The following is a 60948-nucleotide window of genomic DNA, read 5'->3' as shown; positions in this document are numbered from 1 at the left end:
CTTTCGTAACGAAGGGGTAGGATGTTGATTTGTGCAAAAGATAGGGAATCATCAGAAACTCATCTTCCTCGAAAGAAATCACAATAGCCCAATTGTAAATGATGATCGTCATGCCCGATTGGCTGGCGCACTACCGCATTCCATGCGGTAGATTAATTATATATATTTTTATAGTTTGATGAGTGATTCAAAAATTAAGTGATAGTTTAAGGAGAATTTATGTATTTTTTAAATTCATAAATATTGTTTTATCTTATAATCCGGAAACATCAAAAGGGGATGCGTCAAAAATTGCTAGTTATGGGCCGTGGCGATAAATCTTTTGATTTTATGGACCAAATTAATAGGATTTACAAAATCTAATTAGAATGCGATATCAATGGGGAAATTAAACATGAAGATCAGGAAATGCAAATTGTAAGGGATTTTTTTATTTTTTTTTTAATTTTTTATTTAAGTACTAAAATATGTCGCAACAATTAGTGTGATTAAGGACACACTCTAATTAAGAATAAAAAGTAATATTGCCCATTTATCTAAACTCTTTTCTTCCAGTAATTAGAATCCATATTGATTGGATATAGATCAACGACAGATGTAGATGAAGTAGTACCGGTGAATTGTCATCCGTTAATACACTTTGGATCTGGCTATTTCCCATACCCAATTCTTTCTTATCTTGAAAATGATCCACAATGCCTTCACTTTCATTTCATCATCAACGATACTTAAATTTGGACCCAACTCAAGAATAATTTGGACCCAACTCAAGAATAACAGCGCTGCCCTCAAGCATGCTCACCACTAAGGACATAGTAGGCCTAACAGCTACAGAAACATTAGTGCATAGGAGAGCCACATTAATCATGCGCATAATGTCTTCCTTCCTATAGTTTGAGCCTAATCTTGGATCAGCCAAATCCAACAAATTTCCCTTCCCTTTCAAAACAAGTGCCTGTATAAACAGATCAAATAATAAGCTGCCAATTATAGAGGAAAAATGCATGGCTCCTTTTGACTTGAGAAATCAATAACAACGTGGTACTGGTAATGAATAATTTGTAGACTCTTAGAAAAAAGTAAAAACAGATAATAGAAGTCGGAGTTGATTCTTCATTCTTGCTCTGCAAGTGTGGCAATTGGATATTTTATACTGGTAATAAATATTTTCGTAGCTAGTCCATATTTTTAATATTAGCAAACAAGAAAAAAAAATTAAACAAGATAGTCGAGAAATGCAAGACAAAAAAGTGATTCAAATCACCCAATCAAGAAGATGTAGAGATACCCCCTTAGGCCGATGACTCGTGTTGCTCCTCCCACTTACAATTTTCAAGGCAACAATTCCAAAACTATAAACATATGCTTTGTTAGTTAAATAACCATGCAATGCATACTTAGGTGCCTTATAACGACTGCAAAATCACATATCAACATGTGGCGTTCTCAACATCAGGAATTTGTAACATTGCTATAAAATCAAAGGCATTAATCATCTCTTTGTGTAAAGAGGGAATGGAAGAATTCTGCCAACCTGCCTAGAGCTTTAATAGCTATGGCCACTATATAATCTGAAATAGTGGCAAAATAGGCTAGATAAAACTAGAAAGGCCAATGGCACCATAAAACATGGCAAACAAAGGTGCATGGACTTGGCTTAAATCATAAAAATACACTAACCTGTTATCTCTCAAGCAATTGTCAGTCGAGAAGTGCTGCTTAAAAAGCTCTTCAGCCTGTACAAATTCAGCATTCCAAAGTGCAGCTGGATCTTTTGAGCTTGCACACTATAAACCTGAATTGAGCAATTTCAATCAAAATCTTGTTTGGATTCTGCATAAAATCAGAAGAAACGGATCCCACATTAGTGTCTCTTTCTTTAAGTTGCCAACACACCCTTATTTCATAATAAATCAAATAAATAATTTATATATTTTTACTCACTGCAAGGGTGCTTTAAAATGTTTTTTTGGATTAAATCTCAAAAGTGTTTTAAAAAGGGAGGGGACGTGAGTTGAAACAGCGAGAACAAAATCAAGTCCACAGATTCACAGAACAAACGCTTTTAAATAAAGCAAAAAAAAGGGGGGGAAAAGAGATTAGTTTATCAGTTTATGCAATTAGAAAGAAAGGCTTTTGAGTCGCATTTCGTTTCTTGGAAAATTATTAACTCCCTGCCCCCTCCAATCTCTATCCTACACAGCGCATTACAATATTTCGTTGCAAGAAACATTGAATAAAATCTCACCTGCAAGTTTAGGGCCAGAAACAAGCCTTATATGGTAATTTGAAGGATCTTTCTTCAACCAGCCAGACAAAGTATACACTACTTCCAACCAACTTTTATGTTTTTCAACAAACTCCCGAAGCAACCTATGTATACAAGCAATCAACTAATAAAAGCTATGCAAGCAGCTCTAGCCGAAAGTCCATAAACGAATATTTGGTGAGGTCAGTTCTTACCTCTTCGCAGAATTTGATGACACTAAATAATTGCGACTCAGCCACTTGTAGGAAACCTGAAAAAGAATTTCATATGGTAAAATAGTTACCATAGCGTATCCTATAACAAACTCAGACAAATTCTTCAGCTAACAGGCTGCTGATGGCAACTTCCTAAAGTAGACTACAACAAGGATATGGTCATGTGAAGTTGCAAGTACTAAGAAGACCAGTAGAATAAGGATGAGAAAGCAGAAAACGATGGTCTCTGTTACATTAATTTTGAGGTAAATGTTGTTGGGAGGCATAGAAGTCTCAGTTCTGATCACCATATAACCAATGCTTATTAGTCCCGTTAATCTGAGGCCAGGACTAATAGCACATCCTGAGATACCAACGAGCTTGGGAGTTGGGATTCACGGCCTGAAGCTCAAGGTGGACCATCAACCTCTTTTATTTTTCGTTTGTAAATGCGAATTTACTAAAAACCTAAAATGCAGGTTTCCATATAGCTCCGAGTCTGCGTTCCTCCCTAACCCTAATTCAGGTAATCTTTTCGCCTCTCTTGTCTTTCTAAAACTGGTGAATTCAACACTGTCTCAAAAAGAATTAGGCAGTACCAAAAAAAAAAAAAAAAAAAAAAATGATTAACAAACACTAGGGTAATTGAAGAAAGATATCGGAAATTAGAAGCGTGAAATTGATGGGCTGGGCTAAGATTACATTGAATTGAGAGAAAGAGAGAGTTTTGTTACCACTTGAAGTTGATCGTGTTAGGCGGTTGTGGTACGGGGCATACAATTACAACTGAAGTAGAAATGAGAAAGAATAAAAGAAATAATAAGGAACTCCAATTGTAGAAGAATTTCACTTATAGCAAAAAAATTACAAGAATTTCTCTCTTGAATAAGGAGAGTACAATTGACAATACCCTCTCTTATAAAAGGAGAAAACTCACTCTTTCTTATAAAAGGAGAGACAATATATGAGAGAAATCTCACTATTTTTCTCTCTAAAACTCTCTCTCTTTCTCTAAATTTTTCTTTCAAAATGGGATAGGTTTCTAAAAGCAAAAACATGTATTTATAGGAGTTAAAGGAGGTGGAAGATGGCGGAAGCAACTGGAAGATGGTGGAAGCAACTGGAAGATGGCGGAAGTAAATGTGAACGCAAGCTTGATGTAGGTTGTCAACTAGCCACCATTTTTGACCCATAAAGGTGGCGGTGGAAGATAGCGGAAGCAAGTGGAAGATGGCGGAAGCAACTGGAAGATGGCGGAAGCAAATGTGAATGCAAGCTCAACTAGCCACCATTTTTGACCCATAAAAGTCCATAAAAGTGGCTTTACCGCTACATATCTCCCACTTAAAGTCACTTTTGTAATCCTTCTATCTTTCCTACACTGTCCATCTCCATGCCGCTTACATATCTGCTAGGCCTAAGGAGGATCGACACCAGATAAACTTGTCATTATTAATTGGCTTTGTTAATATATCTGCTAGGTTGTCTTTTGTATGGATTTTTTGTATATCCACACTTCCTTCTTCCACCTTCTCATGAACGAAGTGATACTGAACTCGTATGTGCTTTGTCCTTGAATGAAATGCTGGATTCTTTGCCAAATGCAAAGCGCTCTGACTATCACAAAATAAATCAACCTTCTCTTGTACGTGTCCGAGCTCTTCCAGTAGCATTTGCAACCATATTGCCTCTTTGCTAGCTTGTGTAGTTGCGACATATTCTGCCTCCGTTGTAGAAGTAGCCACGATAGACTGCAATTTTGAAACCCAGCTTACAGCTCCTCCAGCAAGAGTAAACACATAACCTGAGGTGGACTTGCTCTTGTCAAGATCACCTGCATAATCTGAATCAACATAGCCTCTGATAGTAAAGTCTGATCCTTCATAACATAATGCGACATTTGAGGTACCCTTGACATATCTCAAGATCCTCTTTACAGCACTCCAATGCTCTTTACCAGGATTCGCCATGTATCGACTAACCACTCCCACTGATTGTGCAATGTCTGGTCTTGTACAAACCATAGCGAACATTAAGCTACCCACTGCTGATGCATACGGTACTCGAGACATTTCCATTCTCTCTGCTTCATTGCTAGGACTCATACTTGAGGATAACTTGAAATTAATAGGAAGAGGGGTAGAAATTGGCTTACAATCTTGCATGTTGAAGCGTCGCAAGATTTTCTTCAAATAATTTTTCTGAGAAAGCCATATCTTCCTATTATTTCTGTCTCGGTAAATTTGCATCCCTAGAATCTTGTTTGCTGGTCCCAAGTCCTTCATTTCAAACTCCCTAGCCAACTGTGCCTTTAAGTCTGTAATACGATCTTTGTTGGGGCCTGCTACCAACATGTCGTCAACATACAACAACAGAATAATGAAATTACCATCACCAAATCTCTTGTAGTAAACACAAGGATCTGAACTATGTCTGTTGTATCCAAGGCTCATGATAAAGGAATCAAATCTCTTATACCAACATCTCGGCGCCTGTTTGAGACCGTATAGAGATTTGTTCAACCTGCAAACCAAGTTCTCTTTTTCTTTTTCTTCAAAACCTTCTGGTTGGAGCATGTAAATTTCTTCTTCAATTTCTCCATGAAGAAATGCAGTTTTCACATCCAGTTGTTCTAAGTACAAGTCAAATGTAGCACACATCGCAAGGACTGCTCGAACCGTTGAGAGTCGAACAACAGGAGAGAATATTTCGTTGAAGTCTATGCCTTCTTTCTGAGCGAATCCTTTCACCACCAATCTAGCACGATACCGCTCCACTTGATCATTGTCATTTCGTTTGATCTTGTAAACCCATTTGTTTCCGATGGCCTTCCTTCCTTGTGGTAGTGGTACAAGATCCCATGTTTTGTTTTTATGGAGAGCTTCAATTTCTTCTTGCATTGCAACCATCCACAGAGAAGCTTCTTGACTATTTGTAGCCTCATGGAAATTTGACGGTTCTCCATCTTCTGTTAGTAGACAGTATGCGACATTTCCCTCCATGATGTACTCTGAGTGCCAAGTTGGTTTTCTTCTCTCCCGAGTTGACTGTCGAACTTGTGGAATTGCACACTCAGCTTGTTCTTGTACTTCGTGCTCTGATATTGCTTCAGAAGAATCTGGAACTTCTAATTCTTGTCTTTCTTCAACTTGAACTGTAGTAGTCTATGGTTTCTCTTTTGAAGCGCTATCATTTTCTTTTTCTTGTACCTTATCTTCTACAAATACAACATCCCTGCTAATTAGCACCTTGCGGGCAGTGGGATCCCACAGGCGATACCCCTTGACTCAATCAGCATACCCTAAGAAAATACATTTTCTAGATTTTGGATCTAGCTTTGATGTTTCTTGGGCGTTGTACATAACATAAACAGGACTTCCAAATGTATGTAAGTGAGAATAATCAGCTGGCTTATCAGTCCACATCTCCATCGGCGTTTTCAGATTAATTGCGGTTGATGGTGACCGATTGATCACATAACAGGCAGTCTTGACTGCTTCTGCCCAAAATGACTTGGTCATTCCCGCAGTTCTCAACATCGCTCTTGTTCGTTCTAACAAGGTTCTGTTCATCCGCTCTGCTACTCCATTTTGTTGTGGAGTGTATGCCACCATGAGCTGCCTTTTGATACCTTCTTGTTGACCGAAGCTATCAAATTCAATACCAGTATATTCTCCTCCATTGTCTGTCCTTAAACACTTGATCTTCTTTTCAGATTCAAGCTCAACCCGCGCTTTGAATATTTTGAAAACTGCAAATACATCTGCTTTATTTTTTATTGGATACACCCAACATCTCTTGGAGTAATCGTCAATAAATGACACAAAGTATTTTGCTCCTCATAGGGACAAAACTGGTGCTTGCCAAACATCAGAATGGATTAGTTCTAAGATAGCTTTACTTCTAGCAGAGGAACTACTGAATTTCAATTTGTGCTGCTTACTAGTAACACAATGCTCACAAAAGGGTAATGAAACCTTTTTAAGCCCTGGAAGAAGCTTTTGTTCAGCAAGAATCTTCAAACATCGTTCCGACATGTGGCCAAGCTTATGGTGCCACATCATTGTTAATTCTTCTGCCGAACTTGCCAACGCAGTGGATGCTTCTCCTTCTTGTTGTGTTTCTCCTTTAAGCATGTACAAATTTGCAGCTATCTTTTCCGCTTTCATCATTACAAGCGCGCCTTTAACTATTTTCATGATCCCATCTTGAATATGGGTTTTACACCCACTATTATCTAATTGTCCTAAAGACAATAGATTTTTCTTCAGGCCTTTCACATGTCGTACCTCCTGAATGGTGCGAACTGTACCGTCACACATCTTCAATTTGATGGTACCAATACCAGCAATCTCCAAGGCATGATCGTCTCCCATGAACACAGATCCTCCTGAGATAGGTTCATATTGATGGAAACATTCTCTCCGGGGAGTCATATGCCATGTTGCTCCTGAGTCAATAAGCCAGACATCAGCGAATCTTCTTTTACCTTCAGTAACTGTTGTTGCCTCACTGTATAAAATTTCACCATCATCTGAGGTGCTTGCTACACAACCCTGAGCTTTTGACAACTCAGGGCCTTTTCCTTTGGCTTCTTCGTTCTTCTTGAGATGCCAACACTCCCTTTTGTAGTGCCCTTTTTTGCCACAGTGATGACACTTGACATTCTTCTTACTTCTGGATTTTGATCTACTCTGATTTTGACTCCCACTGGGGCCACGTTCCGTTGATCTCCCTCTCGTCATTACCAAAGTTTCGGCTTGTTGTGAACCTCCTGGTCTATCTTATTTGCTTTTGCGCCGACTTTCTTCTTCAAGAACCGCAGCTGCAATATCATCGAAGACTAGAACTTCAATATTGTTGGTTAAGTTGATGATGAGTTGATCATACGAATCAGGTAGACTTTGAAGTAGAATTTCAGCACGTTCACCCGTCTCTATATTATGCCCCATTGCTGTGAGTTGTGAAAATAAAGTGTTGAGGGTGTTGATGTGGTCTGTCACCATAGTTGACTCCATCATCCGAAGGGTGTAGAGTTTTCTTCTCAAGAAAATTTTGTTGTGTAGTGATTTGGCCTCGTACAATTTTGTCAGTGTATCCCATATCTCTTTTGCTGTCTTTTTCTCTGCCACACTTGACAATACTCCATCAGCTAGTGCTAGGTGCAGATTAGCAATAGAATTGTCATCCATCTCGTTCCACTTGCCGTCGTCAGTGATCTCATTGGGCCTATCTCCAATTGCTGTCAAGCAATTATCTTTCCTCAAAATTGCTTTTATTCTCATTTTCCACAATGAGAAATTACTCCCATCGAACTTCTCTATTTCGTACTTCGTCGCCATTATTGAAGATGCCTCCTTTCCACTAACTGGATCTAACTGTAGCACGAAAACCGGCTATAAACCTGATGCTCTGATACCACTGTTAGGCGGTTGTGGTACGGGGCATACAATTACAACTGAAGTAGAAATGAGAAAGAATAAAAGAAATAATAAGGAACTCCAATTGTAGAAGAATTTCATTTATAGCAAAAGAATTACAAGAATTTCTCTCTTGAATAAGGAGAGTACAATTGACAATACCTTCTCTTATAAAAGGAGAAAACTCACTCTTTCTTATAAAATGAGAGACAATATATAGGAGAAACCTCACTATTTTTCTCTCTAAAACTCTCTCTTTCTCTAAATTTTTCTTTCAAAATGGGATAGGTTTCTAAAAGCAAAAACATGTATTTATAGGAGTTAAAGGAGGTGGAAGATGGCGGAAGCAACTGGAAGATGGCGAAAGTAACTGGAAGGTGGCGGAAGTAAATGTGAACGCAAGCTTGATGTAGGTTGTCAACTAGCTACCATTTTTGACCCATAAAGGTGGCGGTGGAAGATAGCGGAAGCAAGTGGAAGATGGCGGAAGCAACTGGAAGATGGCGGAAGCAAATGTGAATGCAAGCTCAACTAGCCACCATTTTTTACCCATAAAAGTTCATAAAAGTGGCTTTACCGCTACAGATCAGAGACGAGGGATTCGATCTCTTCCAGTATTCCTAGGGTTTCGTGTTGTGCCATACTTCTTTCTCTCCCTTCCGATCGGAGAAAATATAATTTGGGTACTGAATTTGTGATGCCAAATATTTTAAGGGCACTTATTTTCCCGCCATCTCTCCCTGTGTTTTTGGGAGAGGCTCTGATCAAGTCGGAACGGCGTCACTCCACGTGGCAGTTGATGGACACTCGTATGCCGTACGCGTGGAACCGTATGGAAAGAATTAGAGCCGACTTTATGTCTTTAAATTGACGGAACAAATGTTCAAAGATCAATCCACTGAGGCCAACTCGTGAGTCCAACCCAGTTAGTTGTGTGAAATTCATACGATCCATCTCTTGCACAAGCCCGGCCTTAATCAATTCAATAGCTCCGCCTTCCTTTGATTTGGTAAAAGTAATGCTAAATTTCAAGTTCTATGTACTTTATTTAAAAAAAAAAAAAGGTCTATCATTAAAAAAAAAGTTGCATATAGATCTCATATTTAATCATTTTTTTTAAAAAATATACGAGATTTGCATACTCTAATATTACAAATGTCATTTCTCTTTACTTAAAAATCTGTACTTTTTAACAATCTTAATTTTTCTCGATTATCCTGTTCTCATGTTACCAAAAAAAAAAATAGTCCTCTTAAGGGCTCCAACCATTTCGATTATATTTTGTTGTTGATGTATATTATTTTCATTGGAATACTATTTAGATTAGGAGAAACTGTTAGGATAGCACTATAGCCACCAAGATTCCTACCAAGGAATTCTTCGAACACGACCAACTTTTTTTTTTCATACATTTTTTTAAGAAAAATTCTACTGATCATCTTCACATAACATACTACACAATTTTTTTTTTATTACATGTGTTGTGTATAAATGATGAGTAAAAGAAATCAAATAATTTAAGATGAATAAAATAAAAAATAAATTAAAAATAAAAATAAGTTTAATGTGCGGAGATCATGATGATTAGCAAAGCTCATGCACAATACTACTCCTATTGAGACATCCAATCGAAAATGGGTTCCAATTATTATTTTTGTTTAATAATTAAGAAAGTGTTTTTTTAATAATTTTCTAATTTTTTTAAATGTTTAAAAGGATTAAAAAAAGAGTTATGCTATACAACTTTTCCCTGTTCACTCAGCCTCCGTGGCTTTTCTTTTTCTTTTCTTTTAAAAAAAAAAAAATAAACGTGCATTTCAACTTCAGTACATTCATTTCAATTTCCCTCCCTCCCCCCACCCCCCGCGCGCTTCTGCCCCTGCAGTCTTTCCCCCAGCTCATTCTCCTTTCGCTGGCCTCACCCTCCGCCTGAACCGTGTGCCTAAACTGTTACGCTCCATCATTTCGGCATCGTGTGGGTTTTCCGTCAAGGCTAACTCGAAGCTTCTCCAACTTCACCATTTCCACTTTCAGCTCAGCCCTCTGCTGGCATTCTTGCTGCCAACACCCACCGTCGTCGTTTGTCGTCTGGCTCCACCAATAAGGGTAAGAAATGAAAGAAAAGAGTTTTTATCTTTGTGTTTTCTTTTCATCTCTTCATTTCTAGCATTACTCATATTGTGTGTTTTTGTGTTGACTGGATCTAAGATTTTGTGATTGTTTGATCTGTGTTTTGTGGGGTTTTTGGGTTGTTGATGTTATATACTTAAATAATAACTGGGATTGTCAAGGATAGAGCAATGGGCTGCGTGATGGGGTGCTGTTGTTGTATGGAGGAACTTTTAAACTGAAATCTAGCTTTTCCATATCATAGAAAGGAAAGAAAAGGAAAATCAAAATTGAAATGCTTCGCACTTCCTCTGTTTGTTGTTTTGTTTTTTGAACCAAGCATATAAGGTGTAACTTCAGTAACTTCAGAGTACTACTTCATTATTCTCTTTTATTTTGTAATGAAGATTCCAGTAGTTGTTTTCTCTGTAATCATCCATGGCCAAGTAGCAATCATGGAATCATTGTCTTTCCATTTTTCAAGACTAATCTACTTGATGGTCGTATCCTCAGAAATTTGTATGGCTCTCATTAGCAAAGCACCTGTAATTTAATGGCGCTTCTTCTCTGCCTTTACCTTTTTTGTGTTTGCGTTGTGGCTTGAATGTCACAAGCAGACAATTAATCTACCTAGTTAGGAAACCATGATAAGGTTGCCAAAGTTTTTTTCTTGATGTTATCCTTAAGTTGGTTAGCATTGAACTTAAAAGTGGAAAATCTCTTCTACCTTCTAGGGTTTATATTAAATACTTATCACTGAAGCATATTCTTCCTCGATTTATACTGGAAGTTATAAACTTGGTTTGTGTGCGAATTTGTTCTTCACCATGTGGACCAACTATGCCCTACCCACACTGCCCAAGTCATTCATCAACTATGTCGTTTAGTGCTGAAAGTGAAAAGAATATTGCTCTAGAGGCATATTGTTTTTCTTAAGATAATATCTCTCCATAACCAAAAAATTCAAATATTCAGGTTCAGCACACTCACATGACCGATACTGCGGCTGCAGATCATTCCAAATGAGGGTGCACAAGTAAATGATGTGAAGACCATTCAAAGGCTTGGAATTCAACCAAATGAGGTTGCCAAACTAGTAAGTTCATGGTCTTATGAAGAAATAGATAGTGTTTGAGTAGAGGTTAAAGACTGAAGACATAAGCCTTCCCAACATCGAGGATGACTTTTTTCATGTACTTTATCAGGTTAGTCAAGCTTTTGCTAAGATGATGTTCAAACATGGGTTTGTGCATTGTGACCCCCTTGCTGCCAACCTGCTAGTTCGTCCTTCGCCTTCTAGCAAAAGGAGCATTCTAGGTGAAGCTTTTTTGTTCTAAAAGTAGAGGCATATTTTTTGTTCTAATCTACTGCTGGTTTAGTATTTTAGCTGTGACAATCATGAACCTGCCTAGTCCCCCCCAAACCATTTGATTGGAACCATTCCAGGTCCATTTTTGTCCTTGTGGGCATATCATCTTATCTATAGTAACTAACAAACTGTCTAATGAAACATTATACAACATTATATGACCCTGAATCCCATCGTATTCACCCCGGTATCATGTAACCTATTTCTCTTCACAATTATTCCCTTCAAGTGGTTTCTTTGAAAAATACTGCACTTGGAGTTCTTTATAAGCTTCTCCCATCTCATCTGCAGGTAAGAGAAAACCACAGTTGATACTTCTAGATCATGGATTGGTGCTAGTCTTGACGAGATTATTATCCCAACCCAATGCAGTACTCTAACACAACCAACGCCACCGGGCAATAATGAGGTATGAGTTTATTATTCACATTTTTAAATCTTCCTGAAATTTTCCAATCTTAATGGCTTTGTTTTAATTTTTCAATTTTGCATATCTCCAGGAAATGTTGTGCATGCCCCATGGGACTTAGTGCAAATTAGTTGTCGAGTTTTTTGAGCAACAATTGGTTTAGATGAATTAGTGTAACAAATGGGTAAATGTGTATTTGTATTTGCAAATAGTTCAATGGGGTATGGAAATTTTTGTTGTTATGACTTACTAGAGGCCCAGAGGGAGTATGGAAACCATTCTAAAAGAATAGGTATGGAAATTATTTTGTTGTGACTTACTAGAGCCGGTATGGAAATGATTGTAAATGAAATGATTGTATATTTTGTACACAGTCAGTGTGAAAATGATTGTAAATATGGTTTAGTTGATGTTTTTTTTTTTTCTTTTCCAGTTGAGGAATTTATTTTTTTCTTATATAGCAGATCGCATGCAATGTTGAAAATGTATGTATTTGTGTGTGTGCGTTGGAATATCTGTGTTTGAATTCGGGTTGTTAATTTATGTTGCATGGTCCACTTATTAAATGCAGGAGGTGGGATTGTTTAGCTATGTAAGCTATTTCTGAAAACAAAAGTAATGGATAGACAGGACTTGATAATGGGGCATTAAGGCTTGCATGGCCAATGATTGGAGAAAGTATGTGGATGTTTTACGGTTTCAATAGGTTAGAGGTTCGACTTGGAGTTGCCAAAGGGCAAATGAAGCTGAAAATGAATATAAAATGTCGGAAAGTATAGATGCTAATAAATGCTTGTCAAACATTTTGACAATTGCAAAAAATCTTGTCTTCATAAAACAAAGATTGTTTAAATATAATCAAAATTTTTCTTGCATTGCAGTTATGGCATTACCCCAGAAAGGAACACATTTGGCGTTCCACTTGTGGCAAGGTTGTCTGATATTGGATTCCATTTATTAACTGCATTCTAGCATATTACTTTTTCATGCTACAGGATATTATGTCTCCATCATTCCACTTCTAAATATGCACCATCATTTGCTTAGAAGAAACTAAATTAGAATAGATTAGATTACTCAAAATGTTTCATGCAAACTTTAGCACTCCAAAGTTAATTAATTGACAAGGATCAATTTAAAACTTGAAATGAACTAATGGTGTCGTGTCAATGGCAGGTTTGAGTCTTGAGACATACTCAACACTTCTCAACATTCTTCATTACTATTCATTACTTTATTATTACTTCTCACCTACTTTTTATTACTATTCATTACTTTTTACTATTATTTAATATTTTATTATTACTTTTTATCTACTTTTTCATTATTATTCACAACATATCTCAACATTTCTCAATACCCAAACCCAATAGCCCCCCGGCGGCAAACAAGTTACATCTTAGCTAATAGAAATAGGACCATAAGAAAACACGGCTCTTCTGGCAATTCTCTTATGTGACAAAGTCAAAATCATATATAGCATAACGGCACTCGTTAGCTGGAAGGCTTGCAGTGAAATCCTCATGAAAAATTCTAAACATAAGCCTATACATCATGCACCACATATTTTTTTAATTTTTTTCTTTTACCAAATGTTTGGTATATGAATAATGAGTATAAAAATTTAATTAGTTTGAAAAGAATAAATCTAAAAATAATTTTGAAAAAATTTTAAAAAATAAAAAAAGTGAGGTGTGTGGTGTGTGAGGCTTATGATTAGCAAATCTCAATCCTTATACCTTGGTTTGGCTCACCAACCTTCTCCACAATAACTTGCTTCTGCTTCACCACAATATTGAAACTATGAAGCGATAGGTCATTTTCACCTTAAAATAAAACCTTATAGGTTGTTAATAGAATTAACATATGGAAGACCTTATAGGTTGTTAAAATAAAACCACAAAATTAGCAATACAAATAAAGTAAAAAATCTTAGCCTAACACGATCCACCCTTTTTTTCATTAACAATAAAAAAGAAATAAAAGAAAAATCAACAAAGCTATGCTTGAAGAAATTGTAATCCGCTTGGCTAGAATTCTAGATAATGGAAAATTCCAAAACAAATACATTGGCCTCCTTTGTACCTTCAAATTTTTTTAAGCAGCCGAAAACTGGAAAAAGAAGTAGAATTAAATCTAAATATCAATGATGATGATAATACTTCCAAATCATCACTAAAGGACTCTAAAATCGTACGAAAAATCATATCAACTCTTAACATGCACTGCAAATCCTTTGTCCAAGTATAACATCCATAAAAGACTGCATATAGAAGAATATCAGAACAAAATTCATTCAAAACTTAGCACGATTCGTTTGGTTAAGGAGAGTAGATCGTATCATTTCCAGTCATCAAAATAAAAATGAATCATTGATCAGAAAATTTCTTTACAAGAAGAATTATAATCCACTACGGATCACGATTCAAAGAGTAAAAACATTCGAAAAAAATCAGATCTGCAAGCTGAAGAAGCACAACTAAATTGACTAATAACTATACTTGCGCACATAGATTTCTACAATTCCAAACTTCACTTCCGAACATCAGATCGACCACAGAACAAACAAAGATATCGGCAAAATCTCAAAACAAATGATCGAAGCTCCGTTTGATCAATAAGAAACCGTGAGAAACATTAAAAAGAAGATTTGGAAGAATAGAATCATAGTAATCGGAGTTCTTAGCAACAATTTATCAATAATAAGTGAAGTAGTGGAGCAGAAATGGAGATGAAATAGTAGAAGATTGACCATTTTGTTCAGGTTACAGAGAGGGAGATTCGTCTAGGTTGATGGAGAAGGGAGCTTCGGGTTGCAGAGCGGGAGATTCGAAAGGTTGAGGGAGAAGGAGAGCTTCGGGTTGCAGAGAGCCTTATTCAACTTTGAGGGAGAAGGGATTGTGAGCAGAGAGGGAGAGTAAGAGGATTGTTATTGCGATATGGAAGATGAATTTAAATTTTGGCTATTCTATTTATACTAGTCTTTATATTGAAATAACTATTTTTTTATTATATAATAATAAAATAATATAAGATGAATTTGATTTTGACTATTTACATCAATCTCCACATTGAATATTAATTTATTTATTCTATAGTAATGACTAATTAATAATTTAAAAAATATTTAAAATTTTTAATTATTAATTTATTTTATTTTATCATATTTTACTATTCTACCTATTATATTTTATTAATAATATTTAATTTACTATTTTATCATATTTTTCTAGATTTTATTCTACCCAAATCCTTTTCCTGAGTTTGGTAGCTTTTTGTGGGACGTTACAACCAATCGAAATCAAGAGAGAGGGAAAGTTACAAAAATAATAAAATAAAGATTTACGTATAGAACAGTAACCATCAAATTTATTTTTTTCTTTACATATACTATAACTCAAAACTAAGATATTTGACTATGGATAATCAATTGTAGCGGCTTTTATCTCTAATGATTGAAAAAATAGCTTTATTTTTACATATGCATCAGCCGGTGAGGATGCTCTAAGGGTTGGGTGCGTCCTCTGGGTGAGGGAAGGCAGAACCGTGACGTGGATAACGACGAACCGAATTCACCACGTCAAGAGTGTGTTGTGCGATAGGCAGACTAGAAGTTGTGTAGAATTTTTGTTTTCATTTTTCATATTGTATTTATGTACTTCCGTATTCCACTTGGTCTCTTTTTCAATAAATAGGCCCTCTCACTATCTATAACATTATTCATCTGAATAGAAGTATTTTTTTTAAATTCTGTTTTTACTTATCTTCTTCATTTACCAGAGAAATAGTATTGGAACTTTACGAATTTCATCAAACATAGAGAATATAATATGGAAAATACTTTATCTATAAATAAATTATACAAAAGTAAACCCATAATTTGTGTAATTTAATGCGGTACGTCAAATTATAAAATAGATTTAATAAATTTCATGAAACTATATAAATTTATAGATTTATTTTATGTAATTTATTTATATTTATGACAGTTCTCATATAATATATATGGGTATTACCATTAATACAGTTTATAATATTTGTTAAAAACTAAAAAGTTGTAATTATTTTTTAAATTGCCTGGAATGATAAGAATTGCGTATAAGAGTTGATTCCATGTATCAGGCCCACCAGGGAGACACCAATGGCTACAATCGTTCCCTTTTTTCCTCCAAAGCCATAAATGGATGGGTGTCCATCTTTTCTCAATTGAGATAATGTAGTCACGTCGAGCAATGTGACAAGAGTTGAGATTTTCTTTAATACACTCTTTACCACAGCTACTGCTAGTGGCGAACTTTATATATAATTATAGAGTATATAAATATCGCGTAATTTTTTTGAAAAAAAATAATATCTATGATTAAAAAATTAATTTTTTTTTTTATATGAATCTCATATTAATTTATTTTTTTTAAAAAAATTATGCAACACTTGCACAATTACGATTATAAATATCATTTCTGATATGTCGAACTCCTCCTCAACGGTTTGGTTTCTTCATGGCACGTACTCGTGGACTTCGGCGAATTCCAGTCTTTGCCACTGCTTCAACAGGACTAAAAATTATTAACAGAAAGTCTACTTACAACCGAGCTGCAGAATCCCGCGTCATCGTGTCTTACATGGCACCATTTCAAAACGCGTCGTTTACATTTTAATTCAAATGTAACCATTCCCCTCCATCATCCCAATCGAGACCCATTTTAGATTGATGAATGCTACACAACCTTTCAATATTTCATATTTTATTTTTTTTTTAATTTTTTAATATTTTTTTTTGAATTTATATTTTTAAATTAATTTAATTTTTTTATTTATTATTTATATATTAAATATTTGATAAAAGATAAAATAATAAAAATTAAAAATAAATATGGAGTGTGGAGTGATAGAAGATTACGAAGATTTTTTCTTTTAGCTTTCCCATCGTCTTCGTGTGGAAGCTAGCCTTCCATACCTCTCCCCCCACGAACTCAGGATCGAAGCCCTCGTGTCGTCTTCTCCAAGAAGCCAGTGTCTCCTCGTCTTCTCCACCAAGCCAGTGTACCATCATCTTCTCCAGCCCTTTGTCTCGCCGCTGCCACTGCTGCTCAACTTCGTAGGTAACTGCTTAACCATTTTTCCTTCCATATTATTATGCTCAGCTTCATGATTCCTGAGTTGATAAAAAAATTTCTTCTTCCTGCTTACTTTTCAGAAACTGAAAATATCATGCTTTAGGCATGAGGGTTTTGCCTCAGAAGCCCCAAAGACCGAATATGTCCAACATTATCTGCCTGATGAATAAGTGAATTCAGAAATTGAAAAATCGTGTACCAGTAAAAGAGATTGGGCGTCCAATCTTCGAGAGGTAACACTTCTGGTCATTATTCATTCTTTATCATGGGTATTTGATGTTAATTAATAATTCTCAGCTGCTATAGTTGCTATTCTTCAATTTTTAGCCAATGTATTGTGCATTAGATTGTACACCATTTCATGTACATTAAAGAACATTATAATATGGAAATGTATATTAGAAATGATCTCTGTCAATAAACTTCTTCTCTCCAGACCTATATTCAGCCTCCAATTCTACAACTAATTAAAACTATCTACCTATTGACTCTGGGGATCTTAACCTCAGTGGTATTAATGATGATTTTAATTACCTCAGTGCATGGTAGCATAGTTTAAAGCTATATCTATTGTGTTCAAGGTAATTAGAGTCAAAACTTATGATGTACTTTTGTTCATTGAACTGAGAATCTTGATTATCAAGAATAGTTGAGTTAATGAGTTTGGATTATTGGTGAATAACCCAAGCTATATATACGTATCAGTTGCACGATAATGTATAGTAATTGGGCTGGCTATATATATTATGAAAAACAACTTATGGGCAAGTATGTCTTCTACTCAAAGGAGTGAAAGTATCAATACTTTCTTTGATGACAATTCAAAGATCAGGAGTTTGAAGATATGAGCATGCTTTTAGATGGAAGCTGGAAAATGAAAACCATTTATCTAATTATTTTTTCTTCATTTCACACCAAAATTAATTCCTTGCATAAGCTAGCTAGTTTTTACACAATGGCTCATGTAAATCTGTATATATTCAAAGGTTTCTTTTTTATTTTTGGTCAAGGCAAGGGCAAGATGAGGATAGTGAATACGATGGTGCTGTAGAGTTATGAATTAGAGTCATTTGACCATAGTAGAAAATTTGGAATGAGACAATGTCAATGACAAAAAGGATAAGCAGGATTATTATGCTTTTAAGATATTAGTAAGGTAGGAGTTGAAGGTCCCATCACTATCAGCACAATTGTAATTTTCTATAGCAGTACTTTTATTTATTTCCAATGACATGCTTTAGTGGAGAATAAACTGCCCATATATAATGGGATTTAGTAAGAGAATAAACTGCCCATATATAATGGGATTTAGTAAGGACAGAATTTTCTTTGTTGGTGTTTGATTTTAGACCAGGTTCAACTAAAGGATTGGTTTTTAATTTGCTGGTGTTTCATTTTCTGATTGTCATATTCAATTAAAGGATTGGTTTTTAATTTGTTTCATGCGTGCCTACCCCATGTTTGCACTTCTCATTCATTGGTTTAGCTGCTAGGCAATGTGGTTTAGTATATGTCGTTCCTCGATTTTTCCAGTCAAGTATTACTTGGATGTGTTGTAGTTGTCAAACATTTGATTTTATTTTTTTATTTGCAGCTAGCAAAGCCTCATAACTTTATAACTCAAGTATAGCAGTCAACAATAGCAGATGAGAGTGGAAGGGCAGGGGCCAGTTGGATGCTGGAAGGGCACGACAATGAGTGGACTAAAGCCATTGGATGCTGTAATTCAAGTGTAGCATTCAACAATAGCTGTGTGGACTTAAGTGTACCAGTCATTAAATTTATTGTAACTCAAATGTAACTTTCTTAAATTTATTGTAACTCAAGTGTAACTCTCTTAAATTTATTGTAATTCAAGTGTAACTTTTTAAAATTTATTGCACACTTGTAATTGCCCACTTCTTAAATTTATTGGTCTTGCAATTTGAGCTTTGGATTATCATAAGAGCTTGGCAGGTCAGAGATTAGCCTGATGATAACTACTTGTAAAGAGGGAGATTGAATTCAGAGATTAATTTCATCCTGTTTTATCATATGGGCAAGCTGTCATGAGTTTGATTTGTGACAGCTCATTTGGTTTATTTTACTTCCAGATGCCCACTTTTAATGGCCAAAGTGGTAGAAAAATGCACATAACCATTACATTTTGGAGAGTCACACACTTCAAAGCCAAAAACACTTTCCCCATGTAATCATTTGCAGTGTCCTGGACATGTTTCTTCACGCTATATGAACCTAAAGTCAAATTCTAAGACTGCCATAATTCTACATACATCAGAATATAGGTCATATACATAGCCATAATTCTTTGGACTGTTTTTATACACATTTTGATCTCAAAACTGCTTGGAACTCCCAGCCAAAAGAAAAATGCACATAACCATTACATTTTGGAGAGTCACATACTTCAAAGCCAAAAACACTTTCCCCATGTAATCATTTACGGTGTCCTGGACATGTTTCTTCACGCTATATGAACCTAAAGTCAAATTCTAAGACTACCATAATTCTACATACATCAGAATTAGGACTATGAGGTCATATACATAGCTATAATTCTTTGGACTGTTTTTATTCATATTTTGATCCTCAAAACTGCTTGTAACTCCCAGCCAAAAGAAAAATGCACATAACCATCACATTTTGGATAGTCAGATACTTCAAAGCCAAAAACACTTTCCCCATGTAATCATTTACAGTGTCCTGGACATGTTTCTTCACGCTATATGAACCTAAAATCAAATTCTAAGACTGCCATAATTCTACATACATCAGAATACAGGTCATATACATAGCCATAATTCTTTGGACTGTTTTTATGCATATTTTGATCCTCAAAACTGCTTATAACTCCCAGCTGTACGAGACTTTGGAAATACAAGTCCTCAAAACTGCTTGTAACCCCCAGAATGATAGCATTAGTTTCCATAATTCCTGTCAAACCAAAGCCAAATTAAACTGTCGTTCCAAGTTATATAAATATTTTCGACAAATTGAATATTTCCAAAACTTTTAATTATTTTAAGTTCAATCCTCCTCCAATCAATAACTTGCATATATAGCTACATGGAACTTGGAAGGACCATTACCTGGAAAATACTATCAGATCCAGATTGAACATTTAGATATTTTTCCTTACAATTAATAGTCACATACCTCAAGTAAGTACTTTTTTTTTTCTTTTTTTTTTTTAACTTCATCTTCAAACTACTCAAATGTTTCTCAAACAAATGTAATTGACATAAAAGGAAGGCAGCCTTCAATTTCAATATAGAAGAAAAAGAAGAAGAATAATATTATAAAAAAAAAAAACCACGATAATCATACCATTACCGTGATTGTGATCCATCAAACTCAACATGCAACAATTGTGATCCATCCAACCCAAATTACATCTGTAAAAAATAATAACTCATATATTAATGTGATGTCGACTAATGTCATTAAAATACCGATAAATTTGGGATCCACTTACACTTTCTTGAGTTTGAATTAATGTTTCTCGGGGCTAGGTTCTACTAATGTCAGCGTCTGATATGCTTTTTGGAATAGCTTGATGATAAATACTCGTAAAAAACACAGCAATAAATCATAACTCAAATATATACTTATATAAATATAAATATATATCATAACTCAAAGTAAATTGCTTTTTTTTTTTAAAAAAAAATGGATTAAGGGTTGAAAATCATTTTTTTGAAATTCTTTAATTCTTATTCAAAACGAACCTTTCATTTCCTCTCATTTCACTTTCACTTTGGCATTTTAATAAAAAGATTCACAATATCTTGTCTTCTTTTTATCATTCTTTCCTCTTCTTTTATCATATATTCAACTACTGTCTTGCAAATGCTTTAGAAGCAATTTTAGACATTTTCACTGTTTCCTTTTTGGGTGTTCCATTTAGCCAATCTCAAGTAATTTTAGCTTGTACCGTTAGAAATTGTGTATATATATATATATTATATTTCAGCTCCTGTACCCTCAATGTTATGAATGGAATTGGACTAATCCACTTGTTAGTGATTATGTACAACAAAGTCTCGACCAGAAGACTACTCTGTTCAAGTGTAGCTCATATATGTATAAACCATCGATTAATTAATGGAAGCTTTTCTTGTCAAATCGTGTTTGCTAAGAGGACTTTGATAAATTAGCAACAGTAAGCAGAGAAGAAAACAAGAATCAAACAGAAAGCAGCTGTTTTTATCTATCACATTCCTAAATCATAAAATGTGGGAACACCACGGCTAGTTACAAGAGATTTTGTATCTCTTCAAGTTTTTTACCAAATTTTAATTATTGAAGTGAGAAAATAGTGCATATTTCCAGCTATAATATTTGCCAACAAGAACAAGAGAAAATAAAGTCCAAAAGAAGAGAAGAAATACTCAAACCGTGGCAGTGCAAGAAGCAAAACTGCATCAAATCTGGAAACCTGCTTCCAACCCACGTCGACGACAGTGGCTGCTGCTCAGATCTGCAGATCGGAATGGGTGACTAACGGTGACCACAACAACCCACGGTTGCGACCACGGACGGAAGAGAATCAGAGCTCGGCAAAAATAGGTTCAGGTCGCGCGAGTACCTCTGCAACGTACTTCTTATTTGATTTCCCTCCACTTTTTCGACTTTTGTCATTTGTTTTTTTTTTAATATTAAAATATTGGCTGATGTGGTGGTACACGTAAGCAAGTTTCGCACCTGTTTCGCAACCGCTGTTGTGCATAGAAGAATTGAGTTATTAATTAATATATTTTTTTCATTATCCATGTTCACACTGCACATAATTTTTTTATTTTTATTTTATTTTTTTCTTATCAGATATATAATATATAGATGATGAGTAAAAGAAATTAATTAGTTTAAGAAAAAAGAAATAAAAAAATAAAAATAAATAATAAAAATAAATATGTAAGTGTGTAAAGATGATGAGTAACAAATCTCATTTTTATTAAAAAAAAATTGTTTAATATTTGGTAAAAGTTGCTGTGACATTTTTCCACATCTTCAATACGTACATAGGTACTTTCCAAGAAAAATATCAAATTATATGTATTTTTGAAAAATGAATTGTCAGTTTTTATAAATACTTAATAAACTTTCTATAAATAAAAATGATATTTAGGATTATAGGGTGTACTTGCAAATTTTGTGCATTTCTTTTTTAAAATATGAATAAATTTAGAATCTATGTAAAAAAAAATTATTTTTTATTAATAGATTATATTTTTTTTTTCAGAGTGATCAGTACACATCTTAAGAGTACGGTATCTGATATTACTCTTCTATAAATTTATCAAATATCATATTTAAATTATAAGAATTAATATTAGATTGATAAAATTATTTTTTACGTTCCAAAATCAAGATTCAGTACTATAAAACGGGTTGAGTTATTGCAGAAAAGGGCCGGGCTTACTTGAAATGGATTGGAGAAATTCCTAGGATTATAGGGTGTGCTTGTGTTGAGAGAGATATGTAGAGAGAGAGAATAGTTAATTTAGGACTTCAAAGGTGTGGAAAGAATGATGTGTATATATATATAAAATATATGTACTGTGACATGATGATGATGTGTATTTAATTGGTAATCTACTCGAAGACAAAAGAAACACATTTTCTCTTCAATAATCTATTTTCCGTTTCTAATGCATGTTGTTGTTGGGACATTATGCATGAATGGAGTGTGATTGGCCGGCTGGCATGCACTCAACATTTCATGCGGTAGATTAATTATATATTTTCTTTTTTTATAGTTTGAGGAGTGATTAAGAAATTAAATGATAGTTTAGGGAGAATTTATGTATTTTACAAATTCATAATTAATATTGTTTTATCTTATCCGGTACAAATCAAAAGGGGATCGATGCATCAAGATTGCCAATTATGCCTATAAATGATCTTTTGATTTTATGGACCAACAGGATATACAAAATCTAATCAGGATGCAATATCAACGGTGAAATTAAACACGAAAATTAAGAAATTATGTAAATTGTAAAACATAAAGACTATGTCACGTGAATTCAAATATAATCCCATCATCATGAGTAACATATATATATATATATATATAAGTTCAAGGTTTTTCAGATACATATGCTAGCAATTAACTCACATTTATTACGCCACAAAAAACTTCTGCAATCATTCCTTTTCTTCCACAACGACATAGTCCCAGAAAACTTATTAAATAATAATGTGACTTTTCATTTAAGTACACTAGATTATCTTTCATATTTTAAGACGATCGACAAACTAGAATGAAGAGCAGTATTGCTCATTTATCTAAACCCTTTTCTCCCAGTAACTAGAATCCATATTGATTGGATATAGATCAACAGCGGATGTAGAAGAACCGGTGAATGGGTCATCCGTTAATACACTTTGGGTCTGGCTATTTCCCCTACTTGATTCTTTCTTATCTTGAAAATGCTCCCACAGTGCCTTCACTTTCATTTCATCATCTATGATACTTAAATTTGGACCCAACTCAGGAATAACAGCGCCGCCCTCAAGCATGCTCACCACTGAGGACATGGTAGGCCTAACTGCTGCAGAAACATTAGCGCATAGGAGAGCCACATTAATCACACGCATAGCCTCTTCCTTCCTGTAGTTTGAGCCTAATCTTAGATCAACCAAATCCAACAGATTTCCTTTCTCTTTTAAAACAAGTGCCTGCATAAACAAATCATAGAATAAGCTACCAATTTCAAAGGAAAAATGGCTCTTTTGTAGAGTACTCGTAGAAAATAGTACTCGGGAAACAGATAATAGAAGTTGGAGTTGATTCTTCATTGCATGATCTGCAAGTGTGGCAATTGGATATTTTATATTTGTCGCGAAATATTTTCCCGACTAGTCCACATTTTTAATATTAGAAAACACAAGAAAATTAAATCAAATAATAGAGTAGAGAAATGCAAGACAAAAAAGTGATTCAAATCACCCAATCAAGAAGATGTAGAGATTCCCCCTTAGGCCGGTGACTCGTGTTGCTCTTCCCACTAACAATTTCCAAGGCGACAATTCCAAAACTATAAACATCTGCTTTGTCAGTTAAATGACCTCGCATTGCATACTCAGGTGCCATATAACCACTGAAAAAATCACAGATCAACATGTGACATTTTCAGCATCAGGAATTTCTAACATTGCCATATAATCAAAGGCAATCATTTCTAATTAATATTATTTTCTTTAAAACACGTCTTAGGTGCATTATAATAAAATACAACTCACTAAGTTCCAGCAATTCGGGTGCTTATGTGGCTATTATCCTCATCATCAAGCTTGGCCAAACCAAAGTCGGATATTTTAGGGTTGAGATTTTTATCAAGCAAGACATTAGTAGCCTTGATGTCTCTATGGACAATCTTCAATATTGATTCTTCATGGAGATAGGCCAAACCTCTTGCTATACCAACACAAATCCTATGTCTTGTTGGCCAATCCAATTGTAATTGATCTTCTTCTGGCCCTTCAATCAATCAAGTTAATAGAAAGCATTTAATTAGGATTACCATTATGCATACATGATACATGCATGTTATCATTGATTGCATGTAAATAAGCATACAAGTAAACAAAGGAAATACGTGCATGAAGCTAAAACTTTACCAAACAAAGCACGAGCGAGACTATTATTTTCCATATACTCGTATACCAGCAACAATTGATTTCCTTCAACACAACATCCATAGAGCTTTACAAGATGAGGATGCTGCAAAGCAGAAATCATGCCGATCTCATTCAAAAACTCACGATTTCCTTGCTTTGATTTGGAAGAAAGTTGTTTGACTGCCATCATGGTGCCATCAGACAAAAGGCCCTACGCGCATAAGGAAAACATGGTACTTCTTTTCATGCTTAAACAATGACACTTCAAAAAGAAAGAGCTACAATTAATAAGAGCTCTACTCGCATCAATCAAAAGAAATTATTTCTCTAACTTACCTTATAAACGGAACCAAAACCACCTTCCCCAATTTTATTCGCCACATCAAAGTTGTTTGTGGCTGTTTTGATTTGCCTTAAGGTGAATGTTCCAGTTTTCAGATCTAGGCCTCTTAAATCTGAGGAAGGTGCAAGTTAGATAGGCAAGTATCTCTTGGAAATTTGAAGAATTCTTAACATTCCTCGTGATACAGATAAAAAATATTTTAATCAAACTTATTCTATATATTGATTGTAGAGAAGGAAAACTGCTTGATAATAACAATATTAATTGCCTTGAAACTACCATGTTCAGTAGCACTTGATCTTTCTCCTAGACAGCCTTTCCACCAGAGGATGGCCACAATAAGTAATATTATAACAAAAACTCCGGCAACGATAATTCCAACCACTTCCCCTGTAGGTATACTATTTGAAGGGATTTCATCTGCATAAAATAAAAATAAAATAAAATATAGAAAAGAGAAGGGAGAGGGGGAGAGAGAGCATGAGAGATACCTTGAGGGCTACATTTTTGCTAGATTGAAGTGTTGAATAAATTATATATGTCCCTATTTATAGGTTAATGGAGCTAGAAAAATGATGAAAATACAATAAATCAATGATACTAATTGATTTATACAATAAACTAAATATAGTAGAGAATAAGTCATATTACCATACATACTATAATATTATGAATATATTCTAAATATATATATATATATATATAGCTTGTAATATTCTAGCATAATATTCTAACAATCCGCATTGAAAATATATAGATTTAGGAGGAGTTACAGTTTAAGATCAATATTGTCAAGGCAATTGATAGGAGAAATCATCAACTAGCCAACTAAGAAATGTATGACGTCCGACAGTTTCAAAAGTTAAAAATCAACACAATTATTGTCTTTCACTGCTTAATTGGAATTTTAATAATCTGCATTATTTTTTTTTCAAACAAAGGTAAATATTGAAATGAACACCATAAAAAAACGAATTGACGGAATTTAATGAGTTTGGCATGTTCCATGAAGTATGTGCGTCATCATGCTGCCTTAAATTATCCACAGAAAGAACAGTACGTAAGATCAAAAGCTTTGATATGTGAGCAAACAAGGCCATTATAAGTGAATGCAAGAGCTCAATATTCAACATAAAACCTACGGGAATCCACAGAAATGGCTGAAATAAGAGGACCATAGTTTCCTTTGAGTGGGATATCAGTTGTCCCCTTCCCAGCCCAGTAGAAACGGATCTCCAGGGTACCATTAGCCATGACGGTAGCATTAAAACTTTGTATATTCGGCTTACGAACCCCACCAGCCGCTTTTACAATATCGAAATCCTTCAGCACTCGCTCCCCCTACAATATATATAATGTTCGAATCCATTAATTACATGTTCATGTATTAACATATATTGTTTCATGCTAGCAACAACGTTAACAGAGGAAATTGGTTAAGGAAGAAGATGCATGGAAGTATCATGTGGTAATAACAATTAACCTGAATGTAAACATCAAATATACGTCTTCCCAAGCTGCTATACGTTTCATCATCAGTGAATACTATCTCCGCAAAATGGAGCTTTACTGTATAATTCCCATTTACCAAACAAAAGGCATAATAAGTAAGAGAGAGAGGAGAAATGCGCGCTGTCATGTACAGTTCGGGATCTGGCGTGTTCGTAGAGAGTCCGGATAAATTTGACAAAATGAAATCCCTGTTGGGGCGGTTATCGTCCATGAATTCACCAGTGCTGCTAGACGACCAGTACTGATGTTGTGCAAGGAAGAATGTTGAGTATCCTCGTGGATCAACATCAGCATCAAATTCACTTTTATTAACAGTTACTTTTTCTCCACCACAATTTATATGAAGCTTGTACCGGCGACCTGAGACAAAAATCAACATTTTATCCACACGTGTTGATCGGGTAGACAAAACAGGCCTAATTTCATTAAAAAGAAAAATGGGAAAAAAGGAAGAAAACCTCTACAATTCCAGACGAGTTTTCAACCTATGGTTTTTCACCCCTTTTTCTCCGTCGTTTTTTTTTCTTTTTGTTTGTTTTTAAAAATCTATATATTTACTAACTGTAAGAAGTTTTGCCAAGCAAAATGTCATATTGCTGATCAGAAATTATACGCATTTTGGCTATAAATATGGATGGTACACTACTGACCCAAATGTAACCACTAGAATTTAACAATCTAGATCAGGAAATATATGACATTTCAACTTACGTTTGTGACATGAACGCTGTAAGCTCCTCAAACACGAAACATTATTGCTACTGGTACGTACGTAATACAATGAAGATCCAGATCAACAAGTTAGCATTTATATAACATCAACGAAATTGGATTTGTGTCATACCTCACATGAAAGTTGACCTTAGGAAAACTTACAAAATAAATGATACTTACGTTTCAATATTGTCCATCGAGGAGCTTGCGAACAAGTTGATCCTGAGGAAATTAACACCAAGATAAAAAATTCGGTGAGTATATGTGACAATGCATGCATGTGCGTCTTATATTATTAGATGAAAGTCTCACGTACCCAGTCCCATATTGACAATTTGATGCTGATAATTTCAATCCTTGAAGAATTGTAAACTTGTTATATGAAAGATCGCTGCACACAAAAGATGCAATGTGTTTCATCGTCTTCCATAATGCATCATGATCTAATCATCAGAAGTACTTTGACATTACATGACAGATCATCAACTTCTTGGAAAGATGATCATATCAGATTCAAAATATTCTTCTTTTTCTTCGTATATGGTTCGTTCTTGTGTATTGTCCAAAATATTAAGCTTACGTACAATTGCAAGCTCAATCCATTACTCTTAATGAGATATGCTGCTTATCAATTAACTATCATAAGCTAATAATTTGCAAATACTGCCTAAAATGATCATCATGATCTTCTTCATGGTTTCGATTCGAAACCAGTAAGGAGTCTAGTTCTTTCCCTTCAACTTGAATGACCAAATACAGCGATAATACAAATATATGAGTCTCGAATTTAAAAGAAGATATTAGAATTAGTAAAATTGTGCAAAACTTGGTTTCGTGAGAACATTTTTTCATTCATCCATTTTTAAGCTAATAATTGGGATATTGTCATGATACTGATCAGTACGCGGTAGTACTGTATTTATGAAGCAGAATTTCCAAATGCTAGATCTAAGAACTCTTCTTTGAGCTTAAATTGGAAAAAGTCTCACAAAGTGAACGCTTTGTTATTGATCATACGCTGATGAAAAATAACTACATGACAAGAGTAGTGTCAAGCCAGCAACCAGTCAGCAACCTTATTATCATGCTAATTAATTATATATATAGTCTTAAATGCCAGCCTACCGCGCATTCCAGGAAAGCTCAAATATAGATATGGAATTTGGCAGAGAAGCTTACGTATATTCTCCTCGATGCAGTATCGAATCAGGTATTGGTCCAGTGAACAAGTTGCCGGTTAAGTATCTGTACAGAATCAGTATTAACCTGTCAGCATCATTACATGCGCAAATTTGTGCATTACAGCCAGCGTTTATCGGGTAAACAGCTTGCTCCTGAGGTGACAAATCTTGTAAAGATGAATATAAATAATTATTTTTTTATCGATTCAAACTTTTAAAATAAATAAATAATAATTTTATAAGTTTAAATAATGAGTAAATAGTAATATTAATCATATGTGATTAGCTAAGTCATTAATGCGCGCCGGTACCTCACTCTGCAGATTTTTTAACACGTTGAAAACTTTAAATTTATCAATAATAATACAGGGCACGCGTTTTAATGATTAAATTATATTAAAGAGTGAACAAACTGGAAAAGTGGGTTGAGAGATTGCTTAATTGATCAGGCTATTCTAAATTAATGGGCCTTTTACATCCCCAACATGCCAATAGTATTTAGCTAGGCTGTGTCAGCTTTAATTTCAATGAAATCAATCTATAATTTCTTTCTACAATATTGCTTACATGTGGTCTACAAGTTGTAGTGGTCTTATAAAGTTGTCTGGAATTCCTCCAATTAGTCTGTTGAAGCTGAGATCTCTGCAGGAGGATTTAGAACTAACTGAATTAGAAAATAAATATATAGATAAACCCTACAAGATTTTGCAAACAACTCCGGTCCTTTCAAGCAGTGCAATTAAATTTTCTTTCAATCAAGGTATTAATTTCACGAAGGTTTCTAAAATATCAGAAAAAGGGCTGGGAAATACTAACAAGGTTTTAAAATCCGGACGCAGGGGAGATTCTATTGTTTCGGGTAGCGGTCCAGTAAGATTGCAATTCCTCAATATCCTTTAAAAAAAAAAGTAAATAATTATGAAAAAATTGAGTAAAATAGCTAGCCATTAGGATCGTACATTAATTTGGAAAATTATGCTGCTGAAACATTGACTCACAGTACTTTCCATTGTGCTACATAAATGTATTTCAGTGGAAAAGTTACTTCAGACCCATTCAAATCACTGATTCTCCTGTATGTCAAAATTCAACAAAGACTAGTCGTTCAAATCATATTACACCAAGATGATTATACATATACATATATATACACTACAACAAAAATGATTTTTTGGGACGAAATTACTTTGGGACGAATTGAAAATCGTCCCAAAAAGTGGGATTTAGGAACGAAATTTGAATTTCGTTCCAAAATGACGATGGTTATGCCATACCGTTCGAACGCGTTCGAACGGTATTCTTAGGGACGAATATTTTTGTCCCAAATAAGTTAACCGTTCGACCGTTAATGATTAACCGTTCGAACGTTTAATTTTCACCGTTTGAACGTAATATTGGCGCGATAGGCAAAATTATTTTGGAGGGAAATTGATAAACCGTTCGAACGGTTAATATTAACCGTTCGAATGATGCATATTCACCGTTCAAACGTTATTTGAATCGTTCGAACGGTGACAGAGTTTTAATTTTTTAAGTTTTTTGCCAAATTATATTTAGATTAACTAGTAATTATAAAAAATTGGTTAATTAAATAATATGAATAATCTAAATTAAGAATTAGTTTAGAAAATATAAAACAATACCATTGCATATAACTTAAATACTGAATTTACAAAACACAAAATATTGTCCATACAAAAAACAGGAAATAAATAAATAAAATTTATCATAAAGTAATTAAGACCCCAAGTCTTTGCACACTTCCTCGACTGCAGCTATACGTTCCTCTATTTGTGTCAGTCGAGTACTGATGGTGACCTGAGTCGCAGACATGGCAGCAAACTCTGTACGAAGCTCAGACACAGCAGAATGGATCTCCATACGCACTGCATCGATCACTGCTGATGTCTGCTCGCTGATCGCTGCACGCACTATGTCAGCCATCTCCTCACGAGTAACACTGTGGACTGATGCCTCGGCCCGTGTAGATGTCTCTGCAGCTGCAGCTGAGACTCCATGATCTCCCGGCTGTGCATCTCTGTGAGGATCAACTGGTTCTGGAACATGTGCACGAAAACGCAGTCTCGAGTGTCCCGTGCTGCGTGAGAGGGTGGTGCTGTTTATCGGTCCCATCGGCTCCCGTTTACGCTCAGCAACATCTGGCACAACACCAGCACATAGTAGATATCGGGTGATCAGGACTCCGAATGGTAGTATATCCATCGAAATGTACCGAGATTCTGATCGAATCCTATCGAATATATATCCCACCAAGTCGATAGGAATGCCACGAGCGACCCGTATCATAAATTTCGTCCGATCAATGCCAACTTCTGTCTTGTGCTGCCGAGGGTCAATATTATTGGCAATTATCAAATTTAATATCTTAAAGAAAGAAGATAAATCTGCCTGTTTGATGCTCTTCGTCCCGTCATACGGTGGAGCATCTGGACCGACAACCAAATCCCTCACCTCGTGATCAGCAAGGGTATCGACCTCATCAGTATAAACTGATGCCTCCTCCTCAGCTGTCTCCGCCTCAACTGAAGGATCAGACTCTCTAGGCACCACATTCGGATATGCATCTGGCAGCCTAGGAATACCGAGATGCTCAGCAAGTCCATCTCGTGAAAATACAACGGGTACTTCTCGGACAGTGATACTGTAGGCCCCAGAATCATCTGCGCTGGCACTGCCGAGTTCTCTATAGAACTCAGCAACAATGTCAATGTAGGAGACTGGCTCCCATGCTTCCTCCCGTTCATCCAAGATAGGTCCCCAACCACGATCACTGAATATTGAGGGCAATGAATGACCCTCCCAGATAAGACTCTGGAAATCAGAAATCTTCACTGGTCGCTCCAGTGAAACTGTCCTCTCCCGAACTGGACCACTACTACTCTCACCAAGATTGCGTCACTTACGTGCCGGTCTAGAAGTAGACATTATAATCAACCTGAAATTTATAATTACAAACTAGATATATAACATTAACAAGAAAAATACAATAAAGAACTATTTACAGTAGTTTGAAACAAACAGCAATTTAATAATATTTGCCATTCTGAACAACATTATCAACAATAAATATGTCACTCAATATCAATATTAATAATATAAATATAATATTAAACACCGTTCGAACGTTTACCGTAACGGTCGAACGGTTACAGACAAACCGTTCGACCGTTTAGTTATATCGTTCGAACGATGTAACTTAACGGTCGAACGGTTACAGACAAACCGTTCGACCGTTGATTTATATCGTTCGAACGTTTACTGTAACGGTCGAACGGTTACAGACAGACCGTTCGACCGTTAAGTTATAACGTTCGAACGCTAAGCATAGCGTTCGAACGATATTCGTCGATCGGGATTCCAGGCCGAGTCGACTCGGCCATTGAAATCCATGGAATCCTTCGATTCCCTGGATTTTACACCAAAATAAATGCAATAGAAACCTAAATAAATGTTCCTAACATGGATTTATGCAAATCTACCGATTATTTTGATGTATAAATCGGTTTACCCTAACTTAAACAATTAATCTATCAAAAACCTAAATCTAAACGGTAAAATGCTTTAAAAATGAAAAATACCGGTTGTTAGAGGTAGGGGCTTCGAGTGGGCACTGTTGACGGCGGCGAAGACGGCGTTCAACGGCGGAGATCGACGGTTTGGAGGCTTTTTCACGGAGGAAATGCGTGAAAATGACGTCGGGATGGGCTTATATATGCAGTACCGTTCGAACGGTACGTTATACCGTTCGAACGAATTAACTAAATATTGATTGCCATCCCTAATTAATCGGTTTTCAAATATTTAAATGCAATATTCCGTATTAATTATATTAAATATAATAATTAATTCAATTATAATATATTTTAATTGTTAAAAATATTAAATGCAATATATTTAATGCACTTATATATTATTAAACACTATGTATTATATATATAATTTTTTGGCAATTTATAGTATATATTATATTATATTTAATTAAAATATATTATACTATTGAATATTATATAGTATATAGTATAAGTTATATTATATAGTATAATTAATATAATATAGACTACTATATACATGAAGCCATGTTCATGTATTTATATAACATATATATTATATGTGATATTAACTAGTACCACATATATATATACTAGTATAGATGACACTATATATATTAATAGTAGATATTCTATTATTAAATATCTACTATTAATATTATAGAAATAAACATTATATATATGCATGTGATACATATAACCCTATGCTATGATACCATATATATGTTATATATAATAGGTTAATATATGTAGTACTTGTTGATTATATTAGATGTAATATGATATTTTATACTATATATGTTACTAAACTATATAATATATGTTTGATTATATATTATATAGTTATATTACTATGGCTCTAAACTATAGTATATTTAGAAATTATTATATTTAAAGGTATAGTGCAAAAAAAATACAATAAGCAACAATATAATTAAACGTTCGAACGGTTTACTATTGGCGTTCAAACGTTTAATAGTACGTTCGAACGTTTATATTAACGTTCGAACGTTAAATTAGCGGGGGAAATTATTCCTGCTAATCGATTTGACGTTTGAACGGTATAATATAACCGTTCGAACGTTAATTATTAGCCTTCGAACGTATATTTTCACGTTCGAACGTCAAATCGGCGGGGGAAATTTTTCCCGCTAGTCGATTTGACGTTCGAACGTTCATTAAACAACCGTTCGAACGGCAATGTTCTGCATTTACACGACAGAACCTCACAATCTCGGACTCGTTTCAGTCGACCGAGCATCACTCCCACGCTCATTTTGTTCCAACCAACGCCATTATTCTTCAATCTAGCCCTCAAATATTACAAACTCCTATCAATCTCTTATATTTTCGGATTAAGAGGTTGTTTTTACCGTTTGGTGAAGAGTTTTTACCGTTTGGAATTTTTGAAGCTTTATCTCTCCAAATCAGGTATTCTCCTTAAATTTGACCTCATTTTAGTTTTTATATAAGTGTTTTCGTTTGCTTACATGAGTTAGTCATATATTTTGCTATCTTTTGATGTAATATGGACTGTATTACTTGGGGTTTTCGGAGGTTGAAGACGAGTGATTTCTGGATGTAAACCGTTCGAACGGTACGTGTACCGTTCGAACGACTGTATAGGAGATCGAACGGTCACGAACACCGTTTGAACGATTTCTTGGGCAGTGTTAAAATAATTAACATTTTAAATGCAGGAGTGTAATTAAAAATTAAATATATATAATCTACATTTAATAATACTTAAATACTTAAAAGATTCAAATAATCAAATGAGAATGAATTAAATTACAAATCATCTAAGATTTGTTACAAAACTTAATTATTTATGATGTTGAATTATTTGTTTGATACATGTTAAATATTGGCATATCTTATATTGCTTGTTCATCAATATTAGCCTTAGACCCGTTCGAGAGTTATCAATCCGCCTTAATTGAAAGATTGATAACTCTTGAATTGTCCAGAGTGGACAGTTTGGAATTGTAAGATCATTCTCGCAAACTATCGAGCTATATCTGTTATACGTCCAGCATTAAGATTTTGGCAGATTTATCCCTTGTTCTCCGGATATGCAGTTTCGGTGATGTTGTATCGACGATGGATAAGTCGGTGCACACAACCAGACGAGCATATTTGGAGAACTATGGGGATATGCTGCCGAAATTTTGTTGGGCGTGACAGATTATAGAGGATAGGTTTGCGACTATGATCTTACAGTTCCGAATGGGATAGGACCAACTACCCGGTGTAAGGTGGCATACTCCTTGATTGATACATGATACATGCTTGTTTGTTGATGCACACGTGCTTGTTTATAATGAAGATAGTCAGCATGGATAAGAGTTGGATGCGAGTTAGCGATCGTTTGGGTCAGAATTACAACGTATATGCTGAAGGTGTTAAGAAATTCTTAGAGTTTGCATTGGGTACATGTGATAGTGATGGACGTATTAGATGCCCATGTAATACATGTAGGAATTTGCGCTCTCATAAGATAGACTTGGTGAGAGAGCATCTGTTTGTAAAAGGTATTGACAAGGGTTATACTGATTGGGTCTTACACGGGGAACCATATCCAACTTCATTCGATACTCCACATGAAGAAGAAGCTATCGATGAAGATGTACAACCAGATGTTGTTGGAGATGAGTATGATGAGGATATGGAAGAAATGTTAGGTGACATCGGTGCGGGAATGTTTATGAATGAAGGTGGCACGGACACATCAAGTTCAAATGATGGGGGTCATAATACTTTTGCACGATTGTGGAATGAGTCACAACGTGAGCTATATCCAGGATGCAGAAGACACAGTAAGTTGTCATTTACCGTAAGACTGCTACACATAAAATCAATGTGCCGATTATCAATTAAGGCTGTCAATATGTTACTCGAGTTGTTTAAGGAGGCACTGCCATCAGATAATACACTTCCTCGTAACTTCTATGAAGCAAAAAAATTGAAACGAGGACTTGGATTTGATTACAACGTAATACATGCATGTAAGAATGACTGCATATTATTTTGGCAAGAGAATGAGCAGTTGAACGAATGTCCCATATGCCACGAGTCAAGATGGACATCTGACAAACAAAATGTGCCGCAAAAGGTAGTACGCCACTTTCCATTGACACCTAGATTACAACGATTATATATGTCACGTGCAACAGCTGCAGACATGATATGGCACTCATCAGCCAGAGTTAGAAACGATGATATTTTATCACATCCTGCTGACTCTCAGGTGTGGAAGGAATTTGATAAGGAGCATACATGGTTTGCAGAAGAACCACGTAATGTGAGACTTGGGTTGGCAACAGATGGATTTAATCCGTTTGGGAACATGAGTACTAGTCACAGTACTTGGCCAGTCGTACTTATGCCGTATAATCTACCACCGTGGAAGTGTATGAAAGATCCATATTTCATGATGAGTTTGCTCATTCCAGGTCCGAGATCGCCGGGAAATGATATAGACATACACTTACAGCCATTGATTGCAGAATTGAAAGATTTGTGGGAGAATGGGGTTGTCACATTTGATTCATCAACAGGCAAGTCGTTCAAGATGCATGCTGCGGTTTTATGGACAATAAATGATTTTCCAGCATATGGAAACTTGTCAGGTTGGAGTACTAAGGGGAAAATGGCATGTCCAACATGTAACAAACATACTAAATCTGAATGGCTCACTTACGGGAGAAAATTATGTTTCATGGGTCATCGTCGATTTCTACCTGGTGATCATAGATGGCGGGGAAATTCACAAATGTTTGATGGTACTGTTGAATGGGGCCAACCTCCACCATATTTGTCTGGTGAAGATTTACTTGCACAATTTGTAGATGTTGGTTGTAATGAATTTGGTAAAAAACAACGAAAGAGAAAACGAGCTACTTCTGAGTTGAATTGGACTAAGAAGAGTATATTTTTCGATCTTCCATACTGGTCAAAGTTAAAATTACGGCACAGTCTTGATGTTATGCATATTGAAAAAAATATATGCGAATCCGTATTGGGAACATTGATGTCAATTGAAGGAAAAACGAAGGATACATTAAACTCAAGGAAGGATTTGAAGCGGTTGGGAATAAGACCGGAAATGCAGTTGCAAGAAAATGGTTCGTCCGTTTACATGCCGATTGGGTGGTATACATTGTCAAGGAATGAAAGGGCTACTTTTTGTGAGTGGATAATGAAAATTAAATTACCAGATGGTTATGCCTCGAATTTGACAAGGTGTGTGCGAACAAATGATTGGAAAATAACTGGGTTAAAAAGTCATGATTGTCATGTCCTTTTGCAGCGTATCTTGCCTATTGGTATACGTGGGTACTTGACTAGAGACGTGCGCGTGGCTTTGACTGAGTTGGGTTTATTTTTCAAAGACTTATGTGCACGGACATTAAATGTAGAAGCTTTGGATCGAATGGAACGGGAAATTCCCATCATATTGTGTAAGCTAGAAAGTATTTACCCACCGTCATTTTTCGATGTCATGGTTCACCTGGCCGTCCATTTGCCACGTGAGGCTCGACTTGCAGGACCAGTTCAGTATAGATGGATGTATCCCATTGAACGATTTCTTGGGAAGTTGAAACGAACAGTTGGTAATAAAGCTCGCCCAGAAGGATCAATTGCAGAAGCATATATTGATGATGAGTGGCATACCTTCTGTTCCAAATATTTCCACGGAGTTGACACTAGGTTTGATCGGCCAGAAAGAAACTTTGACGTTGACAGAGCAAGACAACGAAATGTGTTTTCCGTGTTTTCCCAACAAGTACGTCCACTTGGTGCAGTGCGTGGTTATGACTTATGTGGAAGAGAGTTTGAGAAAGCTCAGTGGTACGTGCTGAACAATTGCCCTGACATAGAGATTTACTTGAAGTAAGTATTAATCTTTTCTTAATTTAGTATTCGCTCATTTACTTTCGCAAAATTCTAATAATATAAAATACATGTCGTAATCATCAATTTCAGTGATCATATTAACATGCTCAAGGAACTAGGAGTAAATGATATAGACCGGAAACATGAAGAGGAGTTTCCGAGATGGTTTGAACAACGGGTAATGACATTACATATGCGACACTTCATTCAATACAAATAGAAAATATTGATTGTTTTTTTTATTGATATAATAGACGTTTTACTTAATATGTAGGTTGTACAAATGCATGCCAATAATCCAAACGATATATCAGATGAATTGTATGCATTAGCGCGTGGCCCATCGAGACGGGCTACAAGATATTCTGCATGTATTTCTCGTGGTAGTAGGTATCACACAATAGATCGAGATCATTATAGGAAAACACAAAATAGTGGTGTCCTAGTTGAGGGAAGTCATGATGGAGAAAATATTGATTTCTATGGAGTGATTGTTGATATAATTGGAATGAAATATTTGGGGGAGCTTGCAGTGTATCTGTTTAAGTGTGATTGGTGGGATTTAAGCAATCCTCGAACTGGAGTCCGTGATGATGAATATTTCTTGAGTATTAATACATCAAGAAAATGGTACGAGGATGATCCATTTATTTTAGCTTCTCAAGCATCTCAAGTATTCTACTTAGATGACCCGAAGTTGGGAACTCAATGGCGAGTAGTACAAAAATATGCTCCAAGAAATATATATGATGTTATCCCTCAGGCAGAAGGGCGAGATGAAGAAGAAGATGATGCCTCTACTCAAGAAGCATACCAAGAGAGTCAGCCCGTCTTTAATTTGTTTGTGGATTTGAGCCAGTATGAGATGATTCCATTGAATAGAGAAGATATTGAGGCTGAAATTGTTGATGCGACACTTGAGCAAAGTGTTGATTCATCTGAACTATCTACAGAAGATGAGACTGAATTGTCAAATGATACTGATACAGATAGTGATTGACGAATTATATTTTCACATTACGTGATGATGAGCACTATTTTACTTAATGAATATTGTATCAGTTTTTTGAAATTATGCCTCCGAAGAGAAAGGAAGTGCGCAACCCATCTCCACCTGTTCCTAGCTCTCCTTCAGACTCACCATTAGAGATTGACTCTACAGAACAAGGTAAAATTCTAATAGTCATAAAAGTTATTAATTAAGATTATAATAGAAAATTGATTATAATGTTATATATCATGATGACTTCACAGTACAATCTCGTCAAGGTCGAGGCACTACGAGAGGCGTGACGTTGGAAAAATATCGTAAGGTGGGTAAGATCAAAGTTAACATTCTTGATGAACATACCGGAGGCGAAGGACAACCAGCAGCTTGGCTTGCATCGCATGTGGGTGCTCTTACACGAACTTATGCACCTTTGGCAACAAGTTCATGGAAGAAAGTCCCCCAAGATGTTAAGGACCTTATCAAGAAGCGTTGTTTGGTAATGTTTAATAAATGAAATTTAATTGGACTTATAATTTTATTTTACTTTAAAGTTAGAATATTATAAATGATAATATTTTTGTCCAAACTTTTGTCTGTAAGGATGATTTCGAAATAAATTTTGGTCGGAGAGAGGAGCGTAAAACTGTGGAAGAGCTTATGAGTAATGCATTCCGCAAGTATAAGGCGAGGTGTCATGAGCATTATAATAAGTTTGAGAATAGTGAAGAAGCACGCCAACATCCTTTTCAAGATGTGCAACCTTCTGATTGGGAAAAACTTTGTGACATGTTTGAGGATTCATCATATAAGGTATAATTAATTTAATTATTTTAGTCCTATTTTTAATTTCGCTTTCTAATATTTTCAATTCTTATGTAGGAGCGAAGTTCTATAAACAAAACAAATAGATCAAAATTGAAGATTACTCATCATGCAGGCTCAAGATCTTTCCACCGCCTCTCTAAAAAATTGGTATTGCTATTCTTTCATTTGTATATAGTTAACTGAATATATCAATCATAATGACTTTATATCTTAACAAATCTTTATTATAGCAAGATTCAGATGCCAATTATGATCTGACAAAATTATATGCTGCATCACATACTAATCGTAATGGAGAGTGGAGTCATCCTGATGCCCGTGAAAATTATGTAAGTATTATAATTTGTTTTAAATAAATATATTTGAATATTTATGATGATATTAACTCTTTATCTTATGTGTAGGATAAAATGGTTGCCCTGCGTGCTGAATCTGCGTCAGATCAAAATTCCTCAAATACAGATGTTGAGATTTTTACACAAGTTCTGGGTGAACGTTCAGGATATTTGAGGGGTTTGGGTCGCTGTGTAAAACCTTCTCCCTCTTCCTCTTCTTCCGGGTCTGCCTCTATAGCTCAAGAGAATGCGAATCGTAGAATTGAAGAATTGATTGCAAAACAACAAGAGTTAGAGGCTCAATTGGCGAGACAAGGAGACATGGAGATGCGCCTCAAACAACATGAAGAAGAACAAGCAGAGTTCAGGAGAGATATGCAACTCCAAATGCAACAGCTTATGCAACAGTACAGGCCTCCAACCAACTGATGGTTTTTTACGTCTAGCTTATGACATTATCTAATTATGTATGAACAATGCTAGTTTTATGGTTATTTATTTCTTCGCACTTATTATAAAACTTTTGTGAGTAATTAAACAGTTCTTAATTTATATTTTTCAAATAATATGGATGTCTATTTAGTTTTTTTATAATTATTGGTTTTAATAAAAATAATATCCGTTCGAACGACAAAGTCACGTTCGAACATTAATGGGCATGCCGTTCAAACGATAATGTAACGTTCAAACGTCAACTCGCAAACCGTTCGAACGATACCAGATGCTCAAAAAACCGTTCAAACGCATGACATTACCATATCGTTCGAACGTTGATCATCACCGTTCGATCTCTTATACCGTTCGATCGTCTCATTTAACGTTCGAACGTATTTCTACTGATCGTTTGAACGTATCTTGATAACCGTTCAAAACAAACATTGACGTTCGAACGGTATATGAGAAGCATTCGAACGCCATTCTGGGACGAATTTTAACCGTGACAAAAAAAAGCATCGTTCGAACGGTATCGAACGGTCACTTTCAAAATCGTTCCAAAAGATATATTTTGGGACGAAATTGTGTTTTTCGTCCCAATATATCTTCTGGGACAGTGATGTTGGGACGAGCTTGGGACGAAATTTTTTCGTCCCAAAAAATCTTTCGGAACGAAATCGATATATTTTGGGACGAAAATTTTCGTCCCAAAATATGTTTTTTGTTGTAGTGATAGCTGTGAGATTAATAGGGATTCATACTTACAAGTCAGATAATTGTTTCAAAGGATCAAGGGATGGAATTGGTCCCCTCAAGCCACTTGCCTGAATAAGTCTGTTGTTGCCATATTTGGATTTTATGAGTCATGATAATACACGATTTTTGTAATATAATAACAACAAAATCTTTTCAAAAGTTCAAAAAAGGAATATATAAGGTCTCACAATTTGTTGAGGTTATTCCAGTTTTGAATATAATTGGGAATCTGTCCAGAAAATTGATTGTCGCTGATCCGACTGCATTTACATTTAATCATTGATGGACAAGAAAAAAAAAGTGTTATAGGTATCTAAAAGGCGCAAAAAATATAAATAACTTGAAATTTCAGCACGTGGAAATTAAACTCGATATATATAGAAAGAAATAATTAGAAGCTTACAAATCTTTCAAAGAGATCAAGTTTGCAAATGAAGTAGGTAGCTCCCCGGTAAAATAATTCGAGCTGAGAAAACTACAATCGAAAACAACAGATAAAATATAAATATGCAAGTAAAAGTACTAATCCATCCAATGGCTTAGTTATCAGCAATATTATCAGGATTCAACATCTTTTTCTACATAAAATCCAATCCAAATCATTCTTGCTACAAATAAGAGAGATGGAACTCGATTGCAATTGAGAATATGAAATTCATCTTACAGTCTTTCCAGGGAGGACATATTCCCAAGCTCTGAAGGAAGATTTCCAGAAAGCTTATTGAACTCGACCGTCCTACGAAGAAGAAAACCGAATTCTCCGATAACATTAATTAATAATACTCTAAAAATACTCTTCAAATATTGAAACGAGATTGGTTGTGATCGAAACTCACAAGTTTTGTAGGGTTTTGATGTTTGAAAGAGCTCCAGGGATAGGACCTGTTAATCGGTTTCCTAAAAGAGAACTGCGATAAGACCCTTATGTTAAAATCCTCCTAGAAGTATTGGTTCAAGAATCAAGAAAACCTAGGACATCATGTTTAATACAGTAAATGAGAATTTTTAAAATTCTCAAAATCTCATTTCTAATAACTTCATTTATAAGATCATTAAAATACAAAATCCTTTTTAATTTTAAAATCTTAATCTAATTATTACATAATCATGAATACTCAAACACAAAATTTAATATAACTTTTACAAAATTTTAAAATAAAAAATTAAACTCAAATAATTTTTTAAATTTATATATTCATTTTCACAAACTCCAGTACAATAGTTATTTTAAAATATATTTTTATTTAAAATTTTATTTCTTCATAAAATTTAATAAAATATTTCAAACCATTTCACTACTATTTATAAAATTTAGAAATACTTTAAGCATCTAAATATACCTTTAAACTTAAAGCAACGAGTAATTACTTATAATGATGTGTGTGTGTGTGTGTGTGTATATATAACGTATAGTTAGCTACATGCACGTAAGAAAAATGTTAACCCAAACTGACAGTGAATAGAGAAATTATTTGTACAAATCTTACCTAAATAAATTTTACATAATTTCTTTGTAAAAAAATAGACCTTGCTTTAAAAAGTGTAAAAAGAAAAATAGATTATTTTGTTAATAAAATTAATTTTTTATAAAGAATTTGTACTAAATTTATCAAACTCAAATATATATACAAGAGAAGGGGGAGTACATATGAGCCAGCTTCGGCACGGAACCCCATGCCGGTGGAATTGAACCGTTAATATAATTGCGAGTGAGGTCACTGCAGATATGACAAAGTGAGACGAAGAAATGAGTTCCAAGTTAGTTGATGAACATCAAACAATACAAGTACAAATCACTTACAGTACTTGCAGGCAAGGTAACTTCGTCAAATTTGGAGAAAGAGTGCCTTTTAGATTTTGTCCTTTGAGAAGTCTGGAATTCCAGTAGAGAATCATTTTTTTTAAAGAAAAATGATAAAAATAAAGCTGTTTTTATAAAACATAATTGTAACTATTGGAGCATCATTATTTATAAAAATGTTATCAATTTAAAACAAGTTGTAAAATAATTATGTTTCTATCAAAAGAAAACGATAAAAAAATATAACCATTTTTTAAAACTGTTTCAAAACTTTATTTTAAGCGATTAATATAATTGTTTAAATTAATATAATTAATATAATTGTTTGAATTATGATGAAAAGATTTAATTTATAAAAGTGTGAGTTTGGAGGTAGAAGTTATGACTCACGTAATTAGTAGTTTTTTAAACTTATACGTTGTATTATCCTTTTCAGCTAGTAACGCTGGAGACAGCAGCCTACCGACAGTACTAGATGTTGATGGATTTTGAAAATTTTTTTATTTCATAAAAATAATATAAAAATTAAAAATTAAAAATTGAATAAAATATTATTAAAATATAATTTTTATATTTTATATTTTTAAAATATTAAATTATTTATTATATTTTATTTAAAAATTTAAATAAATTATAATAATTATACGAGATAAATCCTATAATTAATATCAATCCCAATTGAAACTGACTGGTAAAGCGAGAATGAACAGATCAATTTTGTACCGCTCAAAAGAAACAATGAAAAGACACTCACAAAAATTGTGGTAGGCTACTCGGGATCATACATATTGTAATTCGGTGTCGGCGACTCACCGCATGTTTGGGCAAGCGGTCGTCAGTTTGTGTTTTAGGTTTGCAACCAAGCCATCATTCTAACCTTTTATCTTGGCCGCTTGAGAATTCAGTTAATAAGGAAAACGAATTATTTATTTTTAATTTTTAGTTTTTAGTTTTTTAACAAATGTTATTATATTTTAAAACAGTGTCAACTGTCAAGCAAAGGAGTTTAAAAGCATTTATGAATCATTTGCAAAACTTACAATATGTCAGATTATTTATAAATTATTTGATTTAAAATATTTTATTAACTTTTAAAAAATGAGAGAAAAAAAATTGAATAAAAATATTATAAAAGTAAAATATTATTTTAATATATATTTTTAAAAAAAAATTATTTTAAGATTTAAAAAATTATTTTTTATGTTTAATTTAAAAGTTTAAGAAGCTGGTAATAATTAGATAATTGATTAGATGAAAAAGTTATAAATTTAAAATAAAAAATTTTTTGGGTTTGAGTGATGTTTGAAAATAAAATGTTTAAAAATACATGTTTAGACAAACAAGACCTCAGTTACTGTTTTTTTGAAAAAATAATTGAATTATACAAGTTCGTGAACAAGTTAAATTATAAAATACATTTTACTGTAAAATAAATTAAGCATAACACGTTAACAATTTGTAATGTTTTTATGTTAATGATATGCATTTTCCTATAAAAGAAAAATTTGAGACTTATGAAATAGCTCGTCATTAAGATGATTAGAGAAAGAGAGATGACAATATACATGCCCACAACGCGGTATGACTCGATGCCATTGACGACGCAATTGCTGCAGTTAACAGCAGCATACTCTTGCATGCCGGCCAACGTTGTTATTTGTGCAGTTGAAGGTACATGAGTACTATTACATGGATTAGAGAAGTTCCAATCCTTCTTCCCCAACGTATTGAATATGTCACGTAAAGCTTGAACTGTAAAATAAACTCCACAATTATTAAGCTAGCAAACCCAATTAATCATATTCACTCCTGGCCAGAGAGAACTATATAATATAATCGATACAAAAAAAGGCTTTGAGATATCTGTGTGTCATGTGGGTGTATACCTTCGTCATCGGGCAGTTTATCGACTCCTGACGAGAACAGACTATATATAATCGGAAAAAAAAAAAGAAAAAAAAAAAGAAAGAGGCTTTGAGATATCTGTGTGTCATGTGAGTGTATATACCTTCATCATTGGGCAGTACTTCAAGGGCTCCGGAAGCAAAAGTTACAAAGCAAACGGTCATGACAATTGAAGCAAGAAGAAGCCGAACAAAAGACATATTTATTTTCCAAAGAAAATACCAACTTCACAACATAGCCAATTAACAAGTGAAAGTAGTACACAAATAGCTGAATAAGTACTAGTACGAAGGAGTTCGGAGAATTATAAGAGAGTAGTGACGATAGGAGTTTGAATTTAATTGGGACGTAAGCAGTTGTGGAGATCAGCAAGTGAAAGGGTGGACCTTTCGTTGGAGATAGATAGCGATGAGCTGAGAGAGACTGTAAAGACTTTATGAGTCGCATAACAGAGGCTATAAATTAAGACTAGTACTAGCTAGTTTGCACATTTAGGCATATTTTTCCAAAAAATATATATTTTATATATTTAGATTTACTAATCAATTTGAGACCAAGTCCTCTTTCCATAAATAAAAAAATTCTTAATTAATAGATCATTATAATGTGATCAGGTTACCATATTATAACACCGGCCAATTTTAATTATATATATAGTAGGAGAAATGCTCGAAGCATGGATAGATGACACGAAAAAGTACAAAAATACTAATTTCAAATTTGAAAATTATAAGAAAAAAAATTCCAAAATCAAACTTTTCTAGAAAAAGGATTAATATAATATATTGGATAATGATAAATACCAACTGCTCTACGATATATCTACAATTTCATATTAGAAAATTATTTATTTTCACTTTAATTCAAAACTATTGTCCTAGTAACAGTTTAAAGTAAATGAAAAAAAAAATTAATTATTACATGCTATGTTGTCAATGGACTATGATATAGTTGTTATTATATTCATTTCTTAATATATTACAGTTACGAATTTAATGCCTAAAATTGGAAAATCGCAACTAATTGCCAACATTGGTTGCTGAAAATAGATTGTAAATTAAAATAGGTTAAATTGAGTAGATTTTATTATTTATTTTATATTTTAACATTCTTACTTACGTATGCATCTGACTCTCCCTTGATGAGAGGTCTGGTAAATAAAATATTTAATTTATTTGGTACAGTGTAGAATGAAGATTCGATGATAACCTTTGCTATGATATTATATATAATGTGATATCACTATTGAGGCTATTCTGCTTCCAGAATTACGGCAGCTAACGAAAGGCACACAAGAAAAGTGTGACACCGTGACAGTCAGGAGCTTTAGTGATGGCACGCCACCTGTTCAAGAATCTGGAAATTTCTGTCCTAACAACTTGAAGTGATAAGAGTCGTGTGATCAATTTGTGATTAATTTTCTGTTATGAGAAAAGTCTGTATAAATATTGATACTCATGTACAAAGGCAAAGGCAAAGAAAACACTCTAAAAATATGGAATAAATATTCGTTCTTCTCTCTGGCATATCGTCAAACCTCTAACGTGTGCATTAATTACTTTCTTTCTGGGTGATTATATGTCTCACAAATTTTCCTTTCGCAGCCTCCCCTGCATTTTTCTTGGCTGGTTCGAGGAAATTAAGCTGTCAATGATATATAATTGTTATGAGCAAATGAAGTCCGCGTCCCATAATGGCATTATGCTCCTATCAACCTGCATCGAGAGAGACAGGTTAGAAAAGTCATGAAGGCCATTCATGATATATTGCTGCAGTAACCTTTGATTTATCAAGTGGGGCATGCACATTCAGGATCTTCTAGTTTTCTAGCTGGCTTGATTACTTTTGTATGAAGCTGCATTAATGGTAGGCAACTAGTCTTCCGAATATTCAATCAATCAAGTTACGTGTGGTGAACGCATTTTGACTGTCTATTTAGTAATTAATTAAGCATAATTGTTCAATATTTGTGGGCGTTGCCGCGAATGTATAACGTACGACTTTTCCCGTTTTAGTGCACGGTCTTGGCTTGTACGTTCATATCGTAAAATAAAAAAACAAAAACATAAGCAAACAATTTTATTTAAAGGAAATGATAAACTTACTTAAATGAAGATTCGATAATGGCTATAATATTATACATAATTCGAAATCAGTACTTACTTTAAATTAATATATAAAAAATAAATTTTATTATTTATTTTATATTTTATTAACCCAATATCCATTTCTTTAAAAAAACATTATTGCACTCTGGCGGTATCCTACCAATTCTCAACTTCGTATGATTGTATACCACCTGCCTGCGTGGCTGCATGAAAGACCAGAGGTCCCCATCTCGATGTCCACAGTTGTTCATGAAAGTCTTCCCCAAGTTGCATATAACAGTACTCCAAAACATCCTTTTCCCTGACATCGAGGGATCGAAGAAGCTGGTTCGTGGAAATTCTGACAATGATATTTAATTGTTATGAGCAAATGAAGTCCGCGCCATATTGGCATTGAGAAATGTTACAGATCATCCCACACTATACATTTTATATATTAAAATATTATTTTTTTTATTTTTTATTTCATTTTATTTTTATTAAACTAATTAAATTATTTTATTTATCATCCACACACTACATATTTATTATAGAAAAAATAAAAAAAAATTTAAAATAAGTATGGTGTGTGAAGTGTGAGGATGACAAGAAAAATTTTTCATTAGAATTATGCTCCTAGCAACTTGGTTAGAAAAGTCTTTTGCCTGGAGGCCATACATGAAATACTGATGCAGTCCCCTTTGATTTATCATGTGGGCCATGCACATTCAGGATCTTCTAGTTCTAGCCACCTGCATTATTAATGGTAGGCAATTAGTCTTGCGAATATTCAATCAATCAAGGTCGTGTGGTGAACGCATTTTGAACATCAATTTGGAAATTAATTAGAGTGGTTAGCCCAAAAACTCACCGAAATCAGTTAAATTTTTTTCATTCTTTTTTATTTATATTTTTAAATATCTTTTTAAAAAGAAAAGAATTTACAATATTATTAAAAATAATTTCTTAATTATTAAATTTAAAAAAAAAAAAAAACACATTCAAGATACAACTTTAAAACTTAAATTCGAGTCTCAAAGTATTTCTAAATTAATTAAGCATAATTGTTCAATATTTGTGGACGCTAGCGCGAATGGATAACGTACGACTTTTCCTGTTTGAGTGTACGGTATTGGCTTGTACGTTCATATCGTAAAAAAACAAAAAAAACAAAAAACAAAAACATTAGCAAACAATATTATTTAAAGGAAATGATAAACTTACTTTTACTTACCAACTTGTATACAATTACGTAATAAAAAAATAATATTTTTAATTTTATTTTAAATTTTCTTTTGATTTGATGGGTTAAAATATAATAAAAAATATTATTATATTTAAAATTATTTATAAGTTGTGAATGGATTATAAGTGTATCACTACCCATATTAAAATATTATGTTATTGTGTTGATGAAAATTTTAATATTTAAAATTAAAATTTAAAAACATGAGAATAAAACTATCACTTAATTTACATAATATTATGCATAAAATATGTACCTATATATAGTATGACTACCTCGTCTCGGGAATGTAATCACAATTTTCCTTTACTATAAATAAGAGTTAGATCAATAAAGATTCGAAAATGCAATCCTCCTTTCTTAAAAATTAACTAAAAAAAAAAACTATGCTTTTTACACGGTTTGCGTCCGAGTTACTTCCTAAGTTCCAGTTTTTTTTTTTTTTTTTTTTTTTTTCAATTATTTAGAAATATTCTTCCGCAATTGCCCCATCCGCATGAATAGCAAAAAACACATAACAATATGCATGCATGTGATATGGGTCCACGTCAGCCACTATAGTGACTGGCGATCGAGTTGATATAACATTTCATGAGTAGTGATAGGCTTACTATTCTATCATTATCCATTTACTATTTATAAGGTATTATGAATTTTTTTTTTTTTTCTGTTAAGTATTGTTTTAACATCTTTAGTCATTAAAAAAAATTAAAAAATATATAATTTTATTAATAGTTACTTCCTTAACTATTAACTAAAATTAAAAATTAAAAAAAATACAAAATAAGTAGTAAATAGATAATAAAATAATAGTAACTTTATCATTTTTCAACATTTCATTACTTGCGTGAATATTGATTCCCTATAATGCCCTCCATCTTTTAATTTATCTCCGTAACCAGTTGTACTATTGATTGAGGTTCATTGTACGTGATCGAACTTGAGTTTACATATTAAAAAGTTATATATGTTATTGCTAAAATGATTGAAATTAATTTCTATAAGAAGTTTAAAATTAATTATTTTTATAAAATAAACTTTTATTATAAATTATATATTATCATGTCAATATTGTACTGTATGTATTCTTTACTTGTTTTTTTAATTTGATTCAATTTTATCAACTTGTGTAAAGTTTAGCCCTAGTTAATTATGTCATCTAACAATGAAAGAGGTATTGGTCTTATCATCGATCAATGCATGCAGACCGTAGAAGAAGTTGATGCCCTACTTGAATATCATCATTCAATGCATGCAGACTGCGGAAGAAGTTGAAGCCTCAGTTTACGAAAATGATAAGCTTACTTCTAATTAATCATTTGTATACAATTATATAATAAAATATTTTTATTTTAAATTTTTTTATGATTTGATGTGTTTAAATATAATAAAAAAAATTATTTATAAATTATAAATAAATTATTGGCGTATTATTATCCCTTAATTTATGGAGGCTTCTAGAGCCACCACTGAGGAGCGAGCTCCAATTTTTTTTTTTAATATTTTTGAATACAATAAAAAATTTATAATAATATTAAATAATATTTTCTTAAACATTTAAAAAAAAAAAAAAAAGAAGGGCGCGGGCTATCCTTAACTTTATTCTCCAGTTTATTGTGTCATCTAGCAATAATAGAGGTACTTGGTCTTATCATCAATCAATGCATGCAGACTGCAGAAGAAGTTTCGTTTTACAAACAGAAATGCTAAACACACCCGTAGTTGAGTCCAGTAGTGTCTTCCGACGTTTCAATTTTTTCACTTCATGATTTCATGAGTATTTTTTTAATAATATTGTGAATTTTTTTAAATATTTAAAAATATAAAAAATATATATAAAAAAAATTAAAAAATAAAATAGATAAAATACACTTATCAAAATCTAAATTTAAATTATACAAGTTTATGAATAAGTTAAATTATAAAATACATTTTACTGTAAACTAAATTAAGCATATATATCATGTTAACAATTTATAATATTTATCTGCTAATTATATTTGTTTTCCTATAAAAGAAAATTTTGAGACTTATGAAGCAGCTCTTTATTAAGATGATCGAAAAAAGAGAGTCGACAACGTATATGCCCACAATGTAGTATGACTCGTTGCCATTGGCGACGGCGCATGAATTGCTGCAGTTAACATCATCATTCTCTTTTAGGCTGGCTGTCAATGGTGGTACAGTACTATTACATGGGTTAGAGACGTGCCAATCCTTCTTTCCCAACTTATTGATTCATTGAATATGTTACGGAAAACTTGAACTGTAAATTAAACTCCAATTAATCTAATTCACTCCTGGCGAGAACGGATTATATATAATCGATTTAAAAAAATAAAAAAAGCTTTGAGATATTTGTGTGTCATGTGAGTGTTTCATCATCGGGCAGTTCAAGGGCTCCGGAAGGAAAAGTTGCAGAGCAAACGGTAATGATGATTGAAGCAAAAAGAAGCTGAACAAGAAACATATTTATTTTTCAACGAAAATACCAATTTCACAACATATATATCTAATTAACAAGTGAAAGTAGTACGTACACAAATGGCTGAAAAAGTAGTACGGAGGAGTTAGGAGTATTATAAGAGAGTAACGATAGGAGTTCGAATTTAATTGGAATGTAAGCTGGAGTGGAGAGCAAATAAAAGGAAGTACCTTTCGCTGGAGACAGATAGGGACAAGTTGAGAGAGACTGTAAATACTTTATGACTCGCACAATAAAGATTATAAATTAAGACTAGTACCAGTGTTTTCAAAAATATATATTTTATATATTTAAATTTACAAATCAATTTGAGACCAAGTCTTCTCTTTATAAAAAAAAAAAAAAAATCATAATTAATAGATCATAATCATCAGGCCGTTATCATATTATCACAAGGACCAATTTTAAATATATATATATATATATATATATATATATGTATATATATAGCAGGAGAAATGCTGGAGAGTCGGAGACACGGTCAGATGACATGAAAAAGTACAAAAATATTAATTTCAATTAATCAAAAATATTTACTTAAATTAATATATAAAAAATAAATTTTATTATTTATTATATATTTTATGAGCCCAATATTAATTTCTTTTTAAAAAAAATTATTGCACTCTGGCAGTATCCCTACCCATTCTCAACTTTGTATGATTGTATGGCACGTACCTGTGTGGCGGGCTTTGCTACATACAGTCGGGAAATACAGTCGGCGTGCAGTCGGCTGTACGGAATGAATAAAAAAAAATTATAAAAAAATTATTTTATATTAAGGGGGACCTACATGAATTATAAAAAGTTTTAAAAATAATTTTTTTTTTCATATAAATTCTGTATTAATTTTTTTTTATAGCCGACTGCATGCCGACTATATTTTCCAACTGCACAAATCATTTCTGTTTCCCTACATCGAGGGACAGTGGCGGAATGGCGGAACCACATTTTCCTTATAGGGACCATCCTCCCAAAAAATATCCACGCAGGACCACAGGTCCCCATCTCGATGTCCACAGTTGCTCATGAAAATCTGCGCAAGTTGCATATGACAGTACTCCAAAACATCTTTTCCCTATATGCAACTCCAAAACATCTTTTCCCCTGACATCGAGGGACAGTGGCGTAATCACGTTCTCGACGAATAATGATAACTTTATTATTATTTTATTATTTTTTATTATTTTTTTAATTTTTTAATTCTTTTTAAAATTTTTCTTTTACTTAATGATTAAATAAGTCACTATCATTAAAATTATATATTTTTAAAATTTTTTCTTAATGCTAATGATGTTAAAAAAATACTTAAAAGAAAATGATAAAAAGATAAATACACTACAAGTGATAAAATAGTGATAAAAGAGTGGTAAGTGTATCATTACCCATATAAAAAATGACTCTTTTAAAAAATTTTATAATTTTTATATAATTTTTAAAATTTTTTTAAATTTTAATATACCTATAAATGTCTCTCTTTAATTTTTTATATAACCTAATTTTTTTATTTCTATATATTATCTCTTTTTAAATATGTGACTTCTCTAAAATTAAAATTAGAAAAAATAATAAATTTATTAATATGAATCTCAAACTTTTTTGTTATACAATATTGAGTTTCTTAATATGGAATCTAAAGTAAAAATATAAAAAATATTATTTAAGATTGATGATTTATAAGAAAAATAGTTTGTAGTTATTTAATTATGATTTTTTAATCTCTCTTTAATTTACACAAGAGAAATGATTTTTACAATCTTAAGACGTGCAAGTCTTGTCTACTTTATTTAAAAAAAATTAACTAAATCTAGGACTCACATGAAAAAAAAAATTATTTTTTAATAGTAAACTTTATTTTTTTTTTCAAATAAAGTATATAAAAATTATATATTTTAAAACGGTATCTAACATTACTCTTAATATAAATGTGCTATATAATAAAAATTTAATTCCTAAATATAATTGTTGGTTCCGCTACTACGGGGATCAAAGAAGCCGGTAAGAACGAATTTTTATTATTAAAATTTTACCATTAAAAAGGTTAGTTCTGACAAATGAGTACGTTTCGTCGGAAATAATATTTCAATTGTAAAATTTTAATCTTAAAAATTTGTTTTTCTTATAACGTGATTAGAGGAAATTAAGATGTCAATGATATTTAATCGTTATGAGCAAATGAAGTCCACGTCCCGAAAAAAAAAAAAAAAAAAAGTCCACGTCCCATAATGGCATTAGAAAAGTCTTTTGCATGGAGGCCATACATGATATACTGATGCAATCCCCTTGGATTTATCATGAAGCTGCATTAATGGTAGGCAACTAGTCTTGCGAATATCCAATCAATTAAGGTACGTGTGGTGAACGCATTTTAACTGTCAATTTGGTAATTAATTAAGCATATTTGTTCAATATTTGTGGGCGCTGCCGCGATTGCATAACGTACGATTTTTCCCGTTTGAACCTGCACGTTCATTCTATAAAAAAAAACAAAAACAGAAGCAAACAAAATTATTCGAATATTATGTTAATGTGTTGATGAAAATTTTAATATTTAAAATTTAAATTTTAAAAAAATAGGAGAATAAAACTATTAATTAATTTATATAATATTATGCATAAAATATGTACCTATATATATAGCATGACTGACCAAATTTTTCTTTTCATTTTTTTCATCCATTTATTTATATTCTTAAATATTTTTTAAAAAATAAAAAAATTCACAACATCACTAAAAAATATTTCTTTAATCACTAATTAAAAAAAAAAAACATTCAGGACACAAATTTGGATCCCATGAGAAAATGATAAAAACAGAACTATTTTTTACAAGTACTGTTTCATAACTTTATCTTAAAGAAAGGACATTTTAATAAAATAAAATTAAGTATAATTATTTAACAAAAATGATATCAATTTAAAACAAAGTTGTAAACCAATTGGAGTTGTGATACAATTAATGCATTTTAAAACTTCCCTGATATTATGTTGCGGGGTTTGCAGTAACGTGAAAACCAATTAGATAGCATATATAATTAACAAATGAAGTAAGATTAAAAGAAGATGAAAATTTGATAGTATGGTGGCATATAACTTAATTTTTTAAATAAAAAATTTGAATTCGAAATCCTCACCCCTTATATGAAAAAAATAAACCCAAAAAAAGATGAAAACCTTTTCAATAAAGATATTTTTCTTCTGCAAAAAGAAACTTATTAAGTGAAAAGGCATTATAGGCTTATGATGGAAGAAAATTATGATTACATCTTGACTCTTGGATTATACAATGGAGCAAATAATAAAAAACCTAGGAATAAAAAAACCGACTAACCATCCCTAAAAATCACTATTGTACTGAGAATACAAAACAAAACAAACCTGCAAAACCAATCCAAATAAAAGACTACCCTGAAGAAATAAAAAAAAGAACCTGCAACCTGCAACAAATTAGACCAGAAATGAAGATATGAAATAAAATAACCAAAAGACAAACTTACTAAAGACAAACCTATGGGATACGCATATGAGGAAGATCAATCTTTGAAGAAGACCTCTAAGCTGACTAGGCAGAGTAGCATCACTACCCAAACCCATATTTAAACTTCTAGCACTCCGCTTAGCAAGGAAATCAATCAATACATTACCTTCATGGAAAATATGAGGAACACCATATTCCATGCAGTTAAGATAACCAAATAAATCATCTCAAAAATCTTCTAAAAACCAAATATTATATTTCCCCTTAATAATTCAATTAACAATCAATTGAGTAAGCCAGTAAAACCCAAGATGATAACATCACTTAACACCATCTAGCACACTACGCAGCTTAACAAAATTATTGAACCCATGATCCAAAGATAGAGTAAGCCAAACACAGCTTGCCACAATTATCACGAATAACTCTCACAATTATCCGTTTCGAAACACGGATAGATGACCCAAAAAAGTACAAAAATACTAATTACAATTGATCATTTGAAAATTATAAGAAAAAAAATCCAAAATCAAACTTTTCCTAGAAGAGGATTAACATAATATATTGGATAATGATAAATACCAACTTCTCTACAATATATCTATAATTTCATATTAGAAAATTATTTCCTTTCACTTTAATTCAAAACTCTTGTCCTAGTTACAGTTTAAAGTACATGAAGAAAATTAATTATTACACGCCATGTTGTTAATAGACTATGATATAGTTGTTATTATTAGGGCTGTACAAATAAACCGTGCACCTGGCTCGCCCGTTTTTTTACCCGACCCGAAATCTCAACCCGTTTACATATAGAATCGGAAATGGGTTATACCATAACCGTTTCCATTTTTAATCGGGTAATACCCGAAACCCGTTTCCTACACAAAAATGTGCAGCTTGCAATCGCAGATGTGATTCTCTCCCTCGTCGGCCTTGCTCTGTTGCTCAGAAGCTCTCCCTCATCATTCTCAAGTCTCCACCTGATTTTCTGAATAATCTATAGGTATTACTCTCTCTCTCTCTCTCTCTCTCTCTCTCTCTCTCTCTCTCTCTTTGTGATTTTCGTATGCATATCGGTGTATGTGGTATGTGTGGATGCTTTTCTTTGGGTTATGTTTACTGCATACCCGTTTGTACTCAAAGCCTGCACTAGGCTCTCTTGGGTCAAGATGGGATCTAGGTTTCACGGGAAGGTGATCGCTGATGAAGTGTTCCAGTCTTGCACAGTTTTTAGAAATGAAAGGCAACTATTTGATTAAATGCCGGTTAGATATTTGGATTGTAAAGTGATGAAATGCTGCTAGAAGCTTTGAGAAATTAGTGTAGAGCAATAATTTCTTTATCTAGTTCAACATACAGAATTAGAAATTAGATATTTTTTATTTTTTGAGTCTTTGCTTCTATCGATAACAAACTTGTCCATAACCACCTACTTGAAGTTGCTGGAAATGGGTTGGACTTGATAGGGAGAGGCTAGTTCTTTTTTCATTCTTCTGAAATTGCAGCAGTTAACTAGGGTTAGGGATGGGTTTTCTTGACGAAGATCACATGGGATTGCTATAAAAACTTTCCAGACTCACATGCAGCAGCCTTTGCTTTTTCTAGTGTTCAGGCCATTGTCCTTTTAATGAGACTTGAAAAACCTAATAATAGGGCTGTACGAATTTAACTCAGTTTGTCTTGAAAATGGGTTCTAAGAATGCTAATGGCTGGGAGTTGTAGCGTAAATTATGTTACCATTCTTTGTATCCATTTAGGAGTCACAAATGGGGTTGATTTCTACTTCTTCAGATTTGGAACAGCTCAAATCCTATCTTAAAAGAGTCCTCAAAGGCTGTAACAGACTCCTATCGGTACAAGTATTCTTCTATAACAACCCAAGTGCGGATAACCTTCATCTAGAGGGCTTCTTGGCACCTAACGTAGTTCTAACTTTTCCAAAAGTGCTGGTTTTCAATTATCACAAATTTAACATCCAAAAATCGCATGGGCTTTGGCTAGAAAATACTTGCGCTTATCCATAAATGGCCATAATGGGCCAAACCTACTCCATTTTGAATCTAGGTCCATAATGGCATATCCAATCCTATCTCCCCAATATATATATATATATATGCAGCGTGGGGCTGGTTGAGTTGCGACCAGATTAATGTCATTAGGCATAGCTAGCTATCTAGCTAACAACTCCTCTCCCTCTGTGAGAAAGTAGATTGAAGTACTCTTCTCCCAATTAATTAGGTCGGTTTTATGCCCAATAAAAAGTAAGTTTAAGAGTATTATTTACTTTGAATGTCTAATAATATAATTACTTGTCAACATTAATTAGTTTTCCTTCTCTGCAATGAGCCCCATGACACATTAGCAACTCAAATGAGGCTGACATATCACATGTCAGAACAAACACATCTAGGCTGTCATTGTTATGAGGTGACAAGTGCAACCTTAATTACACGATACAGCACCAATATCTTTTTCTGTTGAGAAAAAAATGAGTTGATTAGTATATTCTTGTAGAAATCTGTGTAAAATAGTATTGTAACAAGTGTTGAAATGATATACTTTGAAAAGGATTGAAGTGTGCACATCATTGGTCAAGTAGAGTTCGAAATAGAGAGCTCGCTCGACTAGTGCTCGAGCGAGACCCATACAGAGTGGGTTGCTCGACACTCACTCAACATGACGCTCGAGCGAACTCTGACAGATTGGGTCGCTCGACCCTCGCTTAACATGACGCTCGAGCAAATTCAGACATATTTGGTCGCTCAACATAGTGTTTGAACGAATTCAGACAGATTAGGTCGCTTGACCCTCGCTCAACATGGCGCTCGACTTGGCGCTGAGCGACTTCTGAAAGACAGCTTGTGCTCGACTATCGCTCGAGCCAATATTCCAGATCACTTAAAATTTAAGGTTTTAAGCACCTCTTTCACTTGGGACTATAAATAGAACAGCTCTCTTCTGTTCTTTGGCGTGGAGAATCAGAGCAAAATCCCTAAGGGCCTCCAAGAACTTTTTAGAGTGACATTTCCCCCACTTGGTTGATTCTCTTTTGAATAAACATATCTCCACCACACCACACTCAAGATAGGTTCTCGTGGGAAGCTATAAAAAGGTCGGAGTTTCGACACTACATGCGTGTAGAGATCAAGTTGGTCACTCGTGGTGTTACAAACCAAGTTTAGCTACTACAAAGGTTTTGTGAGTGTCTCTAAATTGATTGTAATGAACTAAAGTTTCTATAATGGATTTGAGGTGGTGTCTTACATCCGGAGTGGTTTTAGATTTTGAAGACATTCTTCGAATGAGTTTCCACTCCGTGATCAAAATCATGTGTTGATTATTTGTGTTATTTGATTCCTTTATTAACTGTTGTTTGACTAATATTGAAAAGACCATAAAAATTAGATTACACCTATTCACCCACCCTCTAGGTGTAGTGATTGGTAGAACCACTGCTTTTTCACTTTCAATGATGATCTACTAGCTTATGATTTAAGGGATGAGAAGCAAAACACACAACATTTAATTCATCCTTATCTATCTATCTATCATGTATACCTCCATCTTTGATTAGAATAGAATTTAGGGGATAAGTAGTGTATTAGTTGATTGGACACCATTTCGCTAATATTTGCAATCTGCATGCATGCATCCATGGCTCCACATCATGAATTATTAATGTTAATCCTATGCAAAAGTAGTCCTCAATATCAACTTCAATCTGCAACAAATCTTTCATGCTAAGGCCTCTATTTTTGGACAGTCTTTTGAAAGATCTGATATTTGAATATCATCAAGTGTAGTAGTAGTGTTTATTATAGTCATATACAGATGAAACAAAATTACCAAGTGTAGAGTGGTAATTTCCTTATCTTAAATCTTTGTTATACTATTAAACTTGATCAATTAAAATTAAAAAACTAACTGATGAAGTAGATAAAAGATGAATATGGGATACGTATGTATAATGCATGAACACAATCTAAGTTACACCCAATCCATAATTATAAAAAGGATTGATCATTCTGATAAATGTTAATTATATATATATATATATAGGCAGCTTTAACCAAAGCCAACACATTATACAGTGTAGCTTATATTTGCAGCAAAACAAATATTGAGGCCAAGGTGGCTGCAACCAAGATTGAAAGTGATAGCAAACCAATGGCAGCAATAAAAGATTCATCATCTTGCTTTTCTTTTTATATATGCGCAGTTCTTATTTTTATCAATATTTCTATCATATGTATTGGGATTTTTTTCAACAAATTTGTAGTATTATCTCAAATTGCAGTTGAACCCTATGGAACCTAGTGCTGCTATGCCTTCATTTGAGTCTGAATCAATGCCCAATGTGATTCATTTGGATAACACTCTACCTCCAACGTTAGATAGCTCTCTCCCTACAACTAATCCTCAAGTTCACCCTCCTATCTCAAGAAGACAGGGTAGATCTGAAATATGGCAACACTTTACGGGGGTTGAAGATGTCAAGGATCCTGATGAGCCCAAAGCTAGATGCGATTATTGTGGTAAGGTTTTGTTATGTCATCCTAAAAGACAAGGTACTTCATCCTTGAAGTACCATAATGAGAGATGTAAAGTCTTTAATACTAGTGGGTTGGAAGGGATAACCCCAATAAAAAATGACCAGGACTAGGAAGATGAGGGTGGATGGTATAACTAGCAGTCCTAATGTTGGACTTACCAAGTATAACGAACAGAAAATACAGTCAACGGTAGCAAAGATGATAATTATGGATGAGCTACCATTTAGATTTATAGAAAAACAAGGTTTTAAAGACTTTATGGCCGTAGTTGAGTTTAGATTTCCAATTCCCTCTCGCATTACTGTTATGGGAGATTGTATGAAGATGTACATGTTAGAAGAAAAAAAAGTTGAAGAACATGTTCATGCTATCTGATTATAAGATTTGCATTAATACTGACATGTGGACATCAATTCAAAATCTAAATTATATGTGCAAAATAGCCCATTTTATTGATGATAATTAGATCTTGCATAAGAGAATTAAAAATTAAAATAGGACTTATGGATTTTTGGTTTAGTGTGATTACTAAAAGTACATTTATAGAACATTATTGGTTTTAGGAATGATTGGAAAAAATCAAGTTACTACTAATTTGCGATCACTATATTCAATGGATTTCTTTTTCGTCTAAAAAAATGTAGCCAAAGTCATTGAAGACAATCAACAGCTTTACAAATTAATTTACATTTTTTGCATCATTCTATTAAGTACAAAGCAAGCGAAGTTGCGCAAAACTATTAAGTACAAGGTAAGCGAAGTTGCGCAAAACTTGTTATCCATTCATTAGTATTAAGAAATGGAAAATATCTTGAAGAAGTCTTGTTTGGTAGAAATGCTTTATAATTTGCATTGGTCATCTTATTTTTAGGGAGGGAGACGAATTCTACAAACATGAAAATAATCTACCTTTAAAACAAGTAGACATGTGACATATTTTTAGAAAGTTCTCTATTTGGTTGTTTTCCTAACATATTTGCAAGTATTGAAAACAAAAAACAAAAAACAAACAAATTCTCTGCCGAAATTTGGGTCGGGTCGGTCATCGGGTATTGACCAAACAGAATGCACCTATTTCGAGTCGGATCGGATTGAAATTTAGTATCTCATTTCTTAATATATTACAATTATGAATTTAATATCTAAAATTGGGAAATCGCAACCAATTGTCAACATTGGTGGCTGAAAACAGATTGTGAAATAAATTGAGGCCCTAGTCAATTATGTCATCCATCAATAATAGAGGTACTGATAGGTCTTATCATCAATTAATGCATGCAGAATGCAGAAGTAGTTTCTGCCTCTACAAAAGAAAATAGACTCTCACCACTTGTTCCTTCTGGTGATATCGTTGGAAAATTTTGTGTTAGTTTTTAATTTTTTTTAATTTAGAAATTAAGAAAATATTAACTTTTTTATTTTTTAAAAAAATATTTAAAAATGTTGAAAAATATATTTATAAAAATAATAAAAAAAGATGAAAGCCGTGGATATAGAACCGTCCTTTTCCAGAAGTGCTAAAAGGAACTAGTTAGTTGTATTTAAACGAAAAGAATGCTAAATATCTAATTTTTTTTTACCTAATAGTTAAGGAGTTATTTTAAAATATTTTATTTTTTTTTTACTATTTAAAAATTTTAAAATAATATGTAAAAAAAATTTATAACGTTCGGGGAGAATTCTCGATGCTTGATAATTGTAGTAGCTAGCTCATTTATTTTTTTAAAATTAATTCTGCCTATTTTTGTAATATGCTTCCATCCATATTTGAGATGATCAATATTAGGTCTCCCATTTTTCTGGTAGTCAAATTCTTTCATAACGAAGGAGCAGGTCGATATTGATTTGTGCAAATGATAGAAATCATCATAAACCTATCTTCCTCAAAAGAAATTACAGTTGCCCGATTGTAAATGATGATTGTCATGACCTATTTATATACATACTCAATTACTCCGTCTTGGCCTTGCATTGGCGAATGCCTGAATTGAGTAACATTACCAATGCAAAAGAACATAAGTTATCAATGCAAATTGCAATGTTCCATGGCGTACGCAGTGCATGTGCGTGTGCTTGTGTTGAGAGAGATCTAAAGAGAGAGAGAATAGTTGATTAATTAGGACTTGAAAGGTATGGAAACAATTGGTAATCTACTCGGAGACAAAAGAAACACATTTTCTCTTATATAATCTCTTTTACATTTCTAATATTGTTGTTGGGCCATTATGCATGATGGAATGTGATTGGTGCCACATCACCAATGTAACTGATATAGTTTTGACTCGCCTAATTTTGATTTGAACTTCGGAAGTTGATCAAACTATACATCAATTTGTAGAACTTATAATAATATATTTAGGGGTAATGATCAGTTGGAACTACTGGGATTTATTTTTCCAAATATTTCTAAGTACATATAATTTGGTGCGGATTAGGGGTAAATAGTAAGATAGACACTCCCAGGCAGTCGGGTGACAAACTCCCTTTTGCACTCGCAAATAAGATGCTGCCATGTATAGATTGCAGCAAAGTAGACAATAAACCACATGTAGGTGATCACATTATATTATTTTTTGTTTGTCCAATCTGTTCCCCTCTCTCTCCTCCTCTCCCCTCTCTCTGTCTCTTTCTCTCCTCCTCCCCCCTCCACACCCATCATCCTACTCAGATTTCTAACAACTTGGAAATAGCTTTTCTCGTTTCAAGCAGGAATTTGAATCATGTGGTGTTGTCTCAGCAAAAACCATACAAATGAGTTGTCCTTAAGATTCTGGTATAGTCAATAAATTTTGCACATCAATAGAATTTTAGACATTCAGATCAAGGAAAAGAGCACTTGGTCTATATAGTCAGCGAGTTTGAGACTTCTTTGCTGGTGTTGATAACTTGATTTTCCTATGAAGAAAATGGTGGGAAGCATTGAGGGAATGGGTCATACTTTATACTCGAATGGGGCTATACAGACGTTTAATGGTTTGGAAAACAAGCTTGATGAGCTTCGTAGTCTTCTTGGCAAGGCAAATAGTGATCCACTGAGGATTGTTGGTGTTGGGGCAGGTGCTTGGGAAGTGTTTTTGTAGATTTGCTCCAAAATAATTATGGTCAATATAGAGAGAAGGTCCAAATCTGGAGAAGGCCTGGAAGAGCTGTCGATAGAGCCCTAAATACTTAATATGCAGAATAAACAAAAAAAACTTCAGGTAATAGCTAAAATTCAGTGGGTTCCAGATCGGAGATGGTTCGTAGCAAGACGGAAAGGAGAAATAGGAGAAGGGAGAGGAGAAAGAGGAGATCTAGTACGCTTGGAGAGAAGAGAA

At 33.7% G+C, this 60948-nt stretch overlaps 1 protein-coding gene and 6 long non-coding RNA genes across 9 annotated transcripts; 3 read left to right on the top strand and 4 right to left on the bottom strand.

Moving 5' to 3' along the window:
* Positions 1-479: 479 nt before the first annotated feature.
* On the bottom strand, positions 480-3244 carry LOC122289053. The gene is made up of 5 exons (XR_006236101.1): positions 3198-3244; positions 2464-2519; positions 2249-2373; positions 1681-1833; positions 480-955 (listed from the first exon to the last, which is right to left on the bottom strand). It is a non-coding gene; the product is annotated as an uncharacterized LOC122289053 (long non-coding RNA).
* A 6608-nt stretch (positions 3245-9852) lies between these two features.
* Positions 9853-12202, top strand: LOC122289052. Its single transcript, XR_006236100.1, has 5 exons — positions 9853-9989; positions 10968-11088; positions 11198-11309; positions 11653-11770; positions 11862-12202. It is a non-coding gene; the product is annotated as an uncharacterized LOC122289052 (long non-coding RNA).
* On the bottom strand, positions 11297-14710 carry LOC122289054. Its single transcript, XR_006236102.1, has 3 exons — positions 14523-14710; positions 13510-13609; positions 11297-11646 (listed from the first exon to the last, which is right to left on the bottom strand). It is a non-coding gene; the product is annotated as an uncharacterized LOC122289054 (long non-coding RNA).
* A 1948-nt stretch (positions 14711-16658) lies between these two features.
* On the top strand, positions 16659-18769 carry LOC122289050. The gene is made up of 3 exons (XR_006236098.1): positions 16659-16872; positions 16968-17120; positions 18482-18769. It is a non-coding gene; the product is annotated as an uncharacterized LOC122289050 (long non-coding RNA).
* Positions 18770-19150: 381 nt separating this feature from the next.
* LOC122289055 lies at positions 19151-21609 on the bottom strand. The gene is made up of 3 exons (XR_006236103.1): positions 20363-21609; positions 20221-20282; positions 19151-19821 (listed from the first exon to the last, which is right to left on the bottom strand). It is a non-coding gene; the product is annotated as an uncharacterized LOC122289055 (long non-coding RNA).
* Positions 21610-22993: 1384 nt separating this feature from the next.
* On the bottom strand, positions 22994-44116 carry LOC122289036 (probable leucine-rich repeat receptor-like serine/threonine-protein kinase At3g14840). Of its 3 annotated transcripts, XM_043095929.1 has the most exons (25): positions 43883-44113; positions 43761-43787; positions 43440-43626; positions 41875-41946; positions 41720-41791; positions 40910-40981; positions 40738-40809; positions 40477-40548; positions 40262-40333; positions 40083-40151; positions 29262-29336; positions 29080-29157; positions 28831-28905; positions 28262-28327; positions 27399-27473; positions 27263-27304; positions 27080-27129; positions 26340-26728; positions 25999-26197; positions 25136-25276; positions 24850-24968; positions 24514-24724; positions 24136-24373; positions 23843-23993; positions 22994-23571 (listed from the first exon to the last, which is right to left on the bottom strand). In XM_043095929.1, the coding sequence occupies exons 1-25, from the start codon at positions 43977-43979 to the stop codon at positions 23179-23181; spliced, it is 3114 nt and encodes a 1037-aa protein (XP_042951863.1). In that variant the 5' UTR covers positions 43980-44113; the 3' UTR covers positions 22994-23178. The 3 variants fall into 3 exon arrangements, with proteins under 3 accessions (XP_042951863.1, XP_042951864.1, XP_042951865.1); XM_043095930.1 differs by lacking the exon at positions 41875-41946 and having other exon boundaries at positions 43883-44116; XM_043095931.1 differs by lacking the exons at positions 41720-41791; positions 41875-41946 and having other exon boundaries at positions 43883-44115.
* Positions 44117-53923: 9807 nt separating this feature from the next.
* LOC122289051 lies at positions 53924-58051 on the top strand. The gene is made up of 2 exons (XR_006236099.1): positions 53924-54081; positions 57376-58051. It is a non-coding gene; the product is annotated as an uncharacterized LOC122289051 (long non-coding RNA).
* Positions 58052-60948: the final 2897 nt, after the last annotated feature.

The sequence above is a fragment of the Carya illinoinensis genome, chromosome 12 (assembly GCF_018687715.1).
Source record: "Carya illinoinensis cultivar Pawnee chromosome 12, C.illinoinensisPawnee_v1, whole genome shotgun sequence".
NCBI classification, from domain to species: Eukaryota; Viridiplantae; Streptophyta; class Magnoliopsida; order Fagales; family Juglandaceae; genus Carya; species Carya illinoinensis.
Note: the sequence above shows the minus strand (reverse complement) of the source record. Positions and strands in the feature narration are given on the sequence as shown.

Bases quoted from the DNA above. Each gene is read 5' to 3' on its own strand.
- LOC122289036 (XM_043095929.1), bottom strand. From the start codon at position 43,979: ATGTCTTTTGTTCGGCTTCTTCTTGCTTCAATTGTCATGACCGTTTGC. The intron at 29,158-29,261 runs GTGAGTCAATGT...TTTTTTTTAAAG, and splicing joins GTAGCACAATGGAAAGTACT to GATATTGAGGAATTGCAATC. The intron at 23,994-24,135 runs GTGAGTTGTATT...TGATTTTTTCAG, and splicing joins ACCCGAATTGCTGGAACTTA to TGGTTATATGGCACCTGAGT.